General features: G+C 49.3%; 1 protein-coding gene across 1 annotated transcript; it reads right to left on the bottom strand.

Annotated features, from left to right (window-relative positions):
• Positions 1–29027: 29027 nt before the first annotated feature.
• LOC140403819 (desumoylating isopeptidase 1-like) lies at positions 29028–59031 on the bottom strand. The gene is made up of 6 exons (XM_072491981.1): positions 58821–59031; positions 46448–46469; positions 46253–46322; positions 44985–45094; positions 31456–31578; positions 29028–29261 (listed from the first exon to the last, which is right to left on the bottom strand). Exons 1-6 carry the CDS (start codon positions 58903–58905, stop codon positions 29171–29173), a joined length of 501 nt encoding a protein of 166 aa, XP_072348082.1. The 5' UTR covers positions 58906–59031; the 3' UTR covers positions 29028–29170.
• Between the last annotated feature and the right edge of the window lie 13058 nt (positions 59032–72089).

Here is a 72089-nt window from a genome sequence, read left to right as displayed (position 1 = left end):
CTCCCTAGTCTTAAACTCCATTCCTCTAGCAACGAAGGACAAAATTCCATTTGCCTTCTTAATCACCTGTTGCACCTGTAAACCAACTTTTTACGACTCATGCACTAGCACACCCAGGTCTCTCTGCACAGCAGCAGGTTTTAATATTTTATCATTTAAATAATAATCCCTTTTGCTGTTATTCCTACCAAAATGGCTAACCTCACATTTGTCAACATTGTATTCCATCTGCCAGACCCTAGCCCTTTCACTTAGCCTATCCAAATCCCTCTGCAGACTTCCAGTATCCTCTACACTTTTTGCTTTACCACTCATCTTAGTGTCGTCTGCAAACTTGGACACATTACCCTTGGTCCCCAACTCCAAATCACCTATGTAAATTGTGAACAATTGTGGGCTCAACACTGATCCCTGAGGGACACCACTAGCTACTGATTGCCAACCAGAGAAACACCCATTAATCCCCACTCTTCGCTTTCTATTAATTAACCAATCCTCTATCCATGCTACTACTTTCCCCTTAATGCCATGCATCTTTATCTTATGCAGCAACCTTTTGTGTGGCACCTTGTCAAAGGCTTTCTGGAAATCCAGATATACCACATCCATAGGCTCCCCGTTATTTACCACACTGGTAATGTCCTCAAAAGATTCCACTAAATTAGTTAGGCACGACCTGCCCTTTATGAACCCATGCTGCGTCTGCCCAATGGGACAATTGCCATCCAGATGCCTCGCTATTTCTTCCTTGATGATAAATTGCAGCATCTTCCCTACTACCGAAGTTAAGCTCACTGGCCTATAATTACCCGCTTTCTGCCTACCTCCTTTTTTAAACAGTGGTGTCACATTTGCTAATTTCCCATCCGCCGGGACCACCCCAGAGTCTAGTGAATTTTGGTAAGTTATCACTAGTGCATTTGCAATTTCCCTAGCCATCTCTTTTAGCAATCTGGGATGCATTCCATCAGGGCCAGGAGTCTTGTCTACCTTTAGCCCCATTAGCTTGTCCATCACTACCTCCTTAGTGATAACAATCATCTCAAGGTCCTCACCTGTCATAGCCTAATTTCCATCAGTCACTGGCATGTTATTTGTGTCTTCCACTGTGAAGACCGACCCAAAAAACATGTTCAGTTCCTCAGCCATTTCCTCATCGCCCATTATTAAATCTCCCTTCCCATCTCTAAAGGACCAATATTTACCTTAGCCACTCTTTTTTGTTTTATATATTTGTAGAAACTTTTACAATCTGTTTTTATATTATGAGCAAGTTTACTGTCAATCTATCTTACTCTTCTTTATAGCTTTTTTTGGAACTTTCTGTTGCCCCCTAAAGATTTCCCAGTCCCCTAGTCTCCCACTAATCATTGCTACTTTGTATGCTTTTTCCTTCAATTTGATACTCTCCCTTATTTCCTTAGATATCCACGGTCGATTTTCCCTCTTCCGTCCTTCCTTTTTGTTGGTATAAACCTTTGCTGAACACTGTGAAAAATCGCTTGGAAGGTTCTCCACTGTTCCTCAACTGTTTCACCATAAAGTCTTTGCTCCCAGTCTACCTTAGCTAGTTCTTCTCCCATCCCATTGTAATCTCCTTTGTTTAAGCACAAAACACTAGTGTTTGATTTTACCTTCTCACCCTCCATCTGTAGTTTAAATTCCACCAAATTGTGATCGCTCCTTCCGAGAGGATCCCTACCTATGAGATCATGAATCAATCCTGTCTCATTACACAGGACCAGATCTAGGACCGCTTGTTCCCTTGTAGGTTCCATTACATACTGTTCTAGGAAACTATCGTGGATACATTCTATAAACTCCTCCTCAAGGCTGCCTTGACCGACCTGGTTAAACTAATTGACATGTAGATTAAAATCCCCCATGATAACTGCTGTACCATTTCTACATGCATCCATTATTTCTTTGTTTATTGCCTGCCCCACCATAGTGTTACTATTTGGTGGCCTACAGACTACTCCTATCAGTGACTTTTTCGCCTTCCTATTCCTGATTTCCACCCAAATGGATTCAACCTTATCCTCTATAGAGTCTGGTCGAAGCAGGCCTTGGTAGCGAAACCCTTCCTTTTATAACCAGTCCTTTAGCTCTAAAGACCAACACTGCATTCGCAATTTTGAATATGGTTTGTACCTATTGCATTTTAGTGACCCACGTAAGTTAACCCCTAAATCTGTGTGGACCACCAGCACTAGCCTTTAACTTTTAAAGAATCCAATCTGATCTTCTTTGGTCTAAAGTGGGTGATCTGGGACTGCATGGTTCAGTGCTGGGACCTCAAATGTTCACAATATACATTAATGCAGTGTTTTTCAAACTTTTTTCCTGGGACCCACTTTTACCAACCGGCAGACCTGTGGGACTCACGTCGGCCAACGTTAACGACACACCATTATTGCTTACCTTTAATGCGGCAGGTGGGCCTGCTTGGTCCTCACGATATCTCTTGCTTCGTCATTCAATGTTACATTTCTGCTAAGGATTTCAGCTGAGGATTTAAGTTCTTGCTGCATGCGTTGAAAAAAATTACGAGGTTTGTCCTCGAACTCGCCATGCTTAGTCTTCGAATGCCTTTGAGATTTGAGGGTTTTAAACTTCATTTGTCAGTACTTCCCTGCATATAACACACATGGGCTTTGCATCCTGATTTGCATTGGCACAATTTGCGCCATACCTCAAGAAATCATCTTTGTTCCCAATTTCAGTTTCTTCTTAATTGTTTGTTCACCAGAGGCCCTGGAGCTCGGGATATAGCTCACACCAGTACTGCCTTGTCATACTGTGGACTCTCCTGAGAAGCTCTCTCCAGCAGATTTAGGGGTGAGATCCTGTTCAGTTTGTATCTCTGGCCCTCTTGCCCTTACTACAAAATGACCCATCTTCATTTCTTCACACAGTCCTGTTGCTTGCTGGCAGCTACAAAATGGAGGAATCTCACCTCTATGATTTTGGAGCCAACACATTGACGTGCCGGGTGTGTGAACGTCTCACTGCCGCTGCCTCTGGCGGAAAGACTCATTGTTCATATTTAAAGGCCAGTCGCGGTCGGCATTCTTTTTTATAACTTGGAAACTTTATTTCTAATACCTAATTTTTCAAAATTTATGACTTTTTACTGCTAAAAATTAAAACAACTTCAATTGAACATGTGCATCCTTACATTTACACACAAACTTTGCTTTAAATATATTCCCATTTGTTTAAAAATGTAACTAATTGTAGAAAAAAGTGCAATCTTGTTTTTACTTTACAAACTACGACTTTGGAGGAGATGAAGTAACTTGTCAAACATACACAATGTCACAATATTTCTTACTGGTATTGCACTTTCCAATCATCCTGGGCAGGAATCTCTGATCCTGAGGCTAAGTGTTGACGCCGTCGGAAACGCCAACACAACCCCAGGATCAGCAATTCTGGCCCCTACAGGGGGCCAGCACGGCGCTGGAGCGGTTCATGCCGTGGAATGGGCGGCAGGGATGCACGCATGCGCAGTGGGTCCGGCGCGATTTCCACGCATGCGCAGTGGGTCCGGCACGATTTCCGCGCATGCGCGGTGTCTCCCTTGTCCGCGTCGGCCCCCGATGCAACATGGCGCAAGAGTACAGGGGCCGGCGCAGAAGAAAGGAGGCCGGCCCGTCAATCGGTGGGCCGTGATCGCGAGCCAGGCCACATAGGAGGCCCCGCCCGGGGTCGGACCCCTCTCCCCCCCCCCCCCCCCCCCCCCCCCTCTCTCCCCACAGGCCATCACCCGACCCTTCAACGCTGAGTTCCCGCCAGCTGAGAGCAGGTGTGGATGGCACCGGCAGAACTCTGCATTTCCACGACGGCCACTCGGCCCATCCCAGCCTGAGAATCGGCGGGCTGGCCGCATAGAGCGGCCCGTGACCAGCAGCGCGCCAACCACGCCAACGCCAACGGCACCGATTCTCCGCTCTGCCCGCCGCGGGGATTCTCCGGCCCGGGCTCAGAGAATCCCACCCCCTGCTCCATTCTCACCAAAAGCACTTACTTCCTGGTTTCCAGAGAGTGTTGACACAAAGTGATGACTGTAGGTTTCTTCCAGTGTTCACATATGTCAGCTCTATTGACTGGCCTTGTTTAATCAGTATTCCGACAAACCTGGCCTGGCTTCCTCTCACTGTATCGACCCCAGTCACAGACCACTTCCCAACCAGTACTTACCATCAAGGGGGTGCAAGCGGACCTTGTGCCGGCCGTTGAACGGATTGACCAAAGAGCCGCAGGTTGCATACTGCCGATTGGTGGTGGGGGACAAGCTGAGCAGCGCGCAAAGGACGAGCACCAGAGCGGAGCTCCAAGCTGGGGCCACCACAGTTTGCATCGCGCACCCACATGGACACCCGTCAGCCCATTCCGCCCATCACTCTGCGCACGGTGACCATCACACAGCCCAGCTCGCGCTGCCCGCCCCCCCAAACACTGCAACTAACCGGGGACTGCTCACAGCCGGCATGCTTAAAAGATGGTTGCGGCAGTTGGGAACATCTTCCCGCGATCGGGAATGCCACAACCGATCGCTCTACGACCCACCTGACACACGCCCGCTGGTCACGACACTGAGTTTGAAAAACCCCACATTAATGATTTGGATGAAGTGTTATGGGCCAGGGTTTAGAGAACCCCAAAGTGTATCTTGGAGTTCACCTGACCCACAACATTTACTAGATTGTGGTATGGGGAGCACACGGCCCACTCTACAGGTGTGGGACAGCAGAAATGGAAAAGTATTTTTTTTTAAAGCAAAACAATGTTTATTCTATGAACTCAAGTTAACCTTTTTAAAACATAGTGAACATCTTAGCAACCATTAATTCAAATACAACCCCCAAAGAATACAACACTAAGTAATCCTTTAAGCTTTCCTTTTAACATCCATAAAACTTAAAACACCTTTTACCAGAAGCACATCAGGTTGAAGTCACTACTGTTATTAGTTTCAAATCACCAGGATCGATTTACAGTCTTTATATTACAGAGAGAGACTCTAATACACCTTCTGGCTGTGACTGCAGCTATCCAGCTCTGAAAACGAAACTAAAACACACCCTGCAGCAAACAGCCTAAAACGAAAGTAAAAAGCTGAGACAGCCAGCTCCACCCACTCTGACATCACTGTAGTAATAAACAGCCATTTCGTAAAGGTACTCTCACTACAGATACTTATATACACACCCATTTCTTGAAGGTACTCTCACAGGACAGAAGGAATTGCAATATCTCCTTGCAGACAACACTGAGCTGGGTGGCAGTGAGTGCTGTGAGGATGCAAAGAGGCTGTAGGGTGACTTGGACAGGCTGGATGAGTGGGCAAATACAATATAATGTGGGTAAATGTGAGGTTATCCACTTTGGTGGCAAAAACAGGAAGGCACATTATCTGAATGGTTGCAGTTTAGGAAAAGGGGAAGTGCAACGAGACCTGGGTGTCATTGTGAAAGTCCCTGAAGGTTGGCATGCAGGGGACACAGGTGGTGAGGAAAGCTAATGGCATGCTGGCCTTCATAGCGAGCGGATTTGAGTATAGGAGTAGGGATGCCTTGCTGCAGTTATACAGGGCCTTGGCGAGGCCATACCTAGAGCATTGTGATGTGGAGATGCCGGCATTGGACGGGGGTGGGTACAGTAAGAAGTCTGACAACACCAGGCTAAAGTCCAACAGGTTTGTTTGGAATCACTAGCTTTCAGAGCGCAGCTCCTTCATCAGGTAAGTCACTCTTATGGACTGACCTGATTAATACTAGACTCCTGTATGCTTCACCCGATGCCGGTGTCTATGTATTTACATTGTGTACCGTGTGTTGCCCTATGAATTTTTTTCTTTTCATGTACTTAATGATCTGTTTGAGCTGCTCTCAGAAAAATACTTTTCACTGTACCTTGGTACATGTGACAATAAAATCCAATCCAACCCAATGAAGGAGCTGCGCTCCGAAAGCTAGTGATTCCAAACAAACCTGGTCAGTATTGATGTGGAGATGCCGGCGTTGGACTGGGGTGAGCACAGTAAGAAGTCTTACAACACCAGGTTAAAGTCCAACAGGTTTGTTTCGATGTCAATAGCTTTCGGAGCGCTGCTCCTTCCTCAGGTGAGTGAAGAGGTCTGTTCCAGAAACACATATATAGACAAATTCAAAGATGCCAGACAATGCTTGGAATGTGAGCATTAGCAGGTGATTAAATCTTTACAGATCCAGAGATGGGGTAACCCCAGGTTAAAGAGGTGTGAATTGTCTCAAGCCAGGACAGTTGGTAGGATTTCGCAGGCCAGATGGTGGGGGATGAATGTAATGCGACATGAATCCCAGGTCCCGGTTGAGGCCGCACTCATGTGTGCGGAACTTGGCTATAAGTTTCTGCTCGGCGATTCTGCGTTGTCGCGCGTCCTGAAGGCCGCCTTGGAGAACGCTTACCCGGAGATCAGAGGCTGAAGTGTTCCCCGACTGGAAGGGAACATTCCTGCCTGGTGATTGTTGCGCGATGTCCGTTCATTCGTTGTCGCAGCGTCTGCATGGTCTCGCCAATGTACCACGCTTCGGGACATCCTTTCCTGCAGCGTAGGAGGTAGACAACGTTGGCCGAGTCGCACGAGTATGTACCGCGTACCTGGTGGGTAGTGTTCTCACGTGTAATAGTGGTATCCATGTCGATGATCTGGCACGTCTTGCAGAGATTGCCATGACAGGGTTGTGTGGTGTCGTGGTCACTGTTCTGAAGACTGGGTAGTTTGCTAGTGTCACACGGGAGGGTTTAAACTAGTATGGCAGGGGGGTGGGCACGGGAGCAATAGGTCAGAAGGTGAGAGTATTGAGGGAGAACTAGGGAATAGGGACAGTGTGGCTCTGAGGCAGAGCAGACGGGGAGAAGTTGCTGAACACAGCGGGTCTGGTGGCCTGAAGTGCATATGTTTTAATGCAAGGAGCATTACGGGTAAGGCAGATGATCTTAGAGCTTGGATTACTACTTGGAACTATGATGTTGTTGCCATTACAGAGACCTGGTTGAGGGAAGGGCAGGATTGGCAGCTAAACGTTCCAGGATTTAGATGTTTCAGGCGGGATAGGGGGGATGTAAAAGGGAGGTGCGCTACTTGTTCGGGAGAATATCACAGCTATACTGCGAGAGGACACCTCAGAGGGCAGTGAGGCTATATGGGTAGAGATCAGGAATAAGAAGGGTGCAGTCACAATGTTGGGGGTATACTACAGGCCTCCCAACAGCCAGCGGGAGATAGAGGAGCAGATAGGTAGACAGATTTTGGAAAAGAGTAAAAACAACAGGGTTGTGGTGATGGGAGACTTCAACTTCCCCAATATTGACTGGGACTCACTTAGTGCCAGGGGCTTAGACGGGGCGGAGTTTGTAAGGAGTATCCAGGAGGGCTTCTTAAAACAATATGTAAACAGTCCAACTAGGGAAGGGGCGGTACTGGACCTGGTATTGGGGAATGAGCCCGGCCAGGTGGTAGATGTTTCAGTAGGGGAGCATTTCGGTAACAGTGACCACAATTCAGTAAGTTTTAAAGTACTGGTGGACAAGGATAAGAGTGGTCCGAGGATGAATGTGCTAAATTGGGGGAAGGCTAATTATAACAATATTAGGCGGGAACTGAAGAACATAGATTGGGGGCGGATGTTTGAGGGCAAATCAACATCTGACATGTGGGAGGCTTTCAAGTGTCAGTTGAAAGGAATACAGGACCGGCATGTTCCTGTGAGGAAGAAAGATAAATACGGCAATTTTCGGGAACCTTGGATGACGAGTGATATTGTAGGCCTCGTCAAAAAGAAAAAGGAGGCATTTGTCAGGGCTAAAAGGCTGGGAACAGACGAAGCCTGTGTGGCATATAAGGAAAGTAGGAAGGAACTTAAGCAAGGAGTCAGGAGGGCTAGAAGGGGTCACGAAAAGTCATTAGCAAATAGGGTTAAGGAAAATCCCAAGGCTTTTTACACGTACATAAAAAGCAAGAGGGTAGCCAGGGAAAGGGTTGGCCCACTGAAGGATAGGCAAGGGAATCTATGTGTGGAGCCAGAGGAAATGGGCGAGGTACTAAATGAATACTTTGCATCAGTATTCACCAAAGAGAAGGAATTGGTAGATGTTGAGTCTGGAGAAGGGTGTGTAGATAGCCTGGGTCACATTGAGATCCAAAAAGACGAGATGTTGGGTGTCTTAAAAAATATTAAGGTAGATAAGTCCCCAGGGCCTGATGGGATCTACCCCAGAATACTGAAGGAGGCTGGAGAGGAAATTGCTGAGGCCTTGACAGAAATCTTTGGATCCTCGCTGTCTTCAGGGGATGTCCCGGAGGACTGCAGAATAGCCAATGTTGTTCCTCTGTTTAAGAAGGGTAGCAAGGATAATCCCGGGAACTAAGGCCGGTGAGCCTTACGTCAGTGGTAGGGAAATTACTGGAGAAAATTCTTAGAGACAGGATCTACTCCCATTTGGAAGCAAATGGACGTATTAGTGAGAGGCAGCACGGTTTTGTGAAGGGGAGGTCGTGTCTCACTAACTTGATAGAGTTTTTCGAGGAGGTCACTAAGATGATTGATGCAGGTAGGGCAGTAGATGTTGTCTATATGGACTTCAGTAAGGCCTTTGACAAGGTCCCTCATGGTAGACTAGTACAAAAGGTGAAGTCACACGGGATCAGGGGTGAACTGGCAAGGTGGATACAGAACTGGCTAGGCCATAGAAGGCAGAGGGTAGCAATGGAGGGATGCTTTTCTAATTGGAGGGCTGTGACCAGTGGTGTTCCACAGGGATCAGTGCTGGGACCTTTGCTCTTTGTAGTATATATAAATGATTTGGAGGAAAATGTAACTGGTCTGATTAGTAAGTTTGCAGACGACACAAAGGTTGGTGGAATTGCGGATAGCGATGAGGACTGTCTGAGGATACAGCAGGATTTAGATTGTCTGGAGACTTGGGCGGAGAGATGGCAGATGGAGTTTAATCCGGACAAATGTGAGGTAATGCATTTTGGAAGGTCTAATGCAGGTAGGGAATATACAGTGAATGGTAGAACCCTCAAGAGTATTGAAAGTCAAAGAGATCTAGGAGTACAGGTCCACAGGTCATTGAAAGGGGCAACACAGGTGGAGAAGGTAGTCAAGAAGGCATACGGCATGCTTGCCTTCATTGGCCGGGGCATTGAGTATAAGAATTGGCAAGTCATGTTGCAGCTGTATAGAACCTTAGTTAGGCCACACTTGGAGTATAGTGTTCAATTCTGGTCGCCACACTACCAGAAGGATGTGGAGGCTTTAGAGAGGGTGCAGAAGAGATTTACCAGAATGTTGCCTGGTATGGAGGGCATAAGCTGGACTTCCGGGTGCGGCGATGACCAGCTAAGTCGCACGTTTCGGCAGCTCCCGGTGGAACGGACTTTTGGGCTCTTGATAGGAGCCCCAACGGCAATTTTAACGGCTGAAAACACCGTGCGGTAAACCAGAAGGGTGTTCCCCCTGGACACGGATGGAAAAAGGAGAGGAAAGTGGCCGGATTGCAGCGGATCCTTTGGAACAACGGCAAGGAAGGCAAGCAGAAACCAAGATGGCGTCGGAAGGTGGCAGTTTCATATGGGGCCCTGAACAACAAGAGTTTTTGAAACGCTGCGTGGAGGAGATAAAAAAGGAATGAAGAAAGAGTTGTTGGCCCCGATATTACAGGCGATTGAAGGGCTGAAAGAGGAACAAAAGACCTAGGAGCAGGAGCTTCGGGTCGTGAAGGCGAAAGCAGCAGAGAATGAAAACGATATACAGGGCCTGGTGGTGAAGTCGGAGATACAGGAGGCACACCAGAAACGATCTGTGGAGAGGTTGGAGGCACTGGAAAACAACGCAAGGAGGAACAACTTGAGGATTCTTGGCCTTCCTGAAGGTGTGGAGGGGGCGGACGTCGGGGCATATGTGAGCACGATGCTGCACTCGTTAATGGGAGTTTGAGGCCCCGACGGGTCCGTTGGAGGTGGAGGGAGCATACCGAGTTATGGTGCGAGGGATCGAGAGCAGGAGAAGCTCCCAGAGCCATAGTGGTGAGATTTCTCCGTTTTAAGGATAGAGAAATGGTCCTTAGATGGGCGAAGAAAACTCGGTGTAGTAAATGGGAGAACGCGGTGATCCGCGTCTATCAAGATTGGAGTGCGGAGGTGGCGAGAAGGAGGGCGAGCTTTAATCGGGCCAAAGCGGTACTTCACAAAAAAAAGATAAAATTTGGAATGCTGCAACCGGCAAGACTGTGGGTCACATATCAAGGGAGGCACCACTACTTTGAGACGGCGGATGAAGCGTGGACTTTTATTGTAGAAGAAAAATTGGAATGATTGGACTACGAAAATGAACGTTTGGACAAAGTGGTGGGACGAGTGGGGGGGGGGGTGGGGGGGGGGGCGAAGAGGGATTGTATGATTAATCCTGCGGTATGGTAACTTTTCTTTCTCCCACAGGTGGTGATGGGGGGAGGTGGGGAGGGTGAGGAGATGGGGCGTTGGCCATGAGAGGCGGGGCCGAGGGAGAGGCGCGGGCTTGGTTCCCGCGCTATGATAATTATGGCGGGAATAGAGAAGCAGGAAGGAGGGGGCCCCGTACGGGGCGAGCCGTGATCACGGGGGGAAGCCGAGGTCAGCCAGAGTTTGCTGACTTCTGGGAGCAACATGGGGGGAGTAATTACGCTAGCGGGGGTCTAGCGGGGGGGGGGGGGGCGGGGGGAGGGGGGAATTACTGGGTTGCTGCTGCTGGGGAAAGGGGGGAGTGGGTACGGGAAAGGATGGGCGGGGGGGCACCGTCTGGGAGAAATACAGCTGCGTGGGAACTGGGCGAGAAGCTGGAAAAAGATGATGGCTAACCGGCAAGGGGGGGGTGGGAAGCCCCCCAACTCGGCTGATCACGTGGAACGTGAGGGGGCTTAACGGGCCGATAAAGAGGGCACGAGTACTCGCACACCTTAAGAAACTTAAAGCAGATGTGGTCATGTTACAGGAAACGCACCTGAAACTGATAGATCAGGTTAGGTTGCGCAAAGGATGGGTAGGGCAGGTGTTCCATTCGGGGCTGGATGCGAAAAACAGGGGGGTGGCTATATTAGTGGGGAAGCGGGTAATGTTCGAGGCAAAGACTATAGTGGCGGATAACGGGGCAGATACGTGATGGTGAGTGGCAAATTACAGGGAGAGATGGTGGTGTTGGTAAACGTGTATGCCCCGAATTGGGACGATGCCAATTTTATGAGGCGAATGCTAGGACGCATCCCAGACCTAGAGACCGGAAAGCTGATAATGGGGGGGGAGACTTCAACACGGTGTTGGAACCAAGGCTGGATAGGTCGAAGCCCAGGACTGGTAGGAGGCCGGCAGCAGCCAAGGTGCTTAAGGATTTTATGGAGCAGATGGGAGGGGTGGACCCGTGGAGATTCAGTAGACCTAGGAGTAAGGAGTTCTCGTTTTTCTCCTATGTCCATAAAGTCTATTCACGCATAGACTTTTTTGTGTTGGGTAGGGCATTGATCCCGAGGGTGAGGGGAACGGAATATACGGCTATAGCCATTTCGGATCATGCCCCACACTGGGTAGACTTGGAGATAGGGGAGGAAACAAGAGGGCGTCCACCCTGGAGAATGGACATGGGACTAATGGCGGATGAGGGGGTGTGCTTAAGGGTGAGGGGATGCATTGAAAAGTACTTGGAACTCAATGACAATGGGGAGGTTCAGGTGGAGTGGTCTGGGAGGCGTTGAAGGCGGTGGTTAGGGGGGAGCTGATATCAATAAGGACACATAAAGGGAAGCAGGAGAGTAAGGAACGGGAGCGGTTGCTGCAAGAACTTTTGAGGGTGGACAGACAGTATGCGGAAGCACCGGAGGAGGGACTGTATAGGGAAAGGCAAAGGCTGCATGTGGAATTTGACTTGCTGACCACAGGCACTGCAGAGGCACAATGGAGGAAGGCGCAGGGTGTACAGTATGAATATGGAGAGAAGGCGAGCAGATTGCTGGCACACCAATTGAGGAAAAGGGGAGCAGCGAGGGAAATAGGGGGGGTGAGAGACGAAGATGGAGAGATGGAGCGGGGAGCGGAGAGAGTGAATGAAGTGTTGAAGACATTTTATAAAAAATTGTATGAAGCTCAACCCCCGGATGGGAGGGAGAGAATGATGGAGTTTTTGGATCGGCTGGAAATTCCCAAGGTGGAAGAGCAGGAAAGGATGGGATTGGGAGCACAGATCACGGTAGAAGAAGTGGTGAAAGGAATTAGGAACATGCAGACGGGAAAGGCCCCGGGACCGGACGGATTCCCAGTTGAATTTTACAGAAAATATTTGGACTTGCTCGCCCCGCTACTGACGAGGACCTTTAACGAGGCAAAGGAAAGGGGACAACTGCCCCCGACTATGTCAGAAGCAACGATATCGCTTCTTTTAAAGAAGGAAAAGGATCCGCTACAATGCGGGTCCTACAGACCAATCTCCCTCCTCAATGTAGATGCCAAGGTCCTGGCCAAGGTAATGGCAATGAGAATAGAGGAATGTGTTCCGGGGGTGGTTCATGAGGACCAACTGGGTTTGTGAAGGGGAGACAGCTGAACACGAACATACCGAGGTTGTTAGGGGTAATGATGATGGCCCCACCAGAGGGTGAAACGGAGATAGTAGTGGCGATGGATGCCGAGAAAGCATTTGATAGAGTGGAGTGGGATTATCTGTGGGAGGTGTTGAGGAGATTTGGGTTCGGAGAGGGTATGTTAGATGGGTGCAGCTGTTGTATAGGGCCCCAGTGGCGAGTGTGGTCACGAATGGACGGGGATCGGCATATTTTCGGCTCCATAGAGGGACAAGGCAGGGATGTCCTCTGTCCCCATTACTGTTTGCACTGGCGATTGAGCCCCTGGCGATAGCGCTGAGAGGTTCCAAGAGATGGAGGGGAATACTTAGGGGAGGAGAAGAACACCGGGTATCTTTATATGCGGATGATCTGCTACTATATGTGGCGGATCCAGCGGAGGGGATGCCAGAAATAATGCGGATACTTGGGGAGTTTGGGGATTTTTCAGGGTATGAATTGAACATGGGGAAGAGTGAGCTGTTTGTGGTGCATCCAGGGGAGCAGAGTAGAGAAATAGAAGACCTACCGTTGAGGAAGGTAACAAGAGACTTTCGTTACCTGGGGATCCAGATAGCTAAGAATTGGGGCACATTGCACAGGCTAAATTTGACGCGGTTGGTGGAACAGATGGAGGAAGATTTCAAGAGATGGGATATGGTAGCATTGTCAATGGCAGGGAGGGTGCAGGCGGTTAAGATGGTGGTCCTCCCGAGATTCCTCTTTGTGTTTCAGTGTCTCCCGGTGGTGATCACGAAGGCTTTTTTCAAAAGGATAGAAAAGAGTATCATGGGTTTTGTTTGGGCCGGGAAGACTCCGAGAGTGAGGAAGGGATTCTTACAGCGTAGTAGGGATAGGGGGGGGCTGGCACTACCGAGCCTAAGTGAGTATTATTGGGCCGCTAATATTTCAATGGTGAGTAAGTGGATGGGAGAGGAGGAAGGAGCGGCGTGGAAGAGATTAGAGAGGGCGTCCTGTAGGGGGACCAGCCTGCAGGCTATGGTGACAGCCCCATTGCCGTTCTCACCAAGGAACTATACCACGAGTCCGGTGGTGGTAGCTACACTGAAGATTTGGGGACAGTGGAGATGACATAGGGGAAAGACCGGAGCACTGGGGGGGGTCCCCGATAAGAAACAACCATAGGTTTGCCCCGGGGGGAATGGATGGGGGATATGGAATGTGGCAAAGAGCAGGTATAACGCAATTGAAAGATCTATTTGTGGATGGGAAGTTTGCGAGTCTGGGAGCGCTGACCGAGAAATATGGGTTGCCCCAAGGGAATGCATTCAGGTACATGCAATTGAGGGCTTTTGCGAGGCAACAGGTGAGGGAATTCCCGCAGCTCCCGACACAAGAGGTGCAGGACAGAGTCATCTCAAAGAAATGGGTGGGGGACGGTAAGGTGTCGGATATATATAGGGAAATGAGAGACGAAGGGGAGACTATGATGGACGAACTAAAAGGGAAATGGGAAGAAGAGCTAGGGGAGGAGATTGAGGAGGGGATGTGGGCAGATGCCCTAAACAGGGTAAACTCGTCGTCCTCGTGCGCCAGGCTAAGCCTGATTCAGTTTAAGGTATTACACAGGGCACATATGACTGGAACACGGCTCAGTAAATTTTTTGGGGTGGAGGATAGGTGTGCGAGGTGCTCGAGAAGCCCAGCGAATCATACCCATATGTTTTGGTCATGCCCGGCACTACAGGGGTTTTGGATGGGGGTGACAAAGGTGCTTTCGAAAGTAGTAGGAGTCCGGGTCGAACCAAGCTGGGGGTTGGCTATATTTGGGGTTGCACAAGAGCCGGGAGTGCAGGAGGTGAAAGAGGCCGATGTTTTGGCCTTTGCGTCCCTAGTAGCCCGGCGCAGAATATTGCTAATGTGGAAAGAAGCCAAGCCCCCGGGGGTGGAGACCTGGATAAATGATATGGCGGGGTTCATAAAGTTAGAGCGGATTAAGTTCGTCCTAAGGGGGTCGGCTCAAGGGTTTACTAGGCGGTGGCAACCGTTCGTCGAATATCTTGCGGAAAGATAGATGGGGGAGAACAAAGAAGGCAGCAGCAGCGGCCCAGGACTTGGAGGGGGGGGGGGGGGGGGGGGGGGGGGGGGTGAGTGTGGCCTGAGACAAGGCAGTTGCCAATTAGGGCTAGTTTTTATTTTTTGTTATTTAATATTTATTTATTTGTTGCTGTTTTTGTTTAAATTAAAAAAGGTCATTATTATCTGTATTGTTACAATGTTGTGTAAAGGATGCACAATGTACTGTGTTGGTTGACCAAAAATTTTCAATAAAATATTATTTAAAAAAAAAAAATGGAGGGCATAAGCTATGAGGAGCGGTTGAATAAACTCGGTTTGTTCTCACTGGAACGAAGGAGGTTGAGGGGCGACCTGATAGAGGTATACAAAATTATGAGGGGCTGATAGAGGTATACAAAATTATGAGGGGTATAGACAGAGTGGATAGTCAGAGGCTTTTCCCCAGGGTAGAGGAGTCAATTACTAGAGGGCATAGGTTTAAGGTGAGAGGGGCAAGGTTTAGAGTAGATGTACGAGGCAAGTTTTTTACGCAGAGGGTAGTGGGTACCTGGAACTCGCTACCGGAGGAGGTAGTGGAAGCAGGGACGATAGGGACATTTAAGGGGCATCTTGACAAATATATGAATAGGATGGGAATAGAAGGATACGGACCCAGGAAGTGTAGAAGATTGTAGTTTAGTCGGGCAGCATGGTCGGCACGGGCTTGGAGGGCCGAAGGGCCTGTTCCTGTGCTGTACATTTCTTTGTTCTTTGTTCTTTGTAATGGTTCGTTTGAGGTTGTGCGGTTGTTTGAAGGCAAGTAGTGGGGGTGTGGGGATGACCTTGGCAAGATGTTCATCGTCATCAATGACGCGTTGAAGGCTGTGAAGAAGATGACGTAGTTTCTCCGCTCCGGGGAAGTACTGGACGACGAAGGGTATTCTGTCGGTTGTGTCCCATGTTTGTCTTCTGAGGAGGTCGGTCCGGTTTTTTGCTGTGGCGCGTTGGAACTGTCGATCGATGAGTCGAGTGCCATATCATCGACATGGATACCACTATTACACGTGAGAACACTACCCACCAGGTACGCGGGTACATACTCGTGCGACTCGGCCAACGTTGTTTACCTCATACGCTGCAGGAAAAGATGTCCCGTTGCGTGGTACATTGGCGAGACCATGCAGACGCTGCGACAACGAATGAACGGACATCGCGCAACAATCACCAGGCAGGAATGTTCCCTTCCAGTCGGGGAACACTTCAGCAGTCAAGGGCATTCAGCCTCTGCTCTCCGGGTAAGCGTTCTCCAAGGCGGCCTTCAGGACGCGCGACAACGCAGAATCGCCGAGCAGAAACTTATAGCCAAGTTCCGCACACATGAGTGCGGCCTCAACCGGGACCTGGGATTCATGTCACATTACATTCATCCCCCACCATCTGGCCTGTGAAATCCTACCAACTGTCCTGGCTTGAGACAATTCACACCTTTAACCTGGGGTTACCCCATCTCTGGATCTGAAAAGATTTAATCACCTGCTAATGCTCGCATTCCAAGCATTGTCTGGCATCTTTGAATTTGTCTATATATGTGTTTCTGGAACAGACCTCTTCATTCACCTGAGGAAGGAGCAGCGCTCCGAAAGCTAGTGACATCGAAACAAACCTGTTGGACTTTAACCTGGTGTTGTAAGACTTCTTACTGTTCAGTATTGTGTGCAATTTTGGTCTCCCAGTTTGAGGAAGGACAACCTTGCCTTTGAGGATGATCACCAGACTAATTCCCGGGATGGCAGGACTGACATATGAAGAAAGATGGGATCGACTAGGCTTGTACTTACTGGAGTTTATTGGAGAGGGGATCTCGTAGAAACATATAAAATCCTGATGGGACTGGACAGGCTAGATGCGGGAAGAATGTTCCTGATGTTTTGGATGTTCAGAACTAGGGGTCATCGCCTAAGAATAAGGGGTAAGCCAATCAGGACTTAAATGAGGAAGAACTTCTCTCAGAGAGTTGTGAATTTGTAGAATTCTCTCCCACAGAAAGCCGCTGGGGCAGGTTTGTTGGAGATATTCAAGAGGGAGCGGGACGTGGGCCTTGCGGCTAAAGGGATCAAGCGGCATGGAGGGAAAGCGGGAGTGGGATACTGAATTTGCATAATCAGCCATGATCATATTGAATGGTGACACAGGCACAAAGGGCCGAATGGCCTCCTCCTGCACCTATTTTCTATGTTTCTATATCTACACTGGAATCCATCTGCCAGTTTTTCCCACTCAATCTATCAATGTCTCTTTGCAATTTTATGCCTCCATCTGCACTGTGTATTATGACACCAACCTTGCTGTAACCAGGAAATTTGCAAATTGCGTTATTGGAGTCTTTAATAAATGGAGTGAACATTTGAGTCGCTAGCAGAGATGGATGGCACGGTGGTTAGCACTGCTGCCCCACAGCGGCGGGTATCTGGGTTCGATTGCGGCCTTGGCCGACGGTCAGTGTGGAGTTTGCACGTCCTTCCCGTGTGTGTTTCCTCTGGGTGCTCCGGTTTCCTCCCACAATCCAAAGAGGATAGGTGGATTGGCCATGATCAACGCGCGGGGTCATGGTGATAGGGTGGGAGAGTGGGCCTCCATCGGGTGCTCCTTCAGAGGGACTGTGCAGACTCGATGGGCCAAATGGCCTTCTTCTGCACCGTAGGTTTTCTCTGGATCCTTGTGGGTCCCATGAGTCAGTTCCTTCCATGGAGTCCATGCCCATGCTCGATGTCTCCTACTGCCTCACCTCTAATATGCTTTTCCCTCCATGAATTTAATTTAACATCTTCCGACGTAGAACCTTATGGAGTGTCAGCATGAACGAAATGTCCTGCTGTGTGCAGCAGAGTACTTACCAACCCACAGGGGCATGACTGTGACTAAAACCAAGAACAGAGTTTGGAAAAAAAAATCTTTTATTGGCATTTGAAATGATACCTACACACATATGTATGTAACAGATCTGGCAAGAGATAGTTACTGTGCAAAATTTAGAAAAGCTTTTTTCATCGAAGAAAACAAATGAAGTCACAGCCAGCTGCAATTGCATTTTATGCAACTATTTCTTTTAAAGCAGGGCACACACACACACACACAAATCGACTCGTTTAAAATCTGCCCAGTTACGAGGAAGAGACAAATTGGCAATCAGTTTTACAATTAGAAGAAGTTTGTGACAAAAAAATAAAATATTTTGGGGACAGATCATTTGTCAGTGCAGGGCAACATGGAATGTACATCATTTACAAAACACCGGTGTGTCGTTGCTGCAAAATAGAAGGGCTAGATCATTCAGAGCAAGGTTAAAGCAGCAAAAATCAGTCACCAACAGCTGGTTAGAGAGAGCAAGGTGACTGCACTGTCTCTGGGCTGTGCTGACGGGCGGAGAGAGAACACAACCCAATCAGCTGATCTGCAGTTCTCAACACATGCCTCATTTTGCACCAAAGGCGTTCGGGTCCCCGTGTTACACCCGATGAGTCCGGCCCAGTGCCACGACACAGCCACTGGAAAGACTGAGGAGGGTTGTGTGAAGGCAGAAGAAATTGACTGATGGTAGAAGCTAGCTGCCACAAGACTTGAGCAGTCTCGAGAGGCAGGGAAAAAACACCTGAGAAAATTGAGGACACACTCAGACGTCACCAGATGCAGAGTCATTAACGATGTGGAGGGGACCAACAAAGGTACAGCACAGGAACAGGCCCTTCGGCCCTCCAAACCTGCGCTGACCATGCTGTCCGTCTAACCTTAAATTCCTACACTTTCAGGGTCTATATCCCTCTATTCCCATCCTACTCAAAGACACCACTTAAAACGTAGCTGCTACCACCATCTCCTCCGGCAGCGAGTTCCAAGCACCCACTACCCTCTGTGTAAAAAAACTTGCCTCGCACATCTCCTCTAAACCTATATCCCCTAGTAATTGACTCTTCCATTCTGGGGAAAAGCTTCTGACTATCCACTCTGTCCATGCCCCTCATAATTTTGTCAGGTCGCCCCTCAACCTCCGTCGTTTCAGTGAGAACAAACAGAGTTTATCCAATCTCTTCTACCAGGCAACATCCTGGTAAACCTCTTCTGTAACCTTTCCAAAGCCTCCACATCCTTCTGGTAGTGTGGCGACCAGAATTGAACACTATACTCCAAGTGAGGCCTAACTGAGGTTCTATACAGCTGCAGCATGACTTGCCAATTTTTATACTCAATGCCCCGGCCAATGAAAGCAAGCATGCCGTATACCTTCTCCGCCTGCGTTGCTACTTTCAATTACCTGTTGGACTTTACACCCAAATACTCTTAAGGGTTCTGCCATTTACTGTATATTTCCCATCTGTATCAGACCTTCCAAAATGCATTACCTCACATTTGTCCAGATTAAGCTCCAAAGTCTCTCCGCCCAAGTCTCTAACCAATCAATATTCTGCTCTATCCTCGGACAGACCTCGTCACTATCTGCAATTCCACCAACCTTTGAGTCAGTTAGCTGTTGGCCGAACACTGGTTTGTGATGTGGAGCGACGTCAACAGGACAGGGGTTCGATTCCCGTACCGGTTGAGGTTATTCACCCTATTCACACTCTTCTCACCCTTGCCCCTCGCCCGGGGTGTGTTGACCCTCAGATTAAATCACCACCAGTCAGCTCACTGCGCTCAAAAGGAGAGAGCAGCCGATGGTCCTTGGTGACTATGGCAATTTTCACTTTCATTATCGATGTGAAATAGATCTATTAGCATCTTCTCTCACCAGAAATGTTGCCCCACTTGCTAAGCTTTTCCAGCGTTTCCTGTTTTTATTTCAGGTTTCCAGCTTTTGCTGCAGAGACTGGTGGAGATGGAAATACTGCATGTTGTCTGAGGAGCATTCACAGGGAACCTGTACCATCGGGTGATCGCCTGCAGTTCCCTTGTGCCAATCTCCCGCCTTTAAACGTGATACCAAATAGTCTGAGTGAGGGAAATACTGGATTGAATCAGTGGTTACACTGACTCAGCTGCCTCCTACCAACCGCAGGTCACTGTCTGTGCGGAGTCTGCATGTCCTCTCCGTGTCTGCGTGGGTTTCCTCCCACAGTGCAATGGTGAGCAGGTTAGGTGAATTGTTCATGCTAAATTGCCCTAGTGTCCAAAAAGGTTAAGGGTATGGGGCAGGGGAGTGGGCCTGGATAAAGTGCTAGGCCTCCTTCTGCACTGTAGGGATTCCATGATTACTTTGATGCCTGTGACACAAGTGCAGAGGACACACGCCAGCCATTGCTACTTCATAACCAGAGAAGGCAGCCCTGAAACCAGACAAGACTGGGAATAAATTTGCTTCGAAGATTGCAGTTATTGTGACGACAGTACAAATGGTATACAAATTGTGTAAACCTGCGATCATTCCGAGCAAGACAACGCAACGAGAAGCTCAACTAACCATTGTGGCAAGAAATAATCTACAATCAATCATGTAATTTAACAGCAAACTTTATAGCTGCTGAAAACCAGGTGAGGTACGACACCCAACAGCCTGGCCAAGCATCAATAAAACAGCAGCAGCAGACATGAGTGAGCCTTGCAACATGGAGCAAGCAGACTCTGAAAAAAATCATCAGCCAAATTGAAGCGAGCGAGGGTTTCCTTTTCAAAAAGCTCAATGTTTATAAATTAAATAGACATAAAAGAGGATTCATTTTCACTTAAATAAGCACAATATTTTAAATATAAACTAAACTTTGATGTGGTAGATGTTTAAATGAAGGTTATATGTCCAGATTTTGTTGTGATAATACATTTGCTTCCCTCACCAGTCGATGCCTCTCTCCAGCACCAAGTTAAAAACCGTTATAATAGGTGTTGACTGAATACAATTCCCTGGCTTATCAATCCATTAAAAATGGTCAATATCTAAATATTGTAAACAGATATATTTTTCAGATAAACAGCAATGTATTCAGTGCATGGAAACCCATGCCAGTACAGGCTGACACCTCGATTGGAATGAAATCTGTTCTGTTAATTTCAAGATGATTAATTCGAATGATCCGACCACTGATTTCAGCACTGAATCACCACGCGAGCAGTATTACCTATTCAAAGGTATTCAATTCCTTTTTAAATGTAAAATTAAAACTTTCAATTGACGGAAGGCGACTGTATCCTGACCACATTGTGTTTTGCAAATACACCAGCCAGAAGACGTTTTTCCTGAAGCAGGGAAGGCTGAAGGGGGAGCTGACTGAGGTGTACAAAAATTATGAGGAACATTGATAGGGTGGAACAGGAAGGTACGTTTCCCCTTAGCGGGGAGGTCAATGACCGGGGGGGCATTGATTTACGGTAAGGGGCAGGAGGTTTAGAGGAGATGTGAGGAAAATCCTTTTCACCCAGAGGGTGGTGGGAATCTGGAACTTGCTGCCTGAAAAGGTGGACGGGGCAGGAACCCTCAACTTTTTAAGAAGTATTTATTTCAGCACTTGAAATGCCACAGCACACAATGCTACCGACCAAGTGCTGGAAAATGGGATCAGAATAGTTAGGTGGACTCTTTCTGTGCTGTAAAACTTTATGGCTCTACTCTAATGGAGACTGTTATGGCCATGGATAAATGTTCTCACCATGTCTCTTGTTAATCAGCTTATTCCCCAGTTTACTGAAGAGGAGCCATCGACCAATTGAGTTGTTGGGGAAATTTGATAGATTATATCTATCTTGGATTGGATATCTGGCACAATGCTGGCAGCCATGTAAAATCAAGGGGGAAAGAGGGAAGATAGATAGAACATTACAGCACAGCGCCGAACTGTGAAACCAATCTAAAACCCATCAACACTATTCCATTATCATCCATATGTTTATGTCACATGTAGGCCAGACCAGGTAAGCATGGCAGAATTCCTTCTCTAAAGGACATTAATGAACCAGATGGATTTTTAAGACGATTGGCAATGATTTCATGGTCACCATTAGACTTTTAATTCCAGATTTATATTAAATTCAAATTATGCCCTGTGCAGTGGTGGGATTCGAACCTGCGTCCCCAGAGCATTACTCTGGGTTTCTGGTTTATTAGTCCAGTGGCAATTCCACTACTCCACCGCCTCCCCACAATGTGTTGGGAAAGGTGGGAATGCTGCACAGGAGCAGTCAGCAACCCTTGGTGAGAGGGAAGAAGATCACTAAGCTCAAAATCTATCAAAACACACCAACAAATAAATTAAAATTCATCATGCGATTCAGCAATATGCACATTATTAGTGCTCTCAGTCGGGAGACAACATTTTCAAGTGTTAGCACTTGGACAACGCTGGAAATTGTGCAATGTTGAGCAAGGCCAAAGCACTCACATTGCACATTATACCCAATTCAGCTAAGCAGCACGGTGGCACAGTGGTTAGCACTGCTGCCTCAGCGCCCCAGGGTCCCAAGTTCGATTCCGGCCTCGGGTGACCGCTGTGCGGAGTCTGCACGTTCTCCCTGTGCCTTTCCTCCCACAGTTAAAAGATGTGCAGGGCAGGTGGATTGCCTCGCTAAATTGCCCCTTGGTGCCCAAAAGGTTAGGAGGGTTTGCAGGGATAGGGCGAGGGGGTGGGCTGAGATTAGGGTGCTCTTTCCAAGGGTTGATGAAGCTCGATTGGCTGAATGGCCGCCTCCTGCACTGTAGGAGCCTCCATGGATTCCCATTCAATCAATCAAACCTGCCTCAGAGGGAAACAGAACGAAAACTGGGTGGTCTGATTTGCTTTGAAGATTGCGGTTATCATGGCAACACAGGCCAGAAATGTCACCAGGAGGTTACAGCACTGAACTCTATCTTTGTTTACACACTAAATGCAAACTGTTCGCAATTAGTTTCAGGACTTGGGAGTAAATCAGCCCCTATCCTCTCCACAGGAGTGCGTCAGGGGACAGGAAGAAACCTATTTCACTCTCCAATATTAAACTGTGCTTGAAGCCCCAGGCAGTCACTCAATCTGGACATTACAGAACTTTTCTTTCAAAACATTTTTGAAAAATACAATTTAATTGTAATAAACCCAAGCCACAGGTTGAGGTTTTATTGTGATTTAGGCTGGGGGGGGGGGGGGGGGGGGGGGGGGGGGGGGAGCTCAGGATGAATCACCCCTGTTATGGGACTATTGGGGCTATTATTCTGCACTCAACTCCACGTGGCAAAGGCATCCAACTTGGGCAACGTTACCTCAACTGTGAGGGTTAAAAGCCCTATTCCAACTCCCACAAGCCAGCACCAGCCCAGCACCATGGCCTGCAGTATGAGGAACCTTGCAGCTGACTTGTTAACGAACGTACCATTCATTTCAGGAATCTCAAATTCTGTACATTTATTGCCAGGAGCTGGTGAAATTGCCATGGGTTTGATGGCCAGCGACTGGTATTGTGCCTCCAGGAAGCCGAGTGGATTTCCATAGGAAACAGCGAGCAGCGCAGACCTTCACAAAATGCGGTTCAAAATTAGTTTCACAAAATTCATGATCCTGCAGCATCACCAGTCCAGCAATGTCTTGGGAAATGGGGCTAGGGAACTCACTTGATTAGAGAGTGCCGCAAAGAGGGACTAGAATTTCTCCAGGGACGAGGGAGTCCAGTTACTTGGATAAATTAGAGATGCTGAAGCCGTTCTCGTTGGAGTTGCTCAATAGCGCTGACAGCGAAGGTTCACTCGCTAATCCCAGCTGAGGTAGTTCTTGGCGCCCATCTGTCCCGCTGTGTTACCATCGGATCACTTAGCCACGATTAGCAACGAGGACTCTACGTACAGACAGAGTGTGAACAAGGTCTTCAGCGTCGCTTGATGTCTGGGCCTGGGATGCTCAAAACAAATTGCTACAGGTGTGGCTCCCGAGACACCATTTTGGTCACATGCTAGCGTCGGCCAAATAAACAACTGGCACAGATTCCCGAAATACAGGTAAATGCACTTCATAAAATGGATTTCCTTAAGAAACGTCTGCCACCATTCAGTAACCAAAGATGTAAAGCACAATGAAAAAAATCCTGCGCATGTTTCAACAATGCTCCAAAAATATTCACATGCACACCCCATGCAAATGTGAGCATTATGCCAACACCCACTAACAAGGTCTATTGGTCATTGCACATCTGGATTCCCAAATCACTAGCAGCTAACCTATTGGACAACAGTGAGGTGGGCAAGGCTGTGCGCTGCCACACCTCATACAGCTGCCTGGGATAGCACAGCAGGCCCAGTACGTTTCTGAACCCTGGCAGTGACTATTGGGATGGCCTCTGGTTTGACTTTTGTTTTTAGATTTTAGAAAGGTAGAGCTGGTCAACATCAAACTGTCCGGAGATGCACCGGTTCACTCTCCAGCTGATGAATTAACTGGTCTCAGGTGGGTGTAGAGAAAGCTCTTGGATTAGGGGAGGGAGGGAAAAGGTACTCCTGATTTCTGACCAGTAACTGTGTGGGGAAATAGGCACCCTGGTATATCTGGGGAGAAAGGTCCCTGACAGCACTCCGGGTCCCCAATGAATGGCTAGCAGACAAGCAAAGGTTTCTCTGGCCTAGATAAATCATACTCTGGCCACGAGGGGAGAATCTAAGGGAGCGCTTTGGAGACAGAAGTAGTTCAAAACTGGGAGACTGAGCTCAAGTCAGTAGGTTTTCAAAAGTATGCATTTCTGCATTGATCAGGCGAGAGGCAGGAAATGGAATGAGCTCAACGTCTCTTTCAGTTGTAGCCAAGATAGTTACAGGGTGCAGCACAGGAATGGACAGCGCAGTACCCAGGGAGTGTGCCGAGACTCAAAGCACACAGGTTAAGCTGCCAAGTACCAGGAGAAAAGGCACGCGGAAAGTAGTGCCACACACAGCAGAGCACGGGTTGAATGAGGGGAAAGTCTCCCGCTGAAACCAGTTGAACGGTGGATTAAAAAAAGTTACGTTCTGGATGGGCAGCAACTTGGAGTAAATAGGGCCAAAGCAAGATATAGAACATTACAGCGCAGTACAGGCCCTTCGGCCCTCGATGTTGCGCCGACCTGTGAAACCACTCTAAAACCCATCTACACTATTCCCTTATCGTCCATATGTCTATCCAATGACCATTTGAATGTCCTTAGTGTTGGCGAGTCCACTACTGTTGCAGGCAGGGCATTCCACGCCCTTACTACTCTCTGAGTAAAGAACCTACCTCTGATATCTGTCCTATATCTATTACCCCTCAATTTAAAGCTATGTCCCCTCGTGCTAGACATCACCATCCAAGGAAAAAGGCTCTCACTGTCCACCCTATCCAATCCTCTGATCATCTTGTATACCTCAATTAAGTCACCTCTTATCCTTCTTCTCTCGAACGAAAACAGCCTCAAGTCCCTCGGCCTTTCCTCATAAGATCTTCCCTCCATACCAGGCAACATGCTGGTAAATCTCCTCTGCACCCTTTCCAATGCTTCCACATCCTTCCTATAATGCTGCGACCAGAATTGCACGCAATACTCCAAATGCGGCCGCACCAGAGTTTTGTACAGCTGCAACATGACCTCATGGCTCCGAAACTCAATCCCTCTACCAATAAAAGCTAACACACCGTACGCCATCTCAACAACCCTCTCAACCTGGGTGGCAACTTTCAGGGATCTATGTGCATGGACACCGAGAAGTCTCTGCTCATCCACACTACCAAGAATCTTACCATTAGCCCAGTACTCTGTCTTCCGGTTATTCCTTCCAAAATGAATCACCTCACACTTTTCTGCATTAAACTCCATTTGCCACCTCTCAGCCCAGCACTGCAGCTTACCTATGTCCCTCTGTAACTTGTAACATCCTTCCGTACTATCCACAACTCCACCGACTTTAGTGCCATCTGCAAATTTACTCACCCATCCTTCTACGCCCTCCTTCAGGTCATTTATAAAAATGACAAACAGCAGTGGCCCCAAAACAGATCCTTGTGGTACACCACTAGTAACTGGACTCCAGTCTGAATATTTCCCATCAACCACCACCCTTTGTCTTCTTCCAGCTAGCCAATTTCTGATCCAAACTGCTAAATCACCCTGAATCCCATGCCTCCGTATTTTCTGCAGTAGCCTACCGTGGGGAACCTTATCAAACGCTTTACTGAAATCCATATACACCACATCAACTGCTTTACCCTCATCCACCTGTTTGGTTACCTTCTCAAAGAACTCAATAAGGTTTGTGAGGCACGACCTACCCTTCACAAAACCGTGTTGACTATCTCTAATCAAATTATTCCTTTCCAGATGATTATACATCCTATCTCTTATAAACCTTTCCAAGATTTTGCCCACAACAGAAGTAAGGCTCACTGGTCTATAGTTATCTGGGTTGTCTCTACTCCCCTTCTTGAACAAGGGGACAACATTTACTATCCTCCAGTCTTCTGGCACTATTCCTGTAGACAAAGATGACTTAAAGATCAAAGCCAAAGGCTCAGCAATCTCCTCCCTAGCTTCCCAGAGAATACTAGGATAAATCCCATCTGGCCATGGGGATTTATCTATTTTCACACTTTCCAGAATTGCTAACACCTCCTACTTATGAACCTCAAGCCCTTCTAGTCTAGTAGCCTGAATCTCCGTATTCTCCTCAACAACATAGTCTTTTTCCTGTGTGAATACTGACAAAAAAATATTCATTTAACACCTCTCCTATCTCCTCGGACTCCATGCACAACTTCCCACTACTGTCCTTGACTGGCCCTACTCTTACCCTAGTCATTCTTTTATTCCTGACATATTTATAGAAAGCTTTAGGGTTATCCTTGATCCTACCTGCCAAAGACTTCTCATGCCCCCTCCTGGCTCTTCTTAGCTCTCTCTTTAGATCCTTCCTAGCTAACTTGTAACTCTCGAGCGCCCTAACCGAACCTTCATGTCTCATCTTTACATAAGCTTCCTTCTTCCTCTTGACAAGTGTTTTGACTGCTTTAGTAAACCACGGTTCCCTTGCTCGACCACTTCCTCCCTGCCTGACAGGTACATACTTATCAAGGACAAGCAGTAGCTGTTCCTTGAACAAGCTCCACATTTCAATTGTGCCCATCCCCTGCAGTTTTCCTCTCCATCCGATGCATCCTAAGTCTTGCCTCATCTCATCATAATTGCCTTTCCCCCAGATATAACTCTTGCCCTGCGGTATATACCTATCCCTTTCCATCACTAAAGTAAACGTAATCGAATTGTGGTCACTATCACCAAAGTGCTCACCTACCTCCAAATCTAACACCTGTCCTGGTTCATTGCCCAGTACCAAATCCAATATGGCCTTGTCTCTCGTTGGCCTATCTACATACTGTGTCAGGAACCCCTCCTGCACACATTGGACAAAAACAGACTCATCTAAAGTACTCAAACTATAGCGTTTCCAGTCAATATTTGGAAAGTTAAAGTCCCCCATAACAACTACCCTGTTGCTTTCGCTCCTATCCAGAATCATCTTTGCAATCCTCTCCTCTACATCTCTGGAACTTTTCAGAGGCCTATAGAAAACCCCTAACAGGGTGACCTCTCCATTCCTGTTTCTAACCTCAGCCCATACTACCTCAGTAGACGAGTCCTCATCAAACGTCCTTTCTGCCACCGTAATACTGTCCTTGACTAACAATGCCACCCCTCCCCCTCTTTTACCACCTTCCCTGAGCTTACTGAAATATCTAAACCCCGGCACCTGCAACAACCATTCCTGTCCCTGCTCTATCCATGTCTCCGAAATGGCCACAACATCGAAGTCCCAGGTACCAACCCATGCCGCAAGTTCACCCACCTTATTCCGGATGCTCCTGGCATTGAAGACACACTTTAAACCACCTTCCTGCCTGCCGGTACACTCTTGCAACTTTGAAACCTTACTCATGACCTCACTACTCTCAACCTCCTGTATACTGGAGCTACAATTCAGGTTCCCAAGCCCCTGCTGAACTAGTTTAAACCCTTCTGAAGAGCATTAGCAAATTTCCCCCCCAGGATACTGGTACCCCTCTGGTCCAGGTGTAGACCATCCCATTTGTAGAGGTCCCACCGACCCCAGAATGAGCCCCAATTATCCAGAAATCTGAAACCCTCCCTCCTGCACCATCCCTGTAGCCACGTGTTCAACTCCTCTCTCTCCCTATTCCTCGTCTCGCTATCACGTGGCACAGGTAACAACCCAGAGATAATAACTCGGTTTGTCCTAGATCTAAGTTACCACCCTAGCTCCCTGAATTCCTGCCTTACATCCCTATCCCTTTTCCTACCTATGTCGTTGGTACCTATGTGGACCACGACTTGGGGCTGCTCCCCCTCCCCCTTAAGGATCCCGAAAACACGATCCGAGACATCACGCACCCTGGCACCTGGGAGGCAACACACCAACCGCGAGTCTCTCTCGTTCCCACAGAATCTCCTATCTATCCCCCTAACTATGGAGCTCCAGCTCCCTAACGCGGTTTCAGAGGAGCTGGAGATGGGTGCACTTCCCACATGACAGGGTAGTGCCTGAAGTAGGTTTTACCGTCCCATAATCGCAGCACATCGACACAAAATAAACTCAGCGGCAACACTGGAACCGTTACCCCACTGCATTGGTCAATATGTTGGCACCATAGAAAGCATCCTATCGGGCTGCATCACATCCTGGTATGGCAACTGCTCGGCCAAGGACCTCAAGAAACTTCAGAGAGTCATGAGCACCGCCCAGTCCATGACACAAACCTGCCTCCCATCCATTGACTCCGTCTACACCTCCCGCTGCCTGGGGAAAGTGGGCAGCATAATCAAAGATCCCCCCCACCCGGCTTACTCACTCTTCCAACTTCTTCCATCGGGCAGGAGATACAGAAGTCTGAGAACACGCACGAACAGACTCAAAAACAGCTTCTTCCCCACTGTCACCAGACTCCTAAATGACCCTCTTATGGACTGACTTCATTAACACTACACCCTGTATGCTTCATCCGATGCCAGTGCTTATGTAGTTACATTGTATATGTTGTGTTGCCCTATTATGTATTTTCTTTTATTCCCTTTTCTTCCCATGTACTTAATGATCTGTTGAGCTGCTCGCAGAAAAATACTTTTCACTGTACCTCGGTACACGTGACAATAAACAAATCCAATCCAATGATGCTGGCACGGCAGTGGATGGACACTGACAAGATTTCCATGCTGGTGGCCTATTTTGGAGGAGTCAGGGCAGTGGGGAATAAATTTATTGTAAAGCAACAGAGGATTCAATCTGCCTCTTGGTATAGTTCATTGAGAGACAGCTGATGAGGGTGGGGAGCATGATAACCTGATGTATTGCACTGTAAGAGTCCTGTATTTCTGTTGCACCTTTCAAACATATTTTAAAAAAGCATGTCTACCACTTTTCAACGTTCTATGTTAAGTTAGATACGAGATGAAAGATACTTGAAGGGAAACCTTCACTTTTTTTTGTGGAAAATCACTGTACAGTTCTGCGAGGCCAGTGGTTGAACAAGTCTCCGCAGTCAGTTTGCTTCTACTAGCTTGGATTCTGTTCATTGAAGCTGTTTCCTGCCACTGGCTGAATCTGAACCGAATCCAGGATGGGTTTAATGAGTTGGCCGAAAGGGCTGCCAGAAACAAAACAGGACAGGACCAAAGAAGACGTCAGTTATTAAGGAAGCAAAGGTGCTACTTTTACCGTTGCCCATTGTTGCGCTCCCATTCTCGAGGCTCCTTGCTGGGTTGTGGTTCCGTGGACACCAGTCACTCTCTGGTCCCTGGGTCACATTTGAATGCAGTGGATGCTGCAAGGTTGCTCACCCGTGCAGTGCCCTCTCCCCCCTCCCTCCCACCCCTGCACCCTCTCCCCTACCCACCTCCCACTCCCGTACCCACTTCCCTCCCAATCCCCCTCTTCCCCTCCCCCTCCCTCCCTCCCCGTCCATCACCCCTACTCCCCTCCCTCCCCACCTCTCCCCCCACCCCTCTCCGCCTCTCCCCCACCCCTCCCCCTCCCCGCCTCTCCCCCCACCCCTCCCCTCCTGCCTCTCCCCCACCCCTCCCCCTCCCTGCCTCTCCCCCACCCCTCCCCCTCCCCGCCTCTCCCCCACCCCTCCCCCTCCCTGCCTCTCCCACACCCCTCCCCCTCCCTGCCTCTCCCACACCCCTCCCCTCCCCGCCTCTCCCCCCACCCCTCGCCACTCCCCCCCCCACCCCGCCTCTCCCCCCACTCCGCCACTTCCCCCCTCCTCGCCACTCCCCCCACCCCCTCCCCCTACCCCCTCCTCTTCCCCTCCCACTCCCCTCTCTCCTCTTCCCGCCCCACCTCTTTCTGCCCCCCCACTCCCCCCTTCCTCGCCACTCCCCCCACCCCGCCTCGCCCCCCACCCCGCCACTCCCCCCTCCCGCCCCACTCCCCTCTTCCCGCCCCCACCTCTTCCCCCCCATTCCCCTCCCGCCTCTTCCCCCCCCCACTCCCCTCCGCCTCTTCCCCCCCCACTCCCCTCCCGCCTCTTCCCCCCCCACTCCCCTCCCGCCTCTTCCCCCCCCACTCCCCTCCCGCCTCTTCCCCCCCCACTCCCCTCCCGCCTCTTCCCCCCCACTCCCCTCCCGCCTCTTCCCCCCCCACTCCCCTCCCGCCTCTTCCCCCCCCCCCACTCCCCTCCCGCCTCTTCCCCCCCCCCCACTCCCCTCCCTCCTCTTCCCCCCCCCCCACTCCCCTCCCTCCTCTTCCCCCCCCCCACTCCCCTCCCCCCTCTTCCCCCCCACTCCCCTCCCCCCTCTTCCCCCCCCACTCCCCTCCCCCCCCACTCCCCTCCCCCCTCTTCCCCCCCCCCACTCCCCTCCCCCCTCTTCCCCCCCACTCCCCTCCTCCTCTTCCCCCCCACTCCCCTCCCTCCTCTTCCCCCCCCCACTCCCCTCCCTCCTCTTCTCCCCCCCCCACTCCCCTCCCTCCTCTTCTCCCCCCCCACTCCCCTCCTCTTCTCCCCCCCACTCCCCTCCCTCCTCTTCCCCCCCACTCCCCTCCCTCCTCTTCCCCCCCACTCCCCTCCCTCCTCTTCCCCCCACTCCCCTCCCTCCTCTTCCCCCCCACTCCCCTCCCTCCTCTTCCCCCCCCCACTCCCCTCCCTCTTCTTCTCCCACCCCCACTCCCCCCCTCCTCTTCTCCCCCCACTTCCCTCCCTCCTCTTCCCCCCCTCCTCTTCTCCCCCCACTTCCCTCCCTCCTCTTCCCCCTCTTCTTCTCCCACCCCCACTCCCCTCCCTCCTCAATCCCCTCCCTCCACTTCTCCCCCCCACTCCCCTCCCTCCACTTCTCCCCCCCACTCCCCTCCCTCCACTTCTCCCCCCCACTCCCCTCCTTCCTCTTCCCCCCCCCACTCCACTCCCTCCTCTTTCCCCCCCACTCCACTCCCTCCTCTTTCCCCCCCACTCACTCCCTCCTCTTTCCCCCCCACTCCCCTCCCTCCTCTTTCCCCCCACTCCCCTCCCTCCTCTTTCCCCCCAACTCCCCTCCCTCCTCTTCCCCCCACTCCCCTCCCTCCTCTTCCCCCCACTCCCCTCCCTCCTCTTCCCCCCCCACTCCCCTTCCACCTCTTCCCCCCCTCTCCTCCCTCCTCTTCCACCCCCACTCCCCTCCCTCCTCTACCCCCCCCTCCCTCCTCTTTCCCCACCCCCCTCCCTCCTCTTTCCCCACCCCTCTCCCTCCTCTTTCCCCCCCACCCCTCACCCCTCCCCTCCTCACCCCCCCTCCCTCCCTCCACCCTCCCCTCCCCCCCCAATCCCCTGCTGGGACAGAAACCTTGAGGGCGACAGTACTCACGTTGATAAGACCTCAGAAGGCAGGTCAGTAATGTAGGATGGTATCTTCTTCCCCGTGAGGAACTGGGAAACTTCATTACTGAACGTATTGCAGTTATGTTCAAAAAGCTTGTAACACTCTCCCCTGGAACGAAAGGATAAAATGAGACATTGCACAGAAACCAGAACAACTGGCCATGATGGAATTGCCCCTTAATGCCCAGGGATGTTTCCAGGTTAGGTGGGGGTTACAGGGAATAGGGCGGGAGTGGGCCTGGGTGGGGCTCTCTTTCAGAGGGTCGGAATAGACTCGATGGGCCGAATGGCTTCCTCTTGCACTGTAGAGATTCTACGATTACAGCACAGGAGGCTACTCAGCCCGTTGGCTGTGCTGTCTCTTTGTAAGACCGATTTAGTTGGCCATTTCCTCATAGCCATGTATATGTCCCTCTTCAAGTACTTATCCAACTCTCTTCTCGAAGCCATGACTGAATCTTTCTCCACCGCATTGCCACGCACCACAATCCCGATCTTGACCATTCGCTGTGTAAACATTTTCCCTTGAGTCACCATGACCCTTCTGCCATTCACCTTAAATCAGTGCCCTTTGTTTCCATAGCCAGATAGGGTCACGTACCAGTTCCTCTCCAGGGATCTACCCTGTCTGTACCCCTTCATGATTTTGACCACTTCTATTAAATCTCTTTTGCTCCAAGGATTGTCGTAAAAACCCATCTGCTTCATTCATGTCCTTTCGGGAAGGAAATCTGCCGTCCTTACCCGGTCTGGCCTACATGTGACTCCAGGCCCGCAGCAATGTGGTGGACTCTTAAATGTCCTCCGAGGTGGTCAATAAATGCTGACCCAGCCAGCGACGTCTACATCTCATACATGAATAAAGAAAAATAAAAGAACAGCTCCTGCATCTCTAATTTATCTATGTAAACTTGGGCGGCACGGTAGCACAGTGGTTAGCACTGTTGCTTCACAGAGCCAGGGTCCCAGGTTCGATTCCTGCTTGGGTCACTGTCTGTGCGGAGTCTGCACATCCTCCCCATGTGTGCGTAGGTTTCCTCCGGGTGCTCCGGTTTCCTCCCACAGTCCAAAGATGTGCAGGTTAGGTGGATTGGCCATGATAAATTGCCCTTAGTGTCCAAATTTGCCCTTAGTGTTGGGTGGGGTTACTGGGTCATGGGGATAGGATGGAGGTGTTGACCTTGGGTAGGGTGCTCTTTCCAAGAGCCGGTGCGGACTCGATGGGCTGAATGGCCTCCTTCTGCACTGTAAATTCTATGACATCTATGAAATAGAATCAGAGAAGGAAAAAGTAATAAAAGGCTTAATTAAAGGCATTCAGAACAAATGGAAATTGATGGCATAAACAGTAGTATATGGATATGATACGGCAGCCATTACAGAGATGTGTTTGCAATGTTACCAGGGTTGGGAACTGAGCATTTAGGACAGGAAGAAGAGTAGCTCTAGTGAAATATAATCGTGGATCAGCAGATCAAGATATAGAGTCAGTTTGGGTAAGAAATAGCAAAGGAGGGAAATCACAGCCGGGTGTTATTTAGAGACCCCCCTGGTGGCCACATTGTAGGACAGAGTATGAATCAAGAAATTAAAAGGGAGGTTTGTTTGGAAGTTACTGCAAGAATCATGGCGATTTAAATTCCCATTTGGATTGGAAGAATCAAAGAGGCGAAGGTAGCTGTGATGAGAGTGCAGAAGAGTGTATTCAAGACTGTTTCGTAGAACAACATGTTCTGGAAACTACCAGATCTAAAAACAGCCTGTTCCCTGTGATGTGCAATGCGACAGGATTAATGAATGATCTCAAAGTAAGGGTCTAAGTACCAGGTAAAGTTATAGGACTAGGGTGGCATGGTGGCACAGTGGTTAGCTCTGCTGCCTCACTGCATCGAGGACCTGGGATCGAACCCGGGTCACTGTCCGTATGGAGTTTGCACAGTCTCTGATTATGAGTGGCATGGACAGAGTAGGAGAGTCAAGTACTGGGGGGACATAGTGGGGTGAGGTGATCGAGGTTTAAAGTTTAAGGTTTACCCGAACAGGTGCTGGAATGTGGCGCCTAGGGACTTTTCACAGTAACTTCATACTTGTGACAATAAAAGGTTAAAGGGGAAGTGCGAGGCAAGTTGTTTTACACAGAGGGTGGTAAATATATGGAACGCACTGCCTGGGGAGGTGGTGGGAGCAGGTACGATAGCGGCATTTAAGGGGCATCTAGACAAATAGGGTGGGAATGGAAGGATACGGACTCCGTAAGTGCAGACGGTTTTAGCTTAGGCAGGTACCATGGCCGGTGCAGGCTTGGAGGGCCGAAGGGCCTGTTCCTGTGCTGTATTGTTCTTTGTTCTCCCAGTGTCTGCGTGCGTCTCGCCCTCACAAGCCAAGGGTAGGTGGATTGTGCTCTATATTCTCCTACGGGACGTGGGCATCGCTGGCTGGCCGCCGTTTATTGCTCACCCCTTATTACCCTTGAACTGAGGGGCTTGCTCGGGCATTTCAGAGGGGAGCAGTTTAGGGTCAATCACATTGCTGTGGGGCATTAGCGGACCAGATGGGTTTTTAACAACAATCAACTATAGTGGTTTATACACCGTTACTGAGAATAGCTTCATATTCCAGGTTTGTTGATTGAATTTAAATTCCACCAGCTGCGGTGGGATTTGAACCCATGTCCCCAGAGCATTAACCTGGGCTCCTGGATTACTAACCCAGTGACATTACCACCCTGCCGCCGCCGTCTCCTACCATCTCCAGTGCAAGGTGGCTGACTTCTCTGCTACAACAACAACTTGCATTTATGTAGCAACAGTAACACAGTGGAATGCCCAAAGGAGAGTTTTCAAACAAAATATGACACAGAACCACTGATTAGCGTGGAAGACCAAAGGTTAAGTCAAAGGGGTAGGTTTAAAGGAGCACCTTGGAGAAAGGAAGTAAGGTTCATGGAGGAAATGACAGAATTTAGGATCGAGGCAGTAAAGGGCAAGGCTGCAAAATGGTGGAGTGCTTAATATCAGGGTTGTGTAAGAGGCCGGAATTAGAGGGCTGCAGGACTGGAGGGGATGATAGACAGAGGGAGGGAGGGGTGAGGTGATCGAGGAATCTGGAACCAAGGTTGAGAATTTTAAAAAGCAGTGTTGTTGGAACCGGGAGCCAATGAGCAAGCACAGGGATATCGGTGCGAATTCAGACAGGAGTAGCTGTTTAGGAAGGCCTAAATTTTGAGAAGGGCAGAATGTGGGAGGCTGGCCAGGTGTGCATTGGAATGGCCATGGGTAAAAAAAAAAAGGCATAAATGAGGCTTCAGCAGAGTTAAGCAGAGACGGGGCAGAGTGAGGTGATGTTATTCAGGTGAAAATATGCAGTCTACGTAGATGAGTTAAGATAAATAACCTCAGCTTGTTTGGGAATTGAACCCACAGTGCTGGCCTCGCTCTGCATCACAAACCAGCTGTCCAGACAACGGAGCTAAACCGGCCCCTGGACCGCCTGAGGTGTGGTGACCCTCAGGTTAAATCACCACCAGTCAGCTCATCCCCTCAAAGGTGTAAGGGCCCTTCCCGTTTAGTCCCTCATAATCCCCTTCCGGACAATATGGACAGTGTCAAACAAACTCGGGGCTTGGTGTCTGGAGGATTTGGGCTTGGTGGAACTGCTGGCCTTTCTGAGGAAAGCGTTAGTGGGACGGGTACAAAAATTAATCTAAAAGGTTGAAATGATGATACAATTATACTAAAATCTGATTATCCCCCATCTGAAAGAGTCATTGTTCACAGCACTCTCCCCACTTAAACTAAAATATCACACCGGAAAAGCAACAATCCTTCACTGTCTTTAAGTTCACAAAAGCCAATCCAATAGATAGACTTTTATCCCCCTCGAGCCCCCAATTGTTATGGGAGAGATGTTGTCAGAACCCCAAAATGTATCATGGAGTTCATCCAACTCCCACCTTTAATGGATTGTTGCTTTTGAAGCACACGGCTTGTTCCCCAGATGTGGTATTACAATTATAGACACGTGGTTTTTAAAACAAAACAATGTTTATTCCATGAACTCAAATTAACCTTTTAAATAAACATTGGATCTCTTAACACACCTTACTTCAAAGATAACCCTGAAAATAATACACCACCCAATCCTGCAAACTGTTCCTGCACACATCCAAAAAAACTTCACCTTCACAAAAACAGTAACACTAGGTTACAGTTAATATATATTTTCTGTTGGATGGGAAAGATGTATCAGCCTGCAGTCCCAGCACGTTTTCATGGAGCACACAGCCAATTCTCAAAAGGCTCTCTCAGGACTGGCTTTCTCCTTTCAAGTAGCTCTCAGCAAAACACAGACACTCGCAGCTTCCTCCTCAAACTGAAACTAAAAACTTCAAAATGGCCGAGCTAAAGCCCAGCTCCACCCACACTGACATCACTGCATTTCTTAAAGGTACATTGCTTAAACATCCATTTCTTAAAGGCACTCTATTTTAAAAAATATATATTTATTCAAGTTTTTTAACAACACAATTTTTCTCCCTTACAAACAATAACCCCCCCCCCGCCCCGTAACAAAATAACAAGAAATCGCACTGAGCAAGATACATACATGGCAAAATGGTATATTTACATAGCTTTACACACTGGCTCTCTCCCGCACGTGCCAGTTTCCCCCACCCTTCATGTTATCTCTTGCTCATCCACCCCCCCCCCCCCCGGGTTGCTGCTGCTGCTGACCGACCTTCCTCTAATGCTCCGCGAGATAGTCTCGGAACGGTTGCCACCACCTGTAGAACCCCTGCGCAGACCCTCTCAAGGCAAACTTAATCCTCTCCAGCTTTATGAACCCAGCCATGTCGTTTATCCAGGCCTCCACGCTAGGGGGCTTCGCCTCCTTCCACATTAGCAAGATCCTTCGCCGGGCTACTAGGGACGCAAAGGCCAGAATGCCGGCCTCTTTCGCCTCCTGCACTCCCGGCTCATCCACTACTCCAAATATTGCTAGCCCCAAGCTTGGCTTGACCCGGACTTTCACCACCTGAGATATTGCTCCTGCCACTCCTCTCCAGAACCCCTCCAGTGCCGGGCATGACCAAAACATGTGGACATGGTTCGCCGGGCTCCCTGAGCACCTTCCACATCTGTCCTCTACCCCAAAGAACCTGCTCAACAAAGAAATGTACAGCACAGGAACAGGCCCTTCGGCCCTCCAAGCCCGTGCCGACCATGCTGCCCGACTAAACTACAATCTTCTACACTTCCTGGGTACGTATCCCTCTATTCCTATCCTATTCATGTATTTGTCAAGATGCCCCTTAAATGTCACTATCATCCCTGCTTCCACCACCTCCTCCGGTAGCGAGTTCCAGGCACCCACTACGCTCTGAGTAAAAACCTTGCCTCGTACATCTACTCTAAACCTTGCCCCTCTCACCTTAAACCTATGCCCCCTAGTAATTGACCCCTCTACCCTGGGGAAAAGCCTCTGACTATCCACTCTGTCTATGCCCCTCATAATTTTGTAGACCTCTATCAGGTCTCCCCTCAACCTCCTTCGTTCCACCTCGCCCCTGTCAAGTGAGCTCTGTGAACCACCTTAAATTGTATCAGGCTGAGCCTGGCACACGAGGAGGAATTAACCCTGCCTAGGGCATCAGCCCACAGACCTTCCTCGATCTCCTGCCCCAGCTCCTCCTCCCATTTACCCTTCAGCTCTTCTACCAGCGCTTCCCCCTCTTCTTTCATCTCCTGGTGTATTGCCGACAGCTTACCCTCCCCGACCCATGCGCCCGAGATCACCCTGTCTTGAATTTCTTGTGCTGGGAGCAACGGGAATTCCCTCACTTGTCGCCTCACAAACGCCCTCACCTGTATAAATCTAAAGGCATTTCCCAGGGGTAACTCGAACTTCTCCTCCAGTGCCCCCTAGGCTCACAAACGTCCCGTCAATGAACAGGTCCCCCATTCTTCTAATTCCCGCCCGATGCCAGCTCTGGAACCCCCCGTCCATCTTCCCCGGGACAAACCGGTGGTTACCCCTGATCGGGGACCACACCGAGGCTCCCACTGCACCCCTGTGCCGTCTCCACTGGCCCCAGATCCTTAGCGTTGCCACCATCACCGGGCTCGTGGTATACTTTGACGGCGAGAACGGCAGCGGTGCCGTCACCAACGCCCCCAGGCTCGTTCCTTTACAGGACGCCATCTCCATCCTCTTCCATGCCGCCCCCTCTCCCTCCATAACCCACTTGCGGATCATCGCCACATTTGCTGCCCAGTAGTAGCTCCCTAGGTTTGGCAGCGCCAACCCTCCTCGGTCCCTACTGCGTTCCAGGAACCCTCTCCTTACTCTTGGGGTCTTATTTGCCCACACAAACCCCATAATACTCCTACCTACTCTCTTAAAAAAGCCCTTGGTGATCACGATGGGAAGGCGCTGAAACACAAACAGAAACCTCGGAAGGACCACCATTTTGACCGACTGCACTCTACCCGCCAGTGAGAGCGGTAACATGTCCCATCTTTTGAAGTCCTCCTCCATTTGCTCCACCAACCTCGTCAGATTCAGTTTCCAACTCCTGGCTATCTGGATCCCCAGCTACCGAAAACTCCCCGCCGCCCTCCTCAGCGGTAGGTCCTCTATCCCTCTTTCTTGGTCCCCTGCCTGTAATACAAAGAGCTCACTCTTCCCTACATTGACCTTATAGCCCGGAAACTCCCCAAACTCCCTTAAAGTCTGCATGACCTCCACCAACCCCTCCAATTGATCCGCCACATAAAACAGGTCATCCGCATATAGCGACACCCGATGCTCTTCTCCCCCTCGAACCACCCCCCTCCATTTATTAGACTCCCTCAATGACATGGCCAAGGGTTCGATTGCCAATGCAAACAACAGGGGGGGGGGGACAGGGGGCACCCCTGCCTCGTTCCTCGGTACAACCGAAAATACTCCGACCTCCGCCGGTTCGTCACTACACTCACCACCGGGACTCTGTAAAGGAGCTTAACCCAACTGATAAACCTTCCTCCGAACGCAAACCTACGCAACACCTTCCAGAGGTGCTCCCACTCTACTCGGTCAAAGGCCTTTTCCGCGTCCATAGCTGCCACTATCTCCGCCTCTCCCACCTCCGATGGCATCATTATCACGCTTAAGAGCCGCCGCACATTTGTGTTTAATTGCCTGCCCTTTACGAATCCCGTCTGGTCCTCATGAATCACCCCCACGAGAAAATCCTCAATCCTCGTGGCCAGCACTTTTGCCAATAACTTAGCGTCCACATTGAGGAGCAAGATCGGCCTGTACGATCCACATTGCAGTGGATCCTTGTCCCGCTTTAGGATCAAAGAAATTGTCGCTTCCGACATTGTCGGAGGCAGGGTCCCCTCCTCTCTTGCCTCGTTAAAGGTCCTCACTAGTAGCGGGGCCAACAGGTCTACGTACTTTCTGTAGAACTCCACCGGGAACCCGTCCGGCCCCGGGGTCTTCCCGCCTGCATACTCCCCAAACCCTTACTCAGCTCCTCCAACCCAATTGGTGCCCCCAAACCAGCCACCTCTTGCTCCTCCACCCTCGGGAACCTCAGTTGGTCTAGGAATCGTCTCATCCTCTCTTCCCCCGCTGGGGGCTGGGATCTGTACAGCTCTTCATAGAAAGCCTTGAATACCTCGTTTATTTTCGTCGCATTCCGAACCATGGCTCCCCTTCCATCTTTGATTCCCCCCATTTCCCTCGCTGCCGTCCTCTTACGGAGCTGGTGTGCCAGCATCCGACTAGCCTTTTCCACATACTCGTAGGTCGCCCCCTGCGCCTTCCTCCACTGTGCCTCTGCCTTCCGTGGTCAACAGGTCAAACTCCACCTGGAGCCGTCGTCTTTCCCCAAGTAATCTTTCCTCCGGGGCCTCTGCGTATCTCCTGTCCACTCTCAAAATCTCCCCCACTAACCTCTCCCTTTCCATGCCCTCTGTCTTCTCCCTATGAGCCCTGATGGAGATTAGCTCTCCCCTGATCACCACCTTCAACGCCTCCCATACCACCACCCCCCCCCCACCCCCCGTTGTCGTTGGCCTTTAAGTACCTTTCGCTACACCCCCTCACCTTCCCACACACCCCCTCATCTGCCAGCAGTCCCACATCCAGCCGCCACAGTTGGTCACCCTCCAGTCCCCCAGCCGGGGGACCCCTGTCCAGACCACCTCGTGTCCCATTCCCTTTCGGCCAGTGCAGCAGCAACCCTCTCCCCCCCCCCCCCCCCCCGCTAGACCCCTGTCTAGCTTTTTTGCTCCCCCATATCACTCCTGTAAGTCATCTGACACCTGCTGACCCCGACTTCCCCCGCCATCCCTTTGACCTCCCCGTGTGGGAGTCTCCCAATCAATATGCGTTCCTTCGTTCCCCATCCCACCTTTCTTCCCGCACGCGGGAAAAACCACGCGCTTTCCAAAGCCCGCTCCCCCCCTTCTGGCGCAGCTCCTGTCACAGCCTGGTCTCTCTCCCCCAGCCCATGTAACATTTCCTGCGCGTGATTGACCCCCTATATACAACAACCATCACACATCAAACCTCAAACATCTCCCCCACCCTCACAAACCCTCAGTTAGAGTCCAACTTTTCGGCTTGTACAAAGGTCCACGTCTCTTCAGGCGTTTCGAAGTAATAGTGTTGGTCCTTGTATGTGACCCACAGTCGCGCTGGCTGCAGCATTCCGAATCGCACTCCTTTCCGGTGCAACGCCGCTTTGGCCCGGTTGAAACCCGCTCTCCGCTTTGCAACCTCCGTGCTCCAGTCCGGGTATATTCGGATCTCTGCATTGTCCCACTTGCTGCTCCGCTCCTTCTTGGCCCATTTCAGGACCCTCTCTCTGTCCGTGAACCGGTGAAATCTCACCACCATCGCCCTTGGCGGCTCATTTGCCTTGGGCTTCCTCGCCAGCACCCGGTGCGCCCCATCCAACTCCAGCGACCTCGAAGGGGCCGCCGCGCCCATCATCGCCCCGATCATCGTGCCCGCGTATGCCACAGCATCGGTCCCCTCCACTCCTTCTGGGAGACCCAGGATCCGCAGATTCTTTCTCCTCGACCTGTTCTCCAGGTCTTCGAGTCTTCCCGCCCACCTCTTGTGTAGCGCCTCGTGACGCTCCACTCTCACTGCTAGGCCCAAGAGCTCGCCCTCATTCTCACTGACTTTCTTCTGTACCTCCTGGATCTTCACCTCGTGGGCCTTCTAGGTCATCCCTAGCCCTTCAATTACCGCCAGCATCTCCTTGCGCAGCTCCTCGAAGCAGCGCATGATGAATTCCTGCAGCTCCGGCCCGCACTCCGCCATTTTGATTTTTTTCCCTCGCTTCTCCCGCTGCTCCAATGCCGCTTTTTTGGCCGTTGCACTTCTGGTCCGGTCCATAAACGTTGGAGGGGGACCTCTCTCTTCACTTCCCCACGGGTTGTCTTCAAACAAATTCCGTTGGGGCTCCTCCAATGAGCCCGAAAGTCCGTAATAGCGGGAGCTGCCGAATCGTGCGGCTTAGCTCCGCATAGCCGCAACCGGAAGTCCCCTTAAAGGACTTTCACATGACAGCTAACAGAGATGGCTAGGGAAATTGCAAATGCACTAGTGATAATTTACCAAAATTCACTAGACTCTGGGGTGGTCTCGGCTGATTGGAAATTAGCAAACGTGACACCACTGTTTAAAAAAGGAGGTAGGCAGAAAGCGGGTAATTATAGGCCAGTGAGCTTAACTTCGGTAGTAGGGAAGATGCTGGAATTTATCATCAAGGAAGAAATAGCGAGGCATCTGGATGGAAATTGTCCCATTGGGCAGACGCAGCATGGGTTCATAAAGGGCAGGTCGGCCTAACTAATTTAGTGGTATTTTCTGAGGACATTACTAGTGCGGTAGATAACGGGGAGCCAATGGATGTGATATATCTGGATTTCCAGAAAGCCTTTGACAAGGTGCCACACAAAAGGTTGCTGCATGAGATGAAGATGCATGGCATTAAGGGGAAAGTAGTAGCATGGATAGAGGATTGGTTAATTAATAGAAAGCAAAGAGTGGGGATTAATGGGTGTTTCTCTGGTTGGCAATCAGTCGCTAGTGGTGTCCCTCAGGGATCAGTGTTGGGCCCACAACTGTTCACAATTTACAGAGATGATTTGGAGTTGGGGACCAAGGGCAATGTGTCCAAGTTTGCAGACGACACTAAGATAAGTGGTAAACCAAAAAGTGCAGAGGATACTGGAAGTCTGCAGAGGGATTTGGATAGGCTAGGTGAATGGGCTAGGGTCTGGCAGATGGAATACAATGTTGACAAATGTGAGGTTATCCATTTTGGTAGGAATAACAACAAAACGGATGATTTAAATGATAAAATATTAAAACATGCTGCTGTGCAGAGAGACCTGGGTGTGCTAGTGCATGAGTCGCAAAAAGTTGGTTTACAGGTGCAACAGGTGATTAAGGCAAATGGAATTTTGTCCTTCATTGCTAGAGGGATGGAGTTTAAGACTAGGGAGGTTATGCTGCAATTGTATACGGTGTTAGTGAGGCCACACCTGGAGTATTGTGTTCAGTTTTGCTCTCCTTACCTGAGAAAGGATGTAATGGCACTGGAGGGTGTGCAGAGGAGATTCACTAGGTTAATCCCAGAGCTGAAGGGGTTGGAGTACGAGGAGAGGTTGAGCAGACTCGGACTGTACTCATTGGAATTTAGAAGGATGAGGGGGGGGATCGTAGAGAAACATATAAAATTATGAGGGAAATAGATAGGATAGATGCAGGCAGATAGTTTCCACTGGAGGGTGAAAGCAGAACTTGGGGGCATAGCCTCAAAATAAGGGGAAGTTGATTTAGGACTGAATTTAGGAGGAACTTTGTCACCCAAAATATTATGAATCTATGGAATTCCTTGCCCAGTGAAGCAGTAGAGGCTCCTTCATTAAATGTTTTTAAGATAAAGATAGATAGTTTTTTGAAGACTAAAGGGATTAAGGGTCATGGTGTTCGGGCCGGAAAGTGGAGCTGAGTCCACAAAATATCAGCCATGATCTCATTGAATGGTGGAGCAGGCTCGAGGGGCCAGATGGCCTACTCCTAATATTCTTATGTTAGTTCTTATGTACTAATTTAGCGTGGTCAATTCACCAACCCTGCACATCTTTGGGTTGTGGGGGCGAAACCCACGCAAACACGGGGAGAATGTGCAAACTCCACACGGAGAGTGACCCAGAGCCGGGATCGAACCTGGGACCTCGGCACCGAAGGATGATCAAATTCAACAAAGAACAATACAGCACAGGAACAGGCCCTTCGGCCCTCCAAGCCTGCGCTGACCATGGTACCTGCCTAAACTAAAACAGTCTGTATCCTTCCATTCCAACCCTATTCATATATTTGTCTAGATGTCCCTTAAATGCCGCTATCATATCTTCTTCCACCACCTCCCCGGGCAGCGCCTTCCATATATTTACCACCCTGTGTAAAAAAATATGCCTCACTCATCTGTTCTCAGCTTCTCCTCGAGCACTTTAAACCTGTGTAGCCCAGTACATGACTCTCCTACCCTAGGAAAGAGCATCTGACTATCCATTCCGTCCATGCCACTCAATCTTGTAGACTTCTATTGGGTCGCCTCTCAATCTCCGTCGTTCCAGTGAGAACAGACCGAGTCCATCTAACCTCTCCTCATAGCTAACACCCTCCATACCAGACAACGTCCTGGTAAATCTCTTCTGTGCCCTCTTCAAAGCCTCCACATCCTTCTGGTAGTGTGGCAACCAGAATTGTACACAATATTCCAAATGAGGTCTTGTACAGCTGCAACATGACTTGCCAATTTTTATATTCAATGCCCCGACCGATACGGGCCAGCATGCCGTATATCTACTTGGTTTAAGATGCTTAAAGGAGTTGATAGAGGAGATGGAGAAAAATAATTTTCTCAAGTTCAGAACAAGGGGGTAGAACTTTAAGATCGAGCCAGGTCATTCACAGGTGAGTCAGGGAACACGTTTGTCATGTGAGAGTACCTTTAAGAAATGGGTGTTTAAGAAATGGGGGTTTATTGGAGAGCAGCAGTGATGTCAGAGGGTGGGTGGAGCTGGGCTGTCTGTCTGCTTTACTTTCGTTTTAGGCTGTTTGCTACAGGGTGTGGTTAGTTTCGTTTTGAGAGCTGGATAGCTGCAGGCAAAGCGAGGAGCTGTGTAAGGATCTCTCTGCAAACTAAAGACAGTCTCCAGATCATTTGGGTGATTTCAAAGTGCTGACTGCTCTCATTAGTGAATTTAAACCTGATCTCGGTGTTAAAAAGGGTCTTTTGTCTTCCGGATGTTGTTTGGGAATTTCTTAAAGGTCATCTATCGAGTACTGTATTCTTTGGGGATTTATTGGTGTTGATAGTTGTTAAGATGTGGGTTTATAAAGTGTTAACTGGTTTCATAAATAAACATTGTTTTAATTTAAAAGTACTGTAATGCTCTGTTGCATCACACCTGTAGAGTGCTCGCCATACCACAATCGAGTAAACGTCGTGGGTCAGGTGAACTGCATGATACACTTTGGGGTTCCCTAAACCCTGGCCCATAACACGTCACACACAAATGGATACTGGAGATCTGGGAGACTCTCCCACACAAACAAAAAGCTGTTGAGGCTGGGGTGGTTGGGGTCTCAATTAAAAACCTCAAAACCAAGACCAGTAGATTTCTGTTATGCAGCGATGCAGAGGGTTATAGAATCCAGGCAGGTAGATGGAGTTCAGATAAAGCTTCAATGTTCATTATTCAGCAAACCCGCGAGGGCAGCACAGTAGCACAAGTGATTAGCACTGTGGTTTCACAGCGCCAGGGTCCCAGGTTCGATTCCCTGCTGGGTCACTGTCTGTGCGGAGTCTGCACGTTCCCCCCGTGTCTGCGTGGGTTTCCTCCGGGTGCTCCGGTTTCCTCCCGCAGTCCAAAGATGTGCAGGTTAGGTGGATTGGCCATGATAAATTGCCCTTAGTGACAAAAAAGGTGAGGAGGGGTTATCGGGTTACGGGGATAGGGTGGAAGTGAGGGCTTAAGTGGGTCGGTGCAGACTCGATGGGTGGAATGGCCTCCTTCTGCACTGTATGTTCTATGTTACAAATTCAATCTTCACAGAAGAGCATACCCCACACAGTGATACAGATTAAAACAAGATGGGTTTTTACTGCCCCCCCCCCCCAGTCAGCATCGGCATCTTCAGCCCAGGAATCGGACTGGCTACTATCTACCCTCCTGTGATGCAGCACTGCCACCACAGGCAGGAGGGTGCAATTGCAGCGGGAAGTTTGCATTTGGCATTTTTTGTGGAAAATTTATCACACAAGTAACCTGAACAAGATACTTGCACAGTAGCTAGAATTAAAGTAATATACAAACAGACAAACCGTTCGCAACTACCAGTGACCCCAAACCATGGGGTATCCTTGCATTTGATTCTCGGTAACCCATCAAAGCAATTCCACTCTAAAAGCACGCAGAACGAAGAATGACTAACCTGAAAGCACACTCGCCCAGAGATGATAAGTACTCCATGATTAATTCCTCAGTCACTTCAGTGGTCCCAAGATCAATGACAGAGTCAGGCGGCCCAAGTAAAGTTCCACCCTGGGAACCAGAAAGAAAGGGAAAACAGGGCATTATAGCAGGTTAATTGGTCATTTTGACCCAATGGTACATCAGACAGACGGTGTGCTCAGTGCGTCCCATCATTACAACACAGCTGACTGTGTGTATAATTCTCTTATTCCTCCCACATGCATCACCTTTTCCCCCAGGGTTCAGGAAAGATCACCCCAATGCAAGAATACCTCGACACCGCTGGTGTCAAGACCCAAAATGATCTTCAATTGCTGGGCAATTCATCAGGACCGTAAGCCCAGACCTATGCAGTGCCACAAGCAATGAAGAGGACGTTTTATTGAATATGGGTAAAATATGAGCTCCCAGGGATATCTCAAGCTGCCATGCCATTAACTTCAGTATCCCCAAGTCAGGGAAAATGAAAACAAAACAGAATTCCTGCACTTGGATCATTGTATATAGAATCCCCAGAGTCTTAGGGCAGCACGGTGGCACAGTGGTTAGCACTGCTGTCTCACGGCGCTGAGGTCCCAGGTTCGATCCCGGCCCCTGGTCACTGTCCGTGTGGAGTTTGCACATTCTCCCCGTGTCTGCGTGGGTCTCACCCCCACAACCCAAAGATATCAAAGATATGCAGGGGAGGTGGATTGGCCACGCTAAATGACCCCTTAATTGGAAAAAAATAATTGGGTACTCTAAATTTATTTTAAAACAAAGAATTCCCAGAGTGTGAACCCGATCACTACTGGATTATTAAGGAGGACGAACAGGTCAGTAGGTGCTGTGTTTGCTGTGGTTGGCTTTGGAGGAAGTTTGGGCTGCTGAAGGTAACTACCCGGAAGGAGGTTTTATTCAATCCCCCCCCACCCCCAAAGGTGATCAACCAGTCAAACAGGATTCCACAAGAGGGAGTCAAGATGGCATCCTTAACCTCATCGAGTTAGCATTCAATGATTTCTGGGAAAAGGTGGTCACGGCACACAGAAATAAATCCTAATCTGGAGAATTTGTGGGCCTGGGTCTTCCTGATTGCCTTTATGGGCAGGAGGAGAATGGTGCTCAAAATGAAGTACTGAGCTGACTGGTGGTCAGGTTGGGATGGGAAGGGCTGATGCACAAACATGAAATCAGACGAAGAATGGGACAAAGTGTGCACGGATAAACATTTAGGAGGTCACTCACGGGCTGACAGTTAGCAATTCCACCGGACCCGTAGAAAAACTCCTCTCCATTGACAACAATTGCAGTGTGCCTGAAGACGGAGCAAATACAAATGTATTTTGCAGATGCATTGTAATAATGATCTTTTTTAATATATACACATGTTAATATAAACTAAAGACCAATAGTTGCTTTGAAATTTGCAGATTAACTCACCATATTCCATCAAGTTGTTTTCCTGTTTATAAAGAAATAAAGAAAGAGAGATGAGTGGCTAAAGAGGTGGGACTCGGTAACTCTCACATACTGTTAACTCACACCAAACAGAGGCCGTCATTACTCTTCATTCGGAGTCTGGGGGAAGGGTCACAGCCATTGTACAGAAGACCAAGGTGACAAAGTAGGAGAGTGACAGATTTAAACCGATCATAGAATCCCGACAGTGCAGAAAGAGACCATTTAGGCCATCGAGTCTGCAGCAACCCTCTGAATCATAGAATGTTTTTCATAGAATTTACAGTGCACAAGGAGGCCATTCGGCCCATCGAGTCTGCACCGGCCCTTGGAAAGGACACCCTACCTAAGCCCACTCCTCCACCCAATCTACACTTTTTGGACACTAAGGGCACTTTATCATGGCCAATCCACCAGAAAGAGCGCCCTACCTGGGCTCACTCCCCCACCCTATCTCTGCAGCCCAGTAACGCTATTTACTCTCTTGGACTAAGATGCAACAAAAATAAAATGGGGCGTGGAAAATCCTTTTCACGCAGCGAGTGGTTGGGGCTTGCAATGCTCTGCCTGAGAATGTGGTGAAAGCAGGTTTAATGGATGCATGCAAGGGGAAATTAGCGTTAACTGAAATGGAAGAACATGCAGGGTGACAGCAAGAGAGGGGGGGGGGGGGGGGGGGATGGTGGCGAGTTGTTCATTCGGAGACCCAGCGCACACATGATGGGCCAAGTCGCCTCCTCCTGGTTTAGCACACTGGGCTAAATCGCTGGCTCCTAAAGCAGACCAAGGCAGGCCAGCAGCACGGTTCAATTCCCGTACCAGCCTCCCCGAACAAGCGCTGGAATATGGCGACTAGGGGCTTTTCACAGTAACTTAATTTGAAGCCTACTTGTGACAATAAGCGATTTTCATTTTCCTGCGCTGTAACAATTCTGTTCATCAGATTAGGAGACAGCGAGCTTGGATATTGAAAGTTTAAAGATTGAAATAGGAGATCTAAACAGGCAAAGAATTCTAAAGATGTGAAATCTCGGAAGGGAGAGACTGCAGCTACACATTGACCAGACTATTAAAGGACAGCAGCCACTTTTCATGGCCACTTTTACCGATTTCTTTCATTCAATTATTCTTTAAAGGAATTCAAATTCTCGAACTCCCGACGCCAGTGAGATTTGAACACATGCTGCATCCACCTCTGTACCCACCACGGGAGACTGTTTCAGAGTTTTGTGCTGTTTCCGCCTGTGATGGGGCAGTAATGAAAGACAGTGCTGTGATTCAGTACAGATTCTGACAGCAACTCGGTGCTGACGTGATCATCCTCCAGAAAGTTTGGAGTATTGCGTACAGTTCTGGTCACCGCATTATAGGAAGGACGTGGAGGCTTTGGAGCGGGTGCAGAGATTTACCAGGATGTTGCCTGGTATGGAGGGAAAATCTTATGAGGAAAGGCTGATGGACTTGAGGTTGTTTTCGTTGGAGAGAAGAAGGTTAAGAGGAGACTTAATAGAGGCATACAAAATGATCAGGGGGTTAGACAGGGTGGACAGTGAGAGCCTTCTCCCGCGGATGGAAATGGCTGGCACGAGGGGACATAGCTTTAAACTGAGGGGTAATAGATATAGGACAGAGGTCAGAGGTAGGTTCTTTACGCAAAGAGCGGTGAGGCCGTGGAATGCCCTACCTGCAACAGTAGTGAACTCGCCAACATTGAGGGCATCTAAAAGTTTATTGGATAAGCATATGGATGATAATGGCATAGTGTAGGTTAGATGGCTTTTGTTTCGGTGCAACATCGTGGGCCGAAGGGCCTGTACTGCGCTGTATCGTTCTGTGTTCTAAAGCAAATCAGTCTAAAACCTCATTGACTTTCTACCACCAGGGCAAACAGGCCAGGTGATTACCCTGAATGAATCATATTACACAGCAGTCACGAGGGGATTGTGGCTCTGCGTTCACCTTTTTAAAGACATTTCCCAGTTACTGTGGCAACCTGTGTTGTCTTAAATCCTAGACCTCGCGTTTCAGTGCCTTGAACGTATTGCTTCCCAACCATTGGAGGACTGAGACAGCTCAATGTGCAACAATTTATATAACCATCCTTACATTAACACTGCAATGAAGTTACTGTGAAAATCCCCTGTTCGCCACATTCTGGCGCTTGTTCGGGTACACAGAGGGAGAATTCAGAATGTCCAATTCACCTAACAAGCACGTCTTTCGGACAGTGATATCATTGAAACAGGCATGGCATGGGAGAGGCTGGGCTGGGGGCCTAGAACCGGGATGGGAGGGCACATTCTCAGAATAAGGGGCAGGTCATTTAAGGCTGAGATGAGGAATTTCTTCACTCAGAGGGCTGTGGAGGACATGTCATTCAGTATATTCAAGACAGAGATCGATCAATGTCTCAATATTAATGATATCAAGGGATGAGGATATCACCGCAGGAAGGCGGTGTTGTGGTAGATGGTCTAGTTGAATTGCAGAACAGGCTTGAGGGGCTGAATGGCCTACTCATATTTTAACAGTGTGTGTGCCAGCCACCGGAATGTGGCGACTAGGGGCTTTTCACAGTAACTTAATTGAAGCCTACTTGTGACAATAAGCGATTTTCATTTCATTCACCTTTTAGCATCTTGAATACCTCAATTTGATCTCCTCTCATTCTTCTAAACTTTCGAGAGCATCGGCCTAAACGGTTTAATCTCTCATAATCTCCTTGAATAACCTGAAGGTAAAATTTGATCCTTGATCCGATTGTATTTCTGTGGGTAGTCCATATCTAGTAAAGCATTTAAGTAACTCCTCTACAATCTTTTTAGCTGTAATACGGTGTGCTGGAATGGCCTCTGGAAATCTGGTAGACACATCCACTATAGTCAAAAGATATTGATTCCCACTTTTTGTTTTAGGAAGCGGTCCTATGCAATCAATTAAGACCCTTGTAAAAGGTTCCATAAATGCTGGAATGGGTATTAAGGGCGCTAGTTTTATCACCGCTTGAGGTTTCCCTATCACTTGACATGTGTGACATGATCGACAAAATTCAACTACATCTTATAATAATAATTGCTTATTGTCACAAGTAGGCTTCAATGAAGTTACTGTGAAAAGCCCCTAGTCGCCACATTCCGGCACCTGTTCGGGGAGGCTGGAACGGAAATTGAACCCACACTGCTGCTCTTGTTCTGCATTACAAGCCAGCTGTCTTAGCCCACTGTGCTAAACCAGACTCTATTTTGTATTTTGGCCCGAATCTTTCTTACTCCCAAATGACCTCCTACTGGTACCTCATGTGCTACTCGCAACACCTCCTTTCTCTACCCTACCGACAATACCACTTGACGAACTTCTGCCCACTTCATTCGCCTATAAAGATCTCCATTTTCTCATTAAGACATCATTTTTAAGGTAATAACATTCTGGTATACACTCAGATTCCGTGTGCTTTCTGATACATCAGTTTTATTTCTACATCTTTCTGTTGCAACTCCGCCAACTTTCCTGAAGTAAAAATATCATCCTCCACCTGTTCTTGTTCTTTTCCAACCATCTGATCAAAATCGTTTCTTATAATTCAACTTTATCTTCACTCTTTGATTTCTCTTCTTGTCTTAACCTGTGACTTTGCAACCTTGTTACTACACAATCCGGGAATATCCCAGGATATTCATCCTTCAACACTTCAGTTGTCTGATTTTCCACTGGCTTATCAACCACAGTAGGCATCACTCCCACCTGCGATCCAGCTATATCATTACCCAAGATAAACTGTATTCCTGGACAAGATAGTTTATCTATTACTCCTACTACCACTTCACTCTTCACTGGACTTTCCAACCTTACCTTATATAATGCAACACTACTCTTCTCACCCTGAATTCTACACAGTACCACCTTTTCTGGCAATATTCCTCCCAAACTACATAACTCCTCATCTCTTACCATCAAAGATTGACTTGCTCCTGTATCTCTTAAAATTCTAACTTCTTGACCTACTCCTCCTGATACACGAGTAAACTTTACCCACACAAGTAAATTCTTGAAAGAGATTTGGCACCATCTTATCAATCACCTCTTGATCAGGCTGGGCATTCATTTGCACCTCCTTCGCTTCACTTGGGCTTTCCTTTACCATTTCAACAAACCCCAGTCTTATCCTGTTTTACCACATCAACCTTCCCAGTGCTTTTCTTCAACCCCCAGCACTGACTTTACATGGCCTAGTTTATTACAGTAAAAACATCTGAAACTTTTCATTTCTCTTCCACCCTCCTGGATTTCTTTTTAAATCTGAGGTACACTCTCCTTATTATCTCCCATCAGATCCCCTTTACCTTCTCCACTTGAGTATTTCTCTTTTCCCCAGTTTTTATTATCCTTCACAGGCTGAAACTGATGTTGTAAACCAAGCTTTGATTTATGAACAAATTCATAATCATCTGCCATTTCTGCTGCTAATCTCTCGTTTAAAAAAAATAATTTAGAGTGCACAATTCATTTTTTCCAATTAAGGGACAATTTAGCGTGGCCAATCCACCAACCCTGCACATCTTTGGGATGTGGGGGCGAAACCCACGCAGACATGGGGAGAATGTGCAAACTCCACACGGCCAGTGACCCCAGAATCAAACCTGGGACTTCAGCACCGTGAGGCAGCAGGGCTAACCCACTGCGCCACCATGCTGCCCTGATCTCGACGTTTTAACCCTCTGTTCTGCCACAGAGTTCTCACTACATCAGGAATTGAATTTTTAAACTCCTCCAAAATTATCATTTTGCTCAGAGCTTGATACGTTTCGTCTATTTTCAAAGCCCTTATCCATCTATCAAAATTACTCTGTTTGATGATCCTTTCAAATGTATGTTTGACCAGGTTCTTTCCTTAAATTTCCAAACCTTTGTCTGTAGGCTTCAGGCACTAGTTCATATGCAGCTAAGATGGATTTCTTCACCTCCTCATACGTCCCAGTTACCTCCTCCGGTAGTGATGCAAACACTTCACTAGCTCTACTTACCAACTTTGTTTGAATCAGTAATACCCACATGTCCTGTGGCCATTTCATTTGTTTAGCTACCTTCTCAAATGAAATGAAAAAGGCTTCTACCTCCTTCTCATCAAACCTTGCAATGTTTGGACATATTTAAATAGATCCCCACCAAGCCTTCAACCATGACGCTCGTTCTCACTATCCTCAGTTTCTCTTTACCTCTGCCAATTTTAATTGACTTTCATGTTTCACGGCCAGTTTCTGAAGCTCAAATCTCTTTTTTCTTCTCTTTTTCACTGATCTGTACCTCCCTTTCTCTTTCTTTTTGTTCTGCAAGGGCTATTCTTTCTTTTTCCCTCATTTCGTATTCAAGTTGCTTTAATTCTTTTTCATGTTCAAGTTGTTTGATCTGTAATTGAATTCTTGCCATTTCCAATGATTCGGACTGTGTCTCAGGAAATTTTAATTGCTCAGCTACCGTCGCAATTACTTCTTTCCGTATTTTGTCAGGCAATGTTAACTGCAATGTTTTGCCAAATCTGAACGAGGTTTTTTTAGTCTCTGCATGTTCTCCCCCCCCCCCAGAAACTTCTGAGCCTCTGAAAGAGCCATTGTCTACAACACACTCCCTATTTAAATTGGAATGCAACACATGAAAAAGCAAACCCAAATATGCTCACCCCTCACTGTCTTTAAGTTCACTAAGCCTACACAATGACGAAAGATAGACTGTTATCATAGAATTTACATAGATCATAGAATTTACAGTGCAGAAGGAGGCCATTTGGCCCATCGAGTCTGCACCGGCTCTTGGAAAGAGAACCCTACCCAAGGTCAACACCTCCACCCTAACCCCATAACCCAGTAACCCCACCCAACACGAAGGGCAATTTTGGACACTAAGGGCAATTTATCATGGCCAATCCACCTAACCTGCACATCTTTGGACTGTGGGAGGAAACCGGAGCACCCGGAGGAAACCCACGCACACACGGGGAGGATGTGCAGACTCCGCACAGCCAGTGACCCAAGCCAGAATCGAACCTGGGACCCTGGAGCTGTGAAGCAATTGTGCTGTCCACAATGCTACCGTGCTGCCCTATGTTATTTCACGAGCCCCCAATTTGTTATGGGTCAGGGTTTAGAAAACTCCAAAGTATATCATGGAGTTCACCTGACCTACAACTGTTTATTGAATGTGGCTGGGATGAGAAGAGCCTGCCTTTCAGGCGTTATTCAGAGTTCTTTGGTGCTTTTAATCACAAAAACCAACTTTATTCTCCGAATTTAGTTAACATTGTATAAACACACACATTCAAGAATTTTTCTCAACTACAAACATAAATACCCCACACATCTACAGTAATCTTTGTGTAGCCCTTAATGAATCCCCCCCTTTACTGTTCCAATTTAATATTAAGCTCCAAGTAAAAACCAGAACCCCCTTTTCAAAGGTGTAGCCCAGCGTACAGCACTCTTACTGGTATAAGACTTGGTATTCATACTCTTGTTGCCTTTCCAAACAGCAGGTTGGAATTACTTCCAGAAAACAATTATTTATTTTAAGTTATCAAGCAGTCAGGAAACAGCCTGAAGATAGAGAAACCCTTCTTTCAACCTGTGCAGTTCAAACCAGTCCAAACTCAAAGCGAAAGTACAAAGTGAAAGTAAACTCAGAGCCACAGCCCAGCTCCACCCACACAATGACATCACTGAAGACATGTGATAAGACAAAAAACATTTCTTACAGGGACACTCACATGATACCCCGTATCTCTGGAAACAGCCTAGAGAACCTCCTCTGAACTGCCTCCAATGCCACTACATCTTTGGGATCAAAGGATATGGGGAAGGCGAGATCAGGTTGGATGATCAGTCATGACCATAATTAATGCCGGAGCAGGCTCGAAGGGCTGAATTGGCTCCTATTTTCTCTGTTATTGCTGAAATGCAGCTCTTGTTAAGTGAGTCCTGGGGATAAACCTTCTTGCTGGAATCACTCCCTGATCACCTTTCTACCACCCCACTTTATCAGGGAGCTGGTATGACATGGAGAAGGGAACACCACAGACTGTAATGAGGAGGAAAACAACACACCTTCCTTTTTCCATCAGTCATTTCAACAGTTTTGCCCACACAATGTGATTGGGACATTAGAACTTTGTTGAGCTGAACTGACACCTTTTGGTTATAAGAACATAAGAACTAGGAGCAGGAGTAGGCCATCTGGCCCCCTCGAGCCTGTTCCGCCATTCAATGAGATCATGGCTGATCTTTGTGGACTCAGCTCCACTCTCCGGCCCATTCACCAATAAGAACATATTCCCACCTCCCCGCCTCCAACCCATTTTTGACAGAACATTATTGACTGTGTTTTCCTGACCAGAGGCCTGTGGGGAAAATGCACCACGTCTTTGCTGTGGTCAGCGTTCCAGTTTGCAGACAAACCAAAATCCAATTAGTGGGGACCTTCAGAAGAGGCAAAAAAAACAAAATAGCGTAAAAGGCCACGGGCTGATGAGTCAGTAACTTGAGGACCGGGATTTCAGATGCAGGAAGAGATTATGGTAAATACTCCAGGAACATAGAAACACAGAAAGGACCTGCTGCACTTTTCAATGAGATCCTTTGCAAACCTAATACATGTACCCTCCCTTGCCCTACACCGCTTCATACCACTGGTTAACATGGAAACCCTACAGTGCAGAAGGAGGCCATTCGGCTCACTGGGTCTGCACCAACGTTCCGAAAGAGTACCCCATCCAGGCCAACTCCCCGTAACACCGCCAAACTTGCATAGATAATATTCTAATCTCTGATTTAAAGCAGATTGATCAAACATCAATTGCTCTTTCAAAAGAATTCCAAACTGCCTTTTTAAGGGCATTTAAAAACAATTCTAAGCGGGCATCAGGACTTTGGAGCAGCTCTTTCTTTTTTTTTTTAGAAAATATTTTATTGAAGCATTTGTAATTTTCACATTTTAACATATTGACATTTCTAAAACAATTGCACGGGTCGATGCACAGAATACCCCCTAAAATAACAAACAATAAACCACGTACCCCACTTCTCCCGCCCTAACCCCAATTACCCTTATACTAAATTCCCTGTCCTTATTTAACATTACGAAGTCCAACAGGTTTGTTTCGATGTCACTAGCCTAGCGATGTCACTAGTGACATCGAAACAAACCTGTTGGACTTTAACCTGGTGTTGTAAGACTTCATACTGTGCTCACCCCAGTCCAACGCCGGCATCTCCACATCATTATTTAACATTACCATGCCTCCTATTTTCCCTTTCCCCCTTACGCTGACGTTCAGTTTTTGTTAAAGAAATCGATGAACGGCTGCCAACTCCGGGCGAATCCCTGTATTGATCCTCTTAGAGCGAACTTGATCCTTGGGTCCTGGAGCGTATTAAAGTCACCCCCCCATGATCAGCCGGTGCGAGTCAAGGACTGGGATCTTTCCCAGCACCTTCCTGATAAACACATCATCTCAGTTTGGGGCATATATATTCACCAGCACCACTGCCATTCCCTCTAGCTTCCCACTAACCATAATAAATCTGCCTCCCGGGTCTACTTCTATCCTCCCACCTCGAATGTCACCCTTTTATTAATCAGGATAGCCACCCCCCTTGTTTTAAAGTCCAATCCTGAATGAAACACTTGCCCGACCCATCCCTTCTTTAATCTAATTTGGTCTCCCAGCTTCAAGTCAGTCTCCCGTAACATAGCCATGACCGCTTATAACTGTCTAAGGTGTGCGAACACACGAGCTCTCTTAACCGGCCAGTTCAGTCCATGAACATCCCATGTAACCAGTCTGGTCAGGGGGGCTTTTGCCCCCCCTCCCCTGTCGGTCAACCATGGCCTTTCCTAGGCCAGCTCCCAGCCCATGTTCCGCATCATACTTGATGAGCAGCTCTTTCAATGAGGTAGCAGACATTGATGGGCAGAACACTCATTCAGGCCGTTGCCTCATTAGAGCTCTCTTAAACATCTGAAAGTACTTTCCAGACAACCGACTCATTGACAGAGTCACCCAGACTCGAAACATTAGCTCCCTTCTCTCTCTTCACAGACACTGTCAGACCAGCTGAGATTGTCCAGTATTTTCTGTTTTTGTTTCAGATTCCAGCATTCGCAGTCATTTACTTTTAACTTATTTTGAAGAGGAGGGTCTGTTAGACAATGCCAATGTCAGACACAGCATCATCCCGCAGGCAGCACAGAGCTGAGAGACTCATTAAGTTGCTTTTGGCGGTTTATAGTCAAGGGAGGAACATTGGACTGGACAGACAGAGCTTCCCTTCTGCGTGCCGTTACTGAACACATTGTCTATTTTGTAAACACAGGCCGGCTGCTAACCCACAGGTGACAAAACTGCAGATGAGTCACACAAGTCACCTTCCCACCTGGAATAGCCATAGACCTCTGGAATTCTGATATAAAAGCACAAAAATTCTACAAGTCTTCAGAATAGCCCCGGCCAAGTGTCTTTACTCAAAATGTTCACCTGACATTCCTCTTTTCCGATATGGACTTCAGCAAAATTTCTCAAGGTGGCACGAAGCCTAAGTGGGGTGCTCTTTCAGAGGTTCTGTGCAGATTCGATAGGCCGAATGGCCTCCTTCTGCAGTGTAGGTATTGTATGGAGTATATCGACCAGCTACTAGGGACATAGACAGGGTGGATGGGAAGAAATATTTCCCCTTTAGCCGAGGGATCAATAACCAGGGGACACCCACTTAAAGTAAGGGGCAGGCGGTTTAGAGGGGATTTGAGGGAATGCTTTTCCACACAGGGGGTGGTGGGAATCTGGAACACACTGCCTGAAAGGGTGGTAGAGACGGGAGAACCCTCAACATTGAAGAAGTAGTTAGATGAGCATTCAATACGCCGTCGCTGCACAGGGCTACGGACCAAGTGCTGGAAAACGGGATTAGAGTTGGAAGATGCCTGATGGCCGGCACGGATTTGAAGGGCCTTGCTCTGTGCTCTAAAGCTCTCTGGCTGTAGCTACGCGGACACGATGGGCTGAAGGGCCTCAGTCTGTGCTGTAAAGCTCTCTGGATAACCTTTCCTTCACTTTGATGGGGGGAGGGGCAAAGGAAAATCCCAAGAGCTTTTACAGATACATAAAGAGTAAAAGGGTGACTAGGGAGAGGGTAGGGCCTCTAAAGGATAAATAAGGTTATCTATGTGCAGATTCACAAGGGATGGGAGAGGTGCTAAATTAATATTTCTCATCAGTATTTACTGTTAAGAAAGGCACAAATGTTAGGGAACCTGGGGAAATAAAAAGTGATGTCTTGAGGAGCGTACATATTACAAAGAAGGAGGTGCTGGAGGTATTAAAGTGCATCAAGGTAGATAAATCCCAGGGCAACACGGTGGCACAGTGGTTAGCACTGCTGCCTCACGGCGCCAAGGTCCCAGGTTCGATCCCGGCTCTGGGTCACTGCCCATGTGGAGTTTGCACATTCTCCCCGTGTTTCCATGGGTTTCGTCCCCACAACCCAAAAATGTGCAGGCTAGGTGGATTGGCCATTTTAAATTGCCCCTTATTTGGAAAAAATGAATTGGGTACTCTAAATTTATTTTAAGAAAGCAGAAAAAAAGGTAAATCCCCAAGACCTGATGAAATGTATCCCAGGACGTTGTGGGAGGCTAGGGAGGAAATTGCAGGCCCCTTAGCTGAAATATTTGAATCATCGACAGCCACAGGAGAGGTGGTTGAAGATTGGAGGGTAGCAAATGTTTCAGAAGGGCTGTAGGGAAAAGTCTGGGAACTACAAACCGGTTAGCCTTACTTCTGTAGTGGGTAATTTGTTAGAAGGTATTCTGAGGGACAGGATTGACAAGCATTTAGACAGGCAAGGGCTAATTAGGGAAAGTAAGCATGGCTTTGTAAGGGGAAAGTCATGTCTCACGAATTTGATTGAGTTTTTTGAAGGTGTAACCTAGAAGGTAGATGAGGGCAGTGCGGTCGATGTTGTCTACATGGACTTTAGCAAGGCCTTTGACAAGGTACAGCATGGTAGGTTGTTGCAAAAGGTTAAATCTTACAGAATCCAGGGTGAGGTAGCCAATTGGCTTGGCGACCAAAGCCAAAGGATGGTTTTGGAGGGTTGTTTTCTTTAAACTGGAGGCCTGTGACCAGCGGTGTGCCTCAGGGATCGGTGCTGGGTCCACTGTTATTTGTTATATATATTAATGATTTGGATGTGAATGTAGGAGGCATGGTTAGTAAGTTTGCAGATGACACCAAGATTAGTGGCATAGTAGATCATGAAGAAGGTTATATAAGATTGCAATAGGGCCAGAGGGCCGATGAATGGCAGATGCAGTTTATTGGGATAAATGAGAGGTAGGTCAAATCAGGGCAGGACCTATTCAGTTAATGATATGGATTTAGGGAGAGTTACAGAACAAAGAGATCTACAGGTTCATAGCTCCTCAAAGGTGGAGTCACAGGTGGACAGATTGGTGAAGGAGGCATTCGGCATGTTAGGTTTTATTGGTCAGAATACTGAATATAGGAGTTGGGACGTCACGTTGAAGTTGTACAAGACATTGGTACGACCACACATGGAATACGGTGTTCAGTTCTGGTCACCTGATTATAGAAAAGATATTGTAAAACTAGAAAGAGTGCAGAAGAGATTTCCGAGGATGCTATCAGGACTTGATGTCTGAGTTATAAGGAGAGGCTGGATAGGCTGGGACTTTTTTCCCTGGAGTGGAGGTGGTTCAGGGGTGATCTTATAGAAGTCTATAAAATAATGAGCATAGATCAGGTAGACAGTTAACACCTTTTCCCAAAGGTCGAGGAGTCTAGAACTAGAGGGCATCGGTTTAAGGTGCGAGGATCGAGATACAAAAGAGACCAGAGGGGGAATTTCTTCACACAGAGGGTGGTGTGTCTGGAACGAGCTGCCAGAGGCAGTGGTAGAGGCGAGTATGATTTTGTCCTTTAAACAGCAGTTAGACAGTTACATGGGCAGGGTGGGTATAGAGGGATATGGGCCAAATGCAGGCAAGTGGGACTAAGTTAGTGATAGAAACTGGGCGGCATGGACAAGCTGGGCCGAAGGGCCTGTAAACCTTAATCCAAAAGGTTCATTTCAAATTGTCAACTCATCTTTCCCACTCCTCAGAGCCTGCTCACACCCTCACCCAGATGACACCGAGATTAGTGGCATTATAACTCTCCTTATCCCCAGTGTCAGGCAGCATCTCCATTAAAAATCACAGTGATGCGGCCTAGTCTGGGGTACCCGATCCACGGCCTCGATTTGCGGCTCGCGCCGCCTGCCCTTTCCCCCGGGGACGGTTTCGCTTCACTCACCGAGCATGAGAGGGCTGAACTGGCGGGCCAGGCCCCGGGAAAGGTCGTACACGAACAGTTTGACGGGATGAGGCGGCGTGTCCATGGCCCGCGACTTGTCTTCGGCTTCACTCTGAGCCGCCGCTCACCTCAGGAGCTCCAACATTGACCGGCTCCTTCTGCGCCCAGGGCCCCCTCCGAATGAGCAATGCGGGGGACCCCCTAACCGTCCCGCCTCCTGCAGCGTCACACAACGCCTGGCCCCGGATGTCACACTGCATGGTCCCGCCCCCTGCATCGCGTCCCGCCCCCTGCAACGCGTCACACTGCATAGTCTCGCCTCCTGCACGCGTCATACAGCCTGGTCCCGCCTCCATGCAACGCGTTACATTGCATGGTCCCGCCCCCTGCATCGCGTCCCGCCCCCTGCAACGCGTCCCGCCCCTTGCAACGCGTCACACTGCATAGTCTCGCCTCCTGCACGCGTCATACAGCATGGTCCCGCCTCCATGCAACGCGTCACATTGCATGGTCCCGCCCCCTGCAACGCGTAACACCGCATGGTACCGCCCGCATGCAATAATTCACACTGCATGGTCCCGCCCCTTACATTGCGTCACACTGCATGGTCCCGCCCCTTACATTGTTCACACTGCATGGTCCCGCCCCTTACATTGCGTCACACTGCATGGTCCCGCCCCTTACATTGTTCACACTGCATGGTCCCGCCCCTTACATTGCGTCACACTGCATGGACCCGCCCCTTACATTGTTCACACTGCATGGTCCCGCCCCTTACATTGCGTCACACTGCATGGTCCCGCCCCTTACATTGCGTCACACTGCGTGCCCCCCCCCCTCTATTTGCCCCGCCCCTACAACGCACCGCAAACCGCCTGGCCCCGCCCCTGTACTCGCCCCGCCGTCCGCCCCTGTATTCGCCCCGCCCCAGCACGCGTCACCACTGCATGGCCCCGCCCAGTCCTCGCCCCGCCCCTGCAACACGTCACAAACCGCCTGGCAGACCGGGGCCGGGAATCGAACCAGGCACCCTGGCGCTGTGAAGCCGCTGTGCTAACCACTGTCCGCGAATCTGGGACGATGCAGAGGGATTGCAGCATTCTGATTCTTTTCTGATCCAGAAGCAAATTAATGAAAGCGCCGCCGGCAGCCGCTGATTTGAATTTGTTCACACGCGTTGATGATGGGTTGAAGAGACTTGAGAAACTGGCTCACTGGCACCATCTAATGGCCAGTGGCTGCATCTACAAACCTGACTCCAGCCACCGACAGCGAATTGAATGGGAAATAGTCTCAGTGATATTCAATGGCAAATATTCAGCAAGAACTGTGATTGGATGGTGGAAGGTGCAGCCCTGCGCAGCATTGTTAATAATCCAGGGGTTCAATATTGTTCAATATTGTTGAATGAGAGACACCTTGTCAAATCTTTTCATCGTGCACTCATCAGGTTAAACACAAGAATTTCAAACAATTTATGCTGCAGGAGGAAGGCGGCTGATTGATTGGCGGAGGTGTTGCCATGGAGAAAGCGACTTCTCTAAGCTTCCGGGTAAATTTTTTAAAAAGCCCACGGCTTGAACTTGTTCCTTTTGTTTGCAGGGATCGGGTCTCTGTCGATGAACATACATGATGTGGAGATGCCGGCGTTGGACTGGGGTGTGTAGCCAGTTAAAATGGCTAACTCCCGATTTAGAATGGCAAACGGAAAAGGCTGATGGGAAAATTAGCCAACAGGACTAAAACAAACAGCTGCAGGTAAAACTGTATTCGCCTCTGCGAAGGCCAGACAGAATCGATACCTGTAGCCATCAGCATAACAACACACCAGCCATCTGAATATTAATTAGCAATCCCCAGGAACAATGTGCAACAAATTAGACACACAAAGCCAACCCAGACTTTTCGGCGCCAGCAGGAGCCTACACAAAGAGAGGTGAACGATCACCCCAAGTCTGCCCATCTATCAAGGAATCGCTCCAGCATTGGAGAATATCGAACCAAGTGATTGGGACGAAGTCCAATCACTTGGAACCAGGTACAGGGTCCACCCCGAAAGGCTGGAAGCCCCTGGGGACTATAAATATAGAGTCCAAGTTCAAATTGACCCTTCTCCTCTCTGCACCCTTCTTCATTCTTCTTCATCCTTCCGCACCCTTCGAGACCCTTCTGCTGACCCTCTGCAACAACCGCTCAACTCGTAAGTCTTACTTCAACGCTCGCTACGAGATAGGCGCTCCTAGCTATCGACCTGTACCAGCTTCAAATCCCACAGGCTCAGAACCCATACGAAAGGCCATTCGTTTCCCTGACCTGGTGGGCCATTCCCAAAGTTAAGTATTGGCCTGTCAGTTGTAGGAAGTAGCTTAGAAGTAGAATTAATGTATAAGTATTGATTGCTGTATATAATAAATGTGCGTTGATTTAACTCTTACTAAGCGGTGTGTTGGATTATTGATCATTACTCGGACTTGAACCACGTGGCGGTATCAGAAAGATACCTGGCGACTCAAGAGCAAAGGTGATAGAACAAGAGCAATCAAACTAAGGCTAAAACGAGCAACATTTTGGCGACTTCCTGACGGGACCTGATCTAGAAGTGGAAAACCACTCCGGGAGAACCCAAGAATTTGAATTAGAAACCCAATTGGAAACAGAAATCCACAAGTGTTCAAGCAGTTCTGATCAATACTCATAATTCGGAAGTATGTGTATGCATGCGTAACTAACAGGGCTAGAAGGTAAAACTGATTTTTGTTGCGTCAAAACTGTCGGAAGTTTGTATTTTCGGAAAGTAGCGAAAGCCGTACCCGTATTTACAGCAGCACCTTAGCCCCCTGTTCCAAATTTAGAAGAAGCAGTCGGATAGGAAAGATGGCCATGCAGGCAATGCAGCGCCTCATGAACCCTGAGGAATTTGCGGTCGCAGCGACCAGCAGCAGTAGAGTGGGACAATGTCCCATTTGGGAGGAAGAAATCAGGAAATATCTCAAAGGGAAAGGATGGCCCCTTTGGAATGATTTCTGTGATAATGAGGAATCAGGTCCCAGGAGTATAGGACATACTTGGTGGGAGAACCTGAACGAGATCCACAAAAAGAGCTTGGGAAAAGCTCGCAAGCCAATGGCAATCGTGTCCTGTTTGGCACAATTGCGAGGCACAGAGGAGGTCGTTAAGACGCTCCGCAAAGAAGTTGAGGGCATACATCGGATGAGTAAGGTCAATGTAAACGAAGTTGAAAGAGAGAATATGGAATTGAGGAGGAAATTGGCAGCAAAAGATGGAGAGGTGGATGACGCCAAACGGGCTCACCAGTCTTGTCTGGCGCATTTAAGCAGTTTCCAGTCGCAATATGAAAAGGCCTATCAGGACACGCAACATGCTGTCCTGGTAAGAGAAGAAACAGAAAAACAGGTAGAGGCATTACAGAGACAGTGCAGCGATCTAAAAGCAGCATTAAGAGCATGGGTGAATGAGGGAAAGAACAGCCCCCCACCCAAGTCACAAGAGTGTTACAACTGCGGACAGTTGGGACATTTTGCAAAAGAATGCAATGCCCCTAAAAAGCCACAGAGAGCCCAGCAGACAGGCACTCTGATTAAGAAAAAGACAGAGCCCATTCATAGCGTTAGCGCCCGTTCGGATCAGACGGACTTGACCGGAACGGACTGATGGTGTACGGGCTCCCCTAGTTGGGTCTGCGACACCCTTTGGGACAGGTCAGGACGACCCGTAGTTGCAGCGAAAATTCGGGGACAGCCTATCGAATTTCTCTGGGACACAGGAGCACCACCATAAATTCCTCCACCATGTTCCAAAAGGACACGTGGCCCACTACAGCCACTATCACCCTCAGCGGCTTTACAGGCCACTCACAGCAGGGACACATCACAGCCCCTGTACCCATTCAAATCGGCAACATCACCACCAAGCACCCCGTAGTTTTAGTCGACCTGCCCCACACAGCAGGACACATTCTGGGAATTGATTTCATGAATTCCCACAACCTATCATTCGACCCAGTCAACCAGTGTGTCTGGAAGATGGCGAAATCCGCAAGAGCCCCCGCAACGCTCAACATAGGCGAATATATGAACAAAATTAGCGCAGTAGGCAAATTTTGGTTCAACCCGACCACGCTTAGCACGGACAAGCAGGTTAGGGCTGTTCTGCAAAAGAACAGGGCAGCATTCGCGACCCACAAGCACGACTGTGGACGGATGACTGGCTCCGTACAAATAACAGGACCTGACCCTAGACCCTCAAAACAGTACGGATTTCCCCGAGAGGCAGAGGAAGAAATCTTAAAAGTAATAGAGAGCTTATTAGAGCAGGGTGTACATAGATCAGTAGCCTCCACTAATAATGTCCCAATTTGGCCAGTGAGAAAGCCCGATGGATCATGGTGACTGACCATCGATTACCGGGAACTCAACAAAGTCACCCCCGCAGCAGCCCCCACAGTAGCAACAAGTCCCGAGACCATGCTCAAGCAGGGACTCAATTCCCGGTACTTCACGGTTTTGGACATCAGTAATGGATTCTGGTCCATTCCATTGGCAAAGGGGTGCCAGTACAAATTTGCCTTCACCTTTAAAGCACAGCAGTACACGTGGACATGCCTGCCACAAGGATTCCACAACTCCCCCTCCATTTTCCACCGACAGCTGGCAAATGGACTAGCAAAATTCTCTCGCCCCGAATGTCTGGTACAGTATGTAGACGACCTACTACTGCAGACAGATACCAAGGAAGAGCACATTGAGCTTCTGTCCGAGCTCCTGGAACTCTTACACTCAACCGGTTGTAAAGTCAACCCCAAAAAGGCCCAGATTTTGGAAGATAAGGTGATATATTTGGGAACAATTATCACGCACGGTAAACGCGAGATCGAGCATAAAAGGATTGACTCGATCGCTAAATTGCCCCTTTCCCAGAACGTTTCAGCCCTCCGGTCGTTTGTAGGACTGGTTGGCTACTGCCGAAACCACATTGACGGTTTCGCCAGCAAGGCAGCGCCCCTCTCGGACCTCCTAAAGAAAGGAGCCCCCTGGGAATGGCTTCCGCAGCATACGGATGCTGTGGACTGTTTAAAACAGGCACTCATAGCAGCCCCCGCACTACAAGTTCCAGACCCGCTTTCCCCTTATGCCATAGAGGTAGTGACCACAGACCGCACCCTTTCGGCCGTGCTCCTCCAGGAACGGCACGAACAGTTAAGCCCCGTGGCTTACGTCTCCAGAGTTTTAGATGCTGTGGAGCAGGGATTTTCAGCCTGTGAAAGGCACCTGCTCGCAGTTTTCTGGGCAGTCCAGTACTTTTCGTATATTACCGGACTGAACCCCATCACAATTCTCACAGAACACCCCCCCACCCAACTTTTACTGGACGGACGACTCAAGGACGGTACCGTCAGCCAAATAAGAGCAGCTAGATGGACCCTTCTCTTGCAGGGACGGGACATCACTGTGAAACGGACAAAGACGCACACCTACTTAGCCGACAATTTACAGTACCCCGGAACCCCCCATGAATGCGAAATTATCTCTCCACACCACAACACAGGCCCCTTTATCGCTAATACACCCCCCAGAAAGATAGGTAGTTCAACCCAGAGCGCCCCGCACACGGACACGTGTGAACCCATAAAGATCTATGTGGATGGATCTTCCACAGTCTTGGATGGTAAACGCATAACAGGTTGCGGGATCTATGTCGAGGACGCGCAGGGACGCGCCCTCGAGGAAATATCGTTAAAACTACCCGGACACTTAGGCGCGCAGGCAGCAGAGCTCGCGGCCGTCGCATATATAGTGGAACACCCAGATTCCTTCCCCAGCCCAGCAGACATATACTCGGACAGCCTCTATGTCTGCAGCAGCCTCACGGAATTCCTGCCCCTGTGGAAAGCAAGAGGATTCGTTCCCGCAGACGGAAAACCCCCGTTGCTCCGTTATATTTTAGAGCGAGCACAGAACAGGTCTTATGGGATAATCAAAGTCCACAGTCACCATCGTTCCTCCCCCACTGGAAATGTAAAAGCCGACGCACTGGCCAAAGCAGGTTCCAGGCACGGATATTTTTGGACACCCCCCGAAGGCGCACCAGTGAATGCAGTTCAGATCTCACAGACAAAGATCGAGAATCTAGTGGAGGCCCAGAAGCAGGACACCAATCTCAAGGAGATTGTAAAATGAAACTATCCAGCTCCCTATGAGAGGTTTAGAAATGCACTGACCACACATGACGGTGTGGTGCTAAAAGACACCCTTTATGTGGTTCCTGAACAGGACAGGAATCAATTGATTTGCTTGTTCCATGACGGTCATGGACATCAGGGAATCGATCCCACTACAGCCCATCTCAAGCAGCTTTGTTGGTGGCCGAATTTAAAGGAGGATGTAACTCACTACGTTGAGAATTGTCTTATCTGTGCCCAGAACAACCCGGACAGATACGCCAAAAAGGCTCAACTCAGCCACACCCGACCCGTTAATGGCCCCTGGACTAACCTCCAGATCGATTTTATAGGACCATTGCCCCCTTGCAGGAGTGGCTATAAATATGTACTTGTGGTGATTGACACATTTACGAAATGGGTGGAAGCATTCCCAGCCCGCACAAACACTGCAAAAACCACAGCCAAGATTCTAACCCACCACATCTTTACAAGATGGGGACTCCCCCGCAGCATTGAATCTGACCAAGGCTCCCATTTTACAGGACGTGTCATGCAGAACGTCCTCACGATATTTGGCATCACCCAAAAATTCCACATAGCATACCACCCACGGTCGAGTGGTATCGTGGAGCGCATGAATCGGACCCTAAAATCCACCCTCAGAAAAATGTTCCAGTAAAACAACACCACTTGGGACTCAGTCCTCCCTTTTGCGCTGATGTTTTTGCGTAACACTATTTCCACCTCCACAGGTTACACCCCACACACCCTCATGACCGGACGCCCCATGAAAGCACAGAATATCTGTTAGGTTTGGACCTGACCAGCCCCGAAGTGACGGCCCTCACATACGAGAAAGCCGTGGAGCAATTAATTGACAATGTTAAAACGGCTCAGCTAGCAGCCGCAGTGAAATTGGGCACAAGAAAGAAACAGAGCAAGGCCTGTTTCGATAAGACAGTGCATGCGACTGAGTTCAGTGTAGGACAGCAAGTCATGCTCTCCGTATACAACCTCAGCACGTTCCTGTCACCAAAGTACTCGGGTCCGTACTCCATTGCGGACAAAGTAAGCCCTTCCGTTTATAAAATAAAGTACCCCAATGGTAAGACTGCGTGGTTTCATATAAACCAGCTGAAGGCATATGGAACACAGTCGAACCACGCCCACCACGTCATGCTTGACGCAGCAGACCACACCCCACCCACAGCCAACGTAACCCGACCAACCCCCGCCACGTCCAGCCCTGCCACGGACTCGACCTCGACTCCACCCCCAAAATATACACTCCGCCCCAGAACGCCCACAGACTGCAGCAGCAGAGACAGCGACAGTGACTCGGACAATAGCCACAGCACGCCTCTCTACTATCCCCATGCAACAGGACCCACACCCAGCGATTCCGACTACGATCCAAGTGATCCCTTCATGATCACTTTCCTGAACAAACCCCACCACCGACCACCGAACCACACTGACGACCCCGATTTTGTCCCCACACAGCTAGACACCAATTATTGGCACCGTGACAACTCATACCGACTCGTCCGCAACGACGAGAGCGACCCCACCTCACACCACGCAGCCCTGTCAGCCCTAATCCACTCCAGAGTTTGGCACCCGGGAGAAGAGGACGACCTTGGGTCTGACTCCCAAACCGACAACCCCTTTGCGACCCTGTTCGCAACCGAGAACTGAGGTGTCCAGATGATGTTTTAAAAGGAACCGCTTGGGAGAAGTGTTGTCCTTTCTCATGGAACCTGCAGAATGTTCTATGTTGTTTGTAAGTTTGTTAAATGTTGTATGTCCGACAGGAGAATTTTTTTCTCACTGCCCCACGCCTATTCGGCCGAAACCTCTGAGGACTTGCCTACAGAGACTCACCATTGCCAGACACCAGTTCGGCTGAAACCTCTGCGAGCTTGTCTGCAGAGACTGGTTACGGAACCAGACGCCCGTTCATAACTGCCCTTCTGGTTCGAAGGAAGAACCAATACGGCAGCCCCCCACGATGACTACATTTTTTGCCCGTTCTTGTCGGTTGCTCAGGCAGTGGAGAAACGGCTTGGGACCCGCCCTGCCTGAGGACCCCCCTCTGGTCAGCTACGCTCGGGTAGGGGGGATACGGCATTGGTCGCCGTCCTACCCGGGGACTCCATCCAACTCTTACCCGTCGCGGCCCATACGCACCTCATTTTGGCACTTTCAGTTCAAAACGTTTTGTTTGTTTAGGTAACCCTTAGGTTGCCGACCGTCTGCTATTTACATCCTGGAACATTTGGATGGTAAATCAGCACTGGTTCATGATTGGGAAGTGTGCCGAGTCCTAAAATTTGTTTTTGAAAAAAAAAATGAGGGAGTCACACATAGTGACCAATTATAAAGGGAATAATTGGCACTAAAGGACAGACACACTATCGTACGAGATATTAAACAAAGTTAGTTACAGACACTATGCTTGTTTCTACAGAACTCCAGAAGCTCCAGGATCGGAGAAGACAAAGAAAGAAAAGGAAAGAGAAGAGCCATGAGGACTTCCTTCAAGTGGATCACCCTTGTGCTATTGGACATTTGGTTGCGCGTGAACGCGAACCCCATGACTTCAAGACCCCCAGCCGTTAATGTTTCACTTCCCCGCAGTACCCAGAGCCCAGTCACCAGCGACACTACAGCACCTTGGTGTGCCAGGTTTATAGCCTGGTACTCCCTGTCCTATGTAATCATTACTAGCATTAGCGATACTCTGCTGCATCGTGCAGACGATGCGTCTAAGAAATGGAGAAGGAGAGCCTACCGCGCTCAAACCCCGGTATATACGATCAGATCGCCTATGTTCGGTTACGACCAGACCCCCGACCCCCGCGATCTATATGAAAGTGCATTCACTTGCGTTTATTGTTATTGTAAACAAAGAACTGTAAAGAACTTTTTCATGAGCAAATTGTATGATCCTGAGCTTGACTGCTAAGCCAGGAAAGACTGTGTATGAAATGCTATGATGTTGTTGTATGATTGAGGAAGGTAGGATAATGGAATGTTTAAGTGAGTGTAGTGTATTAAGAATAAGTTAGAGGTTCCCAGTTTATTGTTTTGTAATGCATGTCCCTGTCTGACATAGCGCCCTTAGAATTGTTAGTTAAAACATTTTTTGCATAGCTATGGTCAGTGCAGAGACCATGAAGGAAGTGCCCCCCCCCCCCGCCCCCAGGTCAGGGAATGGAAAGCAACATAGTGATGTGATCCTTCACGCTTCGCATTCGGATCACAAGGAGGGAATGTGGCCAGTTTAGAATGGCTAACCCCGATTTAAAATGGCGAACGGTAAAGGCTGATGGGAAAATCAGCCAACAGGATTAAAACGAGCAGCTACAGGTAGACTGTGTATTCACCTCTGGGAAGGCCAGACAAGATCGATACCAGTAACCATCAACATAACAAAACACCAGCCATCTGAATACTAATGAGCAATCCCGGGAACAATGTGCAACATTTTAGACACACAAAGCCAACCCAGGCTCGGCGGCGCCAGCAAAAGCCTACACAAAGGGAGGTGAATGACCACCTCAAGACCGCCCATCGGACTTCCGGTTGCAGCGATGTGGAGCTAAGCCGCACATTTCAGCAGCTCCCACTTTAACGGACTTTTGGGCTCTCCAGAGGAGCCCCAACGGGAGATTTTTTGATTGAATCCCGTGTGGGAAGGTGAAGTAAGGTCCCCCCTTACGTTGTATGGTGGAGATTAGCGGTGGAGCGTCGGAGAAAGAGGCTCTGGAGCAGCAGCAAAAACGAGGGGGTAAAAACAAGATGGCGGAGGGCGGAGATCGAGCAGCATGGGGGCCGGACCAGCAGGAGTTCCTCAAGCACTGTGTGGAGGAGCAAAAAAAGGAGGTGCTGGCGCCAATGCTGTTGGCGATCGAGGGGCTGAAGGAGACCCAGAAGGCCCAGGCGGTGGAGCTCCGCGAGGTGAGGGATAAAACGAATGAGAATGAGGACGAGATCCTGGGCCTGGCGGTAAAGGTGGAGGCGCACGAGGCGGTGCACAGGAGGTGGGCCGAGAGACTCGAGGTCCTGGAGAACAGGTCGAGGAGGAAGAATCTCCGGATTCTGGGTCTTCCTGAAGGAGTGGAGGGAGCTGATGCCGGGGCGTACGTGAGCACGATGCTCCATTCGCTGATGGGTGCGGAGGCCTCTCCGAGCCCCCTGGAGCTGGAGGGGGCTCACCGGGTCCTGGCGAGGAAACCCAAGGCTGATGAGCCGCCAAGGGCGATAGTGGCAAGGTTCCATCGCTGCGCAGACAAAGAAAGTGTTCTGAGATGGGCCAAGAAGGTGCGGAGCAGTAGATGGGAGAACGCGGTGATCCGAGTTTACCAGGATTGGAGCGCGGAGGTGGCAAAGAGGAGAGCTGGCTTCAACCGGGCCAAGGCGGTGCTGCATAAACAAAGAGTCACGCTCGGAATGCTGCAGCCAGCGCGACTGTGGGTCACTTATCAGGACCGACACCATTATTCCGAAATGCCAGAAGAGGCTTGGACCTTTATCCAAACGGAAAAATTGGACTCGAACTGAGGGGCTGTGGTTGTGGGGGAGATGTTGGTTGTATACGGGGTTGTAAATATGGGTAAAGAATGCTTCATGGGTGGGATGATGGATGGGGATGTGGGTAGAGTTCTTGTTAAAATTCTTTCTTTTTTCTGTAGACGAGATGGTGGGAAATGTGGGCGTCGGTGCTGGAGGGAGGTGAGACTCGGGGATGGGGGAACTGGGATAATGGCCGCAACAGGAGCTGCACCACGGGGCGGGGCTGGCTCAGGAAAGTGCGGGCTTTTTCCCGCGCTGGGGGGAGGGGGGGGGGGGGATGGAGGAAGGTGAGGAGGAGAGACTCCCACACGGGGGAGATCAACGGGAAGGCAGGGGAAGCCGGGGTCAGCAGAAGTAGTATGGGGGGAGCAAAAGAGCTAGATGCGGATCTAGCGGGGAGGGGGGAGGGAAGGGGGGGAGGGGTGACAATAGGGTTGCTGCTGCACTGGCCGAGGGGGAACTGAAAATGGAAGGGATGGTTGGGGCGGGGGTTCCCCGTCTGGGGGACTGGAGGGTGCGGGAGGCGCGGGCACGGGACTGGCCTAAGATAGGAGATAGCTAGTTGGCGGGGGGGGGGGGGTGGGGGGGGGGGGGGGTAGCCCCCCAATCCGGCTGATCACGTGGAATGTGAGAGGCATAAATGGGCCGGTTAAGAGGGCCCGAGTGTTCGCGCACCTAAAGAGACTGAAGGCAGACGTGGTCATGCTTCAGGAGACACATCTGAAGGTGGCAGATCAGGTCAGGTTAAGAAAGGGATGGGTAGGACAGGTGTTCCATTCGGGGCTGGATGCGAAGAATAGAGGGGTGGCAATACTGGTGGGGAAGCGGGTGTCGTTTGAGGCCAAGAACATAGTAGCGGACAAAGGAGGCCGATACGTGATGGTGAGCGGTAGGTTGCAGGGGACGGGTAGAGCAGGGGCCTTGAAACTGGGACGATGCTGGATTCATGAAACGGATGTTGGGGCGTATTCCGGACTTGGAGGTAGGGAGCTTGATAATGGGGGGGGATTTCAACACGGTGTTGGACCCAGCATTAGATCGTTCCAGATCCAAGACTGGGAAGAGGCCGGCTGCGGTCAAGGTGCTCAGGGGGTTTATGGAGCAGATGGGGGGAGTAGACCCGTGGAGATTTGCTAGGCCCCTGGACAGGGAATTCTCTTTTTTCTCCCACGTACATAAGGCCTACTCCCGGATAGATTTTTTTGTTTTGGGCAGGGCATTGATCCCGAAAGTGGAGGGAACGGAGTATTCGGCCATAGCCATTTCAGACCATGCCCCGCACTGGGTGGAGTTAGAGCTGGGGGAGGAGAGCGACCGACGTGTGTGGGAGGGTGCGGGGGTGCATCGAAAGGTACGTGGATGCCAACGACAACGGGGAGGTGCAGGTGGGAGTAGTATGGGAGGCGCTGAAGGCGGTGGTCAGGGGAGAGTTAATATCCATCAGGGCTCACAGGGAGAAGAGCGAGGGCAGGGAAAGGGAGAGATTAGTGGGGGAGATTTTAAGAGTGGACAGGAGATATGCAGAGGTTCCTGATGGAGGACTACTCAGGGAGAGACAAAGTCTCCAGACGGAGTTCGACCTGTTGACCACAGGGAAGGCAGAGGCACAGTGGAGGAAGGCACAGGGGGCGATATATGAATATGGGGAGAAGGCGAGCTGGATGCTGGCACATCAGCTCTGCAAGAGGATGGCAGCGAGGGAAATAGGTGGAGTCAAGGATGGCAGGGGAACTACGGTGCGGAGTGTGGTGAAAGTGAATGAGGCTTTTAAGGCCTTTTACAAGGAGCTGTATAGGTCCCAGCCCCCAGGGGGAAAAGAGGGGATGCGACGATTCTTGGACCAACTGAGATTCCCGAGGATGGAGGAGCAGGAGGTGGCTGGTTTGGGGGTCCCCATTGGGGTGGAGGAGCTGGTTAAAGGACTGGGGAGCATGCAGGTGGGGAAGGCCCCGGGGCCGGATGGGTTCCCGGTGGAGTTTATATAGGAAGTATGTAGACCTGTTAGCCATGTTGCTGGTGAGGACCTTCAATGAAGGGAGCGGGGGACCCTGCCCCCGACAATGTCGGAGGCGGCGATCTCTTTGATATAAAAGCAGGATAAGGACCCACTACAATGCGGGTCATATAGACCGATCTCGCTCCTAAATGGATGCCAAGTTGCTGGCAAAAATGTTGGCTACGAGGATTGAGGACTGTCCCGGGGGTGATTCATGAGGACCAGACGGGATTTGTAAAGGGCAGGCAGCTAAACACCAATGTGCGAAGGCTCCTAAATGTGATAATGATGCCATCGGTGGAGGGAGAGGCGGAGATAATGGCAGCCATGGACGCGGAGAAGGCCTTTGACCGAGTAGAGTGGGAGTATCTCTGGGAAGTGTTGAGGAGGTTTGGGTTCGGGGGGGGGGGGGCGTTTATTAGTTGGGTTAAGCTCCTGTATAGTGCCCCGGTGGCGAGTGTGGTCACGAACCGGCGGAGGTCGGAGTATTTCCGGCTGTATCGAGGGACGAGGC

Source organism: Scyliorhinus torazame, chromosome 29 (assembly GCF_047496885.1).
Source record: "Scyliorhinus torazame isolate Kashiwa2021f chromosome 29, sScyTor2.1, whole genome shotgun sequence".
NCBI lineage: Eukaryota > Metazoa > Chordata > Chondrichthyes > Carcharhiniformes > Scyliorhinidae > Scyliorhinus > Scyliorhinus torazame.
Note: the sequence above shows the minus strand (reverse complement) of the source record. Positions and strands in the feature narration are given on the sequence as shown.

Excerpts from the sequence above, each read along its gene's own strand:
- LOC140403819 (XM_072491981.1), bottom strand. The coding sequence starts at position 58,905 with ATGGACACGCCGCCTCATCCCGTCAAACTGTTCGTGTACGACCTTTCC. Across the intron at positions 46,470-58,820 it reads GTTCAGCCCTCTCATGCTCG|GAAAACAACTTGATGGAATA; the intron begins GTGAGTGAAGCG and ends CTTTATAAACAG. Across the intron at positions 46,323-46,447 it reads AAACAACTTGATGGAATATG|GCACACTGCAATTGTTGTCA; the intron begins GTGAGTTAATCT and ends CTCCGTCTTCAG.